A 72,089-nucleotide genomic window follows, 5' to 3' on the forward strand; every position below is an offset into this window, starting at 1 on the left:
GACCCGTGACCCGAGGGTATTTCCCTCATTTGCTGAACTTCAGTCTAATTTTCATATCCCCTCCAAACATTTTTTCCAATATCTACAACTCCAAAAATTTCCATAATATAGTTAAACACTGCCTTGTTCACCGTCCTTTGACTTCTACTGAGATGTTGTGTCTACACCATTCCTCTACTGCTGGACTTATATCAACTCTATATTCAGAGCTCTCTACGGTTTTTAGTTTCCACGCGCAACCCACATGAGTTAGCCTGAGAGCGGGATCTGGGTGAAACCCTTGATGATTGGGGGGAGATAAGGGAGAGAGCTGCCTCCAGCTCCATCTGCGTTAGAATAAAAGAGAACATCTATAAAATTTATTATAGGCGGTATCTGGTCCCCTCCCGTCAGAAAGAGGTTGCCTGATGCTTCCGATAAATGCTGGCGTGGTTGGCTGTCTGAAAGTACATTTTTCCATATTTGGTGGAGCTGCCCCAAACTCACTGGCTTTTGGCTAGATATTAAAAACTTGATTATCTCAATCACTCAACTCCCGATCCCTATGGACCCCAAATATTTTCTTCTAACCCTTCCTTTTCCGGCTGCCACCTACTATCAAAACAAATTAGTCAGGCATATCCTTTCAGCTGCTCCCTGTCAGCTTGCGGCTGACTGAAGGCGGTTACTGCCTCCCTCCCTCCATTCAGTCATTAATAGGGTCTGGTCGGTTCAACGTATGGACTATATGACCAGTATCCTTAACCATTCTAGCAACTCTTTTGATAAGGTCTGGGGCCCCCTGGTTGTCTTTCTTCAGCGCTAGTTCCCCATTCACCTAGTCTTCTCTATTTCTCCCCCTTCTTCTTCTTATCTAACAGTTCTAGCCACGCTTTCTCCCTCTCTTTCCCTTATATCTTATGTTCTCTGTGCTGGTATTTTCTTTTTTTTTCTTTTCTTTTTTCTTATTATTTAAAATTGAATCCCAGTTATATTTATACCACTGAACTTGGTTTTTATGTATTTTCACTGATATTTTCAGTGAACACTGTTTGCCTTTTTGTAGACACACTCTGCTGTATTTTGTGTGGATCTCTAATAAATATATCTTTAAAAAAAAAAGAAAAATAAAGTGATGATATTTTGTAAAGAATCACAAATATAAACAAAGTATCAGACTAGAGAATATCAGTCCAGAGACACAGAAATGGAAATAGTTTTCAATCAGTGATCCTGGGCTCCGTAATAAATGCATCTGTGTAAGGTAAAATTATATAGGTGTGTATAGTTGAAAGGGTATCCAAATTTCTCTTTTACACTCACTATCCTCAGGCCCTAGTGGGGAGTGCGAGGCTGGCAGCAGGCAGGGATATCTCCTGAGACCCGTACTGATCGTGTAGTCTCACTTGAAAAGCAATCTGACATCCAGTATTGTGTCAATGGATCGTGCCGCTATAACAACAAGCTGTGTCCCCGAGTAGCACACCTACAATGTGGGGACCGATAGCACTCCAACCAGGACCGCTGAGATGACAACCGTGTCCCCGGGCAACAACCTGCGATCGTGGGACCAACAGCAGCCCCCAACCAGTGACCTCGCTGTAGTAAGACTCGGTGTCAAGACTGATCAGCCGTAAGTGAGCCTGGCACCCGGCCGTGGTGCTCCAGCCGGCGTCTAGCTCCAGAAGGAAATAAGCAAGTCAGCATTCCACTGGTCTCAGTCCTGGGGAGTGAGAGTGAGTGTCCACAGTGCAACAAAGCAGCACCTTTACCTTCAACGCGTTTCTCCATATTACCACAGCTTTATCAAGAAGCAGGATATGTCTCACGCCATATCCATGCCTGCCGCCAGCCTCACGTTCCCCACTCGGGCCCGAGGAAAGAGTATAAAAAGAGGATTGGATACCCTTTCATCTATATACACCTATATAATTTTACCTTACACAGATGTGTTATCATATCAGTATTTATTACAGCGCCCAGGATCATTGATTGAGAACTATTTCCATTTCTGTCTCTCTGGACTGATATTCTCTAGTCCGATACTTTGTGATTCTTTACAAAATATCACTATTCATTTTTCAACAGTTTATTTTTTCCTATTATGTGAAAGATCTGCTTATTATATTGCTCATTCTTATTGATATGTGCATTAGAATTTTTAACACTCCCAGGAGTTGATTATTTATATATTGTGAATTATTTCCTACCATTATTAAATTACTATTTTTACATCATTTGGAACCATGTACTTCTAGTATTTTGAGCGCCAAATTGCATTACTCTACTTTTCAATTGGTTGGAATAAAAACCTGGTAGTGTACGGGAGCAAATGACACTTACTTTTGCTCATAAACACTGGAAAATAGGCAAAAATGGTTGTTCAGACAAATTGGTTAAAACACGCGAATTTGAACAATTGTTTTTTTTTATCAGTTTTCCAGTGTTTAAGACCATTTGATCGAGTGTCATTTGCTCCCATACATTACCAGGTTTTCATTCCAACCAGCCCGATTGGATAGATCTGACAGAAAATTGTATAGTGGATGCCTAATAAGACCCCGGAGGCCCACAGAGATCCCCGAATCAATACTGGCATCTCTGTGCCAGCGGGGTCATGACACAGCAGCGCGGAGGACCCCTGGACTGTCTGCACAATAAAGGATTTATTTTAAAATAACGTCTTCAGGGGCTGCTTGACAGAACCCCCACTGCATGTGGTGACCAGACTTCAGCCCGGCACCCAAAGAACTGAGGTGCCTCTGGCCCGGGGTATAGGAGGGGACCCAATGCATCATGGGAGGAAAAGTTTAATGGCATGGTGCCCGGCTGACTCTGGCATACCCCAAGGTCAGCCTGTGGAACCTGTGGACTCTGAAATAGAAATGCCTTAGTCTCAGCATCAGTGGTCCGTTTGTGTCGATTTAAAAATGGTAAACTTTCTTCTTGGGCAGCAAAGTGGATATACTAAGTATTCTTATAATATATGCTTATGGGATAGTCGTGAAAAAACAAAAGCACTGGCAGCAAACCGTATAGCCTCCAAGAGAAGCCAACATCATTCAGGAGCCTTTAATTGACAGAGGGGGAGAAAGAAAGAAAGAAAGAAAAAAAAAAATCATACTGCCACCTCTCCATATCAAACTGGTTTAATGAAACAATTTGTAAGAGCATTGGACAAGTCAGACGATTGTTTCACGTATATTTGTCGATCATTTCCATCTTATGCTGGGCATATACTCTACAATTATCTGTCAGATATCTGTCCAATCTGGCTGGTTGGAATGAAAACCTGGTAATGTATGGGAGCAAATAGAAATTTGCTTCCAAACACTAGAAAAGGGACCAAATTTTCCTTCCCACCAGACAGATAATTGTAGAGTGTATGCCCAGCATTAATATTGATACAATTAAAGGCAGGAATTTGACGGCCCACAGATACGAAAACTGGTGAACAAATATACCACATCTATGACTGAAACCAAATCTGAAGCATGGCTGAGTTGTGTCTGTCATTCAAAATTTTTTAGGCAATCACAAGGCAGACAACTATCATTAATTAGTCCACAACATGCTAAAATGTGTCGAGAAAGTAGGTACCAACATGAGTATTAATGTAAATATTTTGTACAGCCATTTAGATCGCTTAAATCTCCTAGACTGGACGAGAAGTGAAGAACAGGGTGAATGGTTCCACCAGCAAATTCAGGTAATGGAAGATAGATTTCAAGGAAGGTGGGATTGTCACATGATGGCCGATTACTGTTGGAGTCTGCAGAGGGACTGCCTGCAGCAAGAATACAAAAGAATATCCTACCAAAATAAAAAACTGTTCTCATAGCTTCCCAACACTTTTGTAATTATCCTGTGTCTTTTTATAACATTTTACGAATCAAATTTAATCAGATTAAAAAAATATGCACGTCTTTAATATTTATGATAAATTAAACAATGTTAAAAATCGATATTTTTCAATTGGCTCTAGTTTTTGAGATATAAGCATGGCATATTCATGATCAGGAGCACAAAATTACTCAAAATCAACTCATAATTCCCTGGCAACAAATTGACTGTTCTCCAGTGTTGTGTGTTTGGAAGTGTAGTTTAAATTCCCTTTGTGTTGTGATACACTTCATCATTGGTCCTTGAATCCCAGCTTCTCACTAAATAGTACCAGGTGTTTGGGATATTTAGGCAGCTGGAATATTATAACATTTTCTGCCTAATACTGCAGGTCTCACCAACGATCAGCCTGAGAAAGCAGACACAGGGTCTGTGAAACACATTGCTGCTATTGGTGCCTTCTTCACATTATGGTTTGGCACGATTTATAATCTATAATTATATTATATTGTATTTTTATTTTCTTTTTTTGTATGGCCATATGTGAAATTTTTTTCATGGAAGTTAAAAAAATATATAAATTTAATGTCTAAGGTGCTTATGCAATAGGAATAAAATGAGCAGGATATTATATTATTATTCTGACTTGGTGACAACAGATTTGGACTATGGAGGCATGTTTTATATTTTTCCCACATAACGACTACTGTCAGGATTTGAGATCCATCCAGATCGATTCATCGTTGCTATTGCAACCACAGTAGGACCACGGTGTTGATTTGTGTCCATTATACTGATCTCACCTATAAAAGGGTGAGTATAGGTCTATATACTTTTTCTTGGTTTTTATCACAGATTTACACTATTAGGGGAAATCAATATGGAGCGAAAACTCAGTTTTTGCATTAATAATCGCACCTATGTCATGATAGCGGGTTTTAGTTTTACACTCTATTCAATTTCAAAAGACTTTTCGCAGGTTCTAAAAGTCTGAAAAAAAACCAGGGTTAACTTTTCACCACTGAATAGGTGGCGAAAAAAAGTGCAGGGGGTTTAGGGGTGCAGGCTTAAAAAAAAAAAAAAAAAAAAAAAAAAAATGGCCTGCACCCCTGGGAATGAAATTTTTAAAAATAACGAAAAAAAAAAAAAATGTAAACAAAAAATAGGGACACCCCAAAAAATTTAAAAATTGGGGTGAAAAAAAAAAAAAAAAAAAGTGTTTAAAAATAGGTTCAGGGCTATTCTGCAAGTATGCGGCAGGTGCATAGTTGCAGAATTTTAAAAAAATATGAGATATGGTAAGAACTTACCCTTGTTATCTCTATTTCTACGAAGTCCATAGGGTTCCACAGGATACCTTGGGGTATAGGTGTGACGTCAGTCGCTGGGCACCATAGAGTTAAGCTTTTCAGCCTCCCAGGATGCACTAGGGTCCCCCCTCCTATACCCCACCCCCGAGCCGAGGCACGTCAGTTAGTTATCAAGCCATAGGCCGGAGGAAGAGAAGGAAGAGAGAGAAAAAAGATCTGGACACATACAAGAATCACATTCTCACCAGAGGGAGACGGAAAACCGGTGACCAGAGCAAAGCCCATCTGCAGCACAGGTGCGACAGGGCGGGAGTCCTGTGGAACCCTATGGACTTCGTAGAAATAGAGATAACAAGGGTAAGTTCTTACCATAGCTCATATTTTCTACTTCAGGGTCCATAGGGTATCCACAGGATACCTTGGGGATGTCCCAAAGCAGTATCCTTTAAGGGTGGGGACGCTCCTGTGCAGAAAGGAGAATCCGCCGCCCGAAGGAAGCATCCTGAGAGGCGAAGGTGTCAAACCTGTAATACCTCACGAAGGTATGGACAGAGGACCACGTAACAGCCTTGCAGATCTGAACTGCCGAGGCACCACGTCGAGCTGCCCACGAAGGACCCACAGACCTAGTGGAATGAGCCTTCAGAGAAGGAGGGACCGGTAGGCCTTCATGAAGAGAAGCTTCAGAAATAGCCATACGGATCCAGGCTGCCAAAGTTTGCTTTGAAGCAGGCCAACCCTTTTTACGGAAACCATAGAGGACAAACAAAGCGTCCGACTTCCTAAACGAAGAAGTGCGGTCAACATAAGTCCTTAAGATCCGCACAACATCCAAAGAGGCCTCACCCACGGAAAGACCCAGTGAGTTAAAGGCCGGAACAACGATTTCCTTGTTAACATGAAACTGGGAAACAACTTTGGGAAGAAACTCGGGCCGAGTGCGGAGCACTGCCCTGTTCCCATGAAAAACCAAGAAAGGGGGTCTACAAGAAAGAGCCCCTAACTCAGAAACACGTCTGGCCGAAGAAATAGCCAGAAGGAAAACAAACAGTCTTAGCTGTTAGCCATTTAATATCCGCTGAGCCCAGTGGTTCAAACGGCGGTCCTTGGAGAGCCCTCAGGACCACAGCCAAATCCCAAGGCGCCACAGGTGGAACAAAGGGCGGCTGAATGCGGAGTACACCTTGCAGAAAGGTGCGCACATCCGGGATTGTAGCAATCCTACGGTGAAACCAGATAGGGCCGAAACCTGTACCTTCAAAGAAGCAAGGCGAAGCCCATGATCTAGTCCCGCTTGCAGCAAGGCGAGAATCCAAGACAGACGAAACTCCCGCGGTGCATAACCTCTCGGTCGACACTGGAAGTACGTATGCCACACGCAATGGTGTATCCTCGCGGAAGACGGTTTCCGAGCTCGCAACATGGTACGCACCACAGAGCTGGAAAACCCCCGGGAGCTCAGCATGGCCGTCTCAACAGCCACGCCGTCAAAGACAGCCGAGTCAGGTCCGGGTGAAGACAAGGACCCTGAGACAGAAGGTCCGGTCGTAGCGGCAATCGCAGAGGACTGTCCACAGACAGACCCTGAAGGTCTGAGAACCAGTGCCGTCTGGGCCACGCGGGAGCTATCAACAGGAGCGTCCCTCCTTCCTGTTTGAATTTCCGGATTACCCGTGGAAGGGAGACCGGAGGGAACAGGTATGCGAACCGGAACATCCACCGGACGGACAGAGCATCCACCAGAGACGCCCCTTCGTCTCTTGTGCGAGACCCGTACACCGGCAACTTGTTGTTGTGCCGGGACGCCATGAGGTCGATCTCTGGAAGACCCCACCTGTCCACCAGCAGTCGAAAAACATCCGGGTGCAGGGACCATTCCCCCGGATGAACGTCCTGGCGACTTAGAAAGTCCGCCTCCCAATTTAGCACTCCCAGGATGAAGACCGCCGATATGGCCGGAAGATTGCGCTCCGCCCAAACCAAGATCCGAGAGACCTCTACGAGAGCTGCCCGACTGCGAGTTCCTCCTTGCCTGTTTATGTAGGCCACGGTGGTAGCGTTGTCCGACTGGACCTGCACCGGGTGACCCTGGAGAAACCGATGTGCCTGCTGGAGAGCATTGAAGACCGCACAGAGTTCCAAGATATTTATTGGCTTCTGTCGGCGTCCACCTACCCTGGAACAAGTGTGGACCCGAAACTGCTCCCCAGCCCCGAAGACTGGCGTCCGTTGTCAACAGGACCCAATTTGGAACCCAGAACGGACGTCCCTTGTTGAGGTGGGTCGTCTGTAACCACCACGCAAGGGACAGGCGAACCTCCAGGGTGATCACAATCGTCTGGGACTTCAGAGACTGAGGCAGCCCGTTCCACTTGGACAGGATCAGGTGCTGCAGAGGTCTGGAGTGAAACTGGGCGTATTCCACCATGTCGAACACCGACACCATGGAGCCCAGTAACCTCATCGCCGAGTGTAGGGACACCCGGCGGCTGTGCAGACAACTGCGCACCCTTGACTGTAAAGCAGAGATCTTGTCCTCCGTCACGAAGATCCTTTGCTGTCCCGAGTCCAATAAGGCTCCAAGATGCAGAATCCTCCGAGACGGGATTAGAGTGGACTTCTGCCAGTTGATTAGCCAGCCGTGCCGTTGCAGCAGTGCAATGGTCAGGTCCAAGTGGCGTAACAGGAGCTCTGGAGATCCTGCCACCAATAACAGGTCGTCCAAGTACGGCAACATGCGGACTCCCTGCAGCCGCAGAGTAGCCGCCATGACCGCCATCACCTTGGTGAAAACACGTGGTGCTGTCGCCAGGCCAAAAGGTAACGCCCGAAACTGGAAGTGGTCGCTGCGGATTGCAAACCGGAGGAACTGTTGATGGCGCAAAAGAATAGGGACATGCAGGTAAGCGTCCTGTATGTCCAATGACACCATGCAGTCCCCAGGTTCCAGCGCCAGAATGATGGACCGGAGGGTCTCCATCCGAAACTTCGGAACCCGCAAAGACTTGTTGAGTGCTTTGAGGTTGAGAATCGGACGATACGACCCATTGGGTTTCTGTACCAAAAATAGATTTGAATAGAAACCCTGGCCCCTCTGGGAGAATGAAACAGGCACTATAACTTCAGCCTGGAGCATAGTGTGCAATACCTTCCGCAGCTCCGTAGCCTTGTTCCGGTCTGATGGTAGACCCGTGGTGAAGAATCGAGCCGGGGGTCTGTGCCGGAAGGAGAGGGCATATCCGTGGGAAACCACCTCCAGAACTCAAGTGTCTGTCGTAGTGGCCGACCAACACTGGGAGAACTGCAGCAGGCGGCCTCCCACCCTGGGATCCCCCAAAGGGAGGCCCGGACCGTCAGGCCGCAGGCTTGTCATCTGGCTTGGGGGCCGGACGTCTGGTACTCCATGCCTGCTTCCGGGGCTTGGCCGATTTCTTAGGGCCAGCCTGTCGAGGAAACGACTGTGGTTTGGGCCTGCCCTGGGCCCTAGATGACCGAAAGGACGATGGTCCAGAACCAGAAGGAGCAGCGGCCGACGGGAGACAAGCCGATTTGGCTGCCGCCAGCGTGGCCACAATCTTATCCAGATCCGGACCGAAGAGAACTTCTCCAGTAAACGGCAACGCCTCCAGACCCTTTTTGGAATCTGCGTCCGCCTTCCAGGATCGCAGCCACAAGGTGCGACGAGCAGCCACCGCTGCTGAAGAAATTCTAGACACCAGAGTACTAATGTCTAGGGCCGCCTCGTTGATATAAGTGGCCGAATCACGGAGATTACCAATCAACTCCGCCTGTTCGGCCGGACAGTCGGAATCAAAAGAAGCCTCTAATGAATCCGCCCAGTGCGCCATCGCTCAGGCAACCCAGCAAATGGCCATAGCTGGCCGTGCTGCTCCCCCCCCCGCAAGGGAATAAGCGGACTTCAGGCAGATCTCCACCTTGCGGTCCGTAGCATCCTTAAGGGAGGACATAGATGGCATCGGCAATGTGGCACTACGGACAAGACGGGTCACGTGAGAAACCACCTGCGGAGGGGATTCCCACTTTGCAAAATAATTATCCGCGAACGGATAAGCCACCGCCAGGCGTCTCTGCGGCTGGTATCTTTTGCCAGGCTGTTTCCACGCCTCCTCTAAATGGTCCACCAACTGACCCGAAAGAGGAAAGACTATGGCATCGCCCTTCACATCTTTGAAAAAGGCATACTTAGATTTAACCGCTGGGGGAACTTCGTCCTCAATCACCAAGGCTGTGCGGACCGCCCGAATAAGTCCAGGAATATATACTTTGGACTTAGCATCAGCGTCCTTAGTATGGAGAGGTTCCTGATCGTAAGGATCCAGAATCTCCCCATCATCAGACGTCCCCTCGTCATCCTCATAAGGAGCCGACAGAGACGCCACCGGCCGTTTATGCTGCCGCATCACAGACTCCCCTTGCAAGACATCCGACAAGTGCTGTACAGAACTCGTCAGGGAGTTAACCCACGCTGGCTCCTGAGAAACCGGGAGCGGGGAAATAGGGAGACTGTGGGGTACCACCAATTGTCGTGGGAAACCCTGCATGGGTGACGACACCACAGACTGCTGGGATAAACCCATCGGTGTAAACGCGGGCTGCGGAGCTAACTGGCCCACTAAGGCTGTAAGCGCCTGAGCGAAACAAGCCCAGGGCGGCTCCTGTACCGGTGCTGTAACCGTAAGAGGCCGCGCCATGGACAAACGCTGCCGGCAAAGACCCTCCGCGCTACCCTCCCCCTCCGCTAACGGTACTTTACACGTAGTACACTGTAGCCGGAGGGGAAAATCACTTTCGGACATGATGGCACCACGTATGTGACCTCTCTCACCAATTATAACTTAAATAGGCGAGAGACCACCCTGCAGCCCCGCACCGCAAGGGCTTAGCAGAAAGAACAGGGACAGTAATAAAGCTGACAGTTTAGAGAAAAGTTACAGGCAGCAGCTCTAGCACAGTCACATACAATGCAAAGAAAATCAATTCCTGCACTAACAGCGCTGATCACTCAACTACGCAGACACAGGGCCTGGTAGTACACAGCGCTGCATACAGCGGAGGAGAGGTATGCGGGGGGACCCAGACCACGATGCTTCCTTCCAGGCTTCCAGCAGCGTTCACCATGCGTTCTGGAGGTTGGTCGCCTGGCTCCACGCTGCAGCCAGTCCCCAGGGAGCCCCCTGCCTGGGGACTTAGGACCATGTGACCAGCGGGGACCCACCGCGGGACCCCGCTGCTTACCTTTGTCCCCCTTGGAACCGGCCATGGTCCGGAACATCTGGGGTCACCGCTAGCCGTGACCCCAGATGCTCGCCAGCATCCCCGGATCGGTACCGGCGTTCTGGTACCGGCGGGGGTGTAGGGAAGACAGCATGGACGTCAGGACTGACTGTCCATGCTGTACATCCAGATGTGCAGCCACAGCTGCACTGAAGAAAGCTTCAGGGGCTCTTCTAGCCCCCACTCCGACAGGTGCACCCGACTCCAGCCGGGCACCAAACTAAACTGAGGTGCCTTGGCTCGGGGGCGGGGTATAGGAGGGGGACCCTAGTGCATCCTGGGAGGCTGAAAAGCTTAACTCTATGGGTGCCCAGCGACTGACGTCACACCTATACCCCAAGGTATCCTGTGGATACCCTATGGACCCTGAAGTAGAAACTTACTTTAGGGACATAAAAATATGCTAGTACCCATTTTCATGTACCCCAAATTTGATGGGACTACTTAAAAAAAAAAAATGAAAAAAATAACCTAAGTGCTCTTCTGCAACACTTCTTCAATGTCGGGAAAAAACACCTGTTGCTGCTATTTAAATCCCCGACTTTCATTTGTAGGCTAAAACATAGTGATCCATGTTTTTACAACTTTAGGGGGGGTGGGGGGGTCCTACAATTTTTTTCAGGAAAATTTCGTAGTTTATCGCAAATCCCCCTTCGCTTGGTCCCGTTTTCGTAAATTTTATATTGAATACGGGGATAAAGTATCGGGCATGCGCCCGCTTTATCTCTGAAAAATCTCCGCTGTGGAGCGAAAAGTCCAGCACAGACTTTTCGCTCCATATTGAATTCCCCTATATTTTTTTCCATTCTCTTTTTTTCCCCCAAAATAATACTGATCCTTGGGAGCACCAGAATACTTCTATACAAAAAAAGTCCCAATTCATGCTGTCTAGTTGCTCGAGTTGACCTTACACATTTACACTTATTTTTGGAGGCACCTATTATAGTAGTTAATATCTTATACATTGTAGAAAACAAGAGATATGTAAGAACTTACCTTTGTTATCTCTGCTTCTACAAAGTCCATAGGGTCCACAGGGTTAACCTTGGGGGTATAGCTGATCTGGATCCACGGGCACCACGCAGTTAAAGCTTTGCTGTTCCCAGGATGCACTTGGGTCCGTCATCCTCTATACCCCGCCCCCGAGCCACAGGCACCTCAGTTTTAGTTGGTGCCCGGCCGGAGTCGGGTCACCCTGCGCAGGAGGGCTGCAGAAATGTTCATGTGCAGTTTGTTGCCATATGCTCATATGTACAATGTTGTGGCAAATGGATAGCTCGTTTTTTGGCATCTACAACCTGTGTTCACCCATCTTACCCTACTTTCTTGTATTTCTTTTTTGAAATATAAAAACAAGCAAGTCTTATGGAATAGATGGCACAAAACCTCTGAGATTGATTTTTGCTTAATTATCATATGCTGTTGATTTCCTGATTGTACATCTATAACCTCATCCATTCTGACCTGGACTGCAGAATACTGAACTATTTTTGAGAGTTAAAATTGCTCAAATTCATTATACATCCATATTGCTATTAGATCCACCCATCCAACAAATACACTATGTAAAATAACGTGATTGGACACCTGCGCAAGCAACATGCATACCATTGCACACAAGTTCAAAATGGCCAATGTGGCAGTTTTGACAAGAACATTTTGTAGCGAGGCCACGCACTTAGTTCTACGGAAACTACTAATGTTTTACCAGGACGACAATGTCACCTGTCATGTTTTTAAGTTGACGCTGGACTGGTATATAGCAAATTCGGTAACCCAGATGGTCTGGCCATTAACATCTTAACCCTATTGAGAAACCTCTGGGAGGAATCAGGAGCGACTTGTGCGTTTTTTGGACAGACTCAACCTTCTTCAGTGTTACAGTTGGTCACTGAACTTAAGGCAGAATGGCAAAACATACCACCTGCTGTTGTCCAGGAACTTGTGGACAGTTTGCCAAGAAGGTTTTCTGCAGTAATCACTGCACGTGGTGGACCGACAAAGTACTGACGTCAATAAAATCTTGTTGATCTATTAGCTGTCATTGTCCAATCACTTTTGTCTACATAGTGTGTATTAATGTTTTGATCGTAGACTTGCATCGTCACTCAGGGGGAGATGTACTAAGCCTTGCAGAGAAATAAAGTGCCAACAGCGGGAGCCGATTGGCACTCTCACCAAGGCTTCGTACATCTCCCTGAGAGAATACTCACATGGTGTTCGAACTACTAAATTCAATATGCATACACTGAACTTATCTCATCTTTGTTTAGAATTTAGGGGAGAGTTACCAAATCTTGGAAAGCTAAAACTACCAACTAATCAGCTCCTGTCATTTTTCAGTCTGTAAAATGACAGAAGCAGATTGATGGTTTATCTCCAAGCTTTGATAAATCCACACTTTATCTTCAAATAAACAAATTTTGCTCCCCTACTCAATTACCATAATGGACTTTGGAATAGACAGGTGTAATTGTTACACAGCCTAGGCAAGAAGCAGGAAAGTATGCATCCATGCAAGTGAATGATCTTTGGTAAAAACCAAACGCATGAGACCATGTCAGAACACATTACAGATGAACCATCTTCTACATCAGCACTTCACACTGAAAATGTAACACAGAATAAAGATACACGACGTTACCCTTTGGGCAGCAGCTTTCATTATAATAATGGCATGCTGAATAGAAAATGTCTACATGCAGTAGCTACTTGAATACAATTTTATTTTGTGTTCCTGTAGCATCTATCCAAATCTCCAAGCTCAGTTACAGAGATTGTAATTTTGTAAATTTTAAAAGGTGGAAAAACCACAAGTAATCTCATAATGCATATATATAAGTTGTGTAAGTAATGCAAGCTATAGTATTAAAGACCAACAAAAGAAACTCAGTTTAGGTTTATAGATATTGCTTGCCACTAGTAAATGAATAATTTGTTTAATTCTAAAATATTGAAGCCTAAAAAAAAAGTAAGGCTGGAGCTTGCATATAGCTGGTAAATCTTCTAAACCTTCCACATGTAGAGCAAATGGTACAGGTGTCAGAAGGCTACTGGATTATACCATTTAATAGTATTGCCTATATTGTGCAAATGAATGTACAGTGTGGAACAATTAACCTTTTGCCCAAATCAGAATGGTTGCCATCAAAAAAAACTGCTTTTTCCCATGTTTTATGAAATGTATGAATTAGAAACAAATGTGCATACAAGTCTTCAATTCAAGTGTAGTTTCAACCAAGCATATTTCAATATCAATACAAGACTTTTTAAAATAACTTTTATTAACAAAATAATCCATCCCAAATGCTGCAGATTGTTCCTGTAAAAGAAACATTTACATACAGTATTAAATAAAGTTCCACACAAAGTCCATTATATAGCAGTTTAAACTCCAATCAGCAAAGCAGTTTGTTATTTTCAGAGTAGATTTCACTTACTCCAGAATGGTTACAAAGCTTAATATATATTGCATGGCTTTCATTGCAACTTGTTTAGTATACCTCATTATGTCCACTTTGTTGAAATTGTGCAGCTCAAACTGGATGACATGTCCATTAATCCTGCAAAAGATTTTATAAGGTTTTAAACCTGTTCACATGTAAACTTGAAATATAAATGAAAACTACATCCTTTGTTATCTGATGTACCACCCATCTGAGCAGAATATAGTAAACACATTCATTACTACACATTATGGCCTGTATTCAATTAGGTGCGAAAAGTCCCGCTGCCGAGGTTTTCGCTGTCATTGCTGGTTTTGCATGTGGAAAAGTATCGCGCTCGTCTCCACTTATCCTGTATTAAATTCCAAATTGGCGATAACAGAACACTGAATTCGAAATCAGTGAAAAGTCCTGTCAGATTTAGGGAAATCAGCCTGACACCCCCCAAAACATGCACTGACATTGCAGATCACTATAGTTCCCCCCCGAATAGCCCTGCTTAAGGTATTTGGGGTACTTAAATGCTCTCAATTGCTGTTAGTCTTTACATAAGTGATGAAGAATGCCATTTAGCTTTATATTTTCTACAAAACAAGTAGTCCCTGCAAATTTGGGGATAATGAAAATGGGTGCAAGCATATTTTGAAATTGCTAAAGTGAAGTCTTAAACTTTAAAAAATCCACCTGCCACAAGCACCTGCAATCTTATAAACAACTGGGGCACACTCATCTATTTTGCTAGTTTAAGTTTGTACCCCAACTTTTTATTCACCCCCTAAAACACTTTTGGGGTAAGTTTTTTTTAACCTTTGACAGTTTACCTTTAGGGGGGGGGGGGGGGGGACTATCCCAAGGGTGCTGGGTGGTTCCCGCAAGTCTGCACCCCAATAGACCAATTCTGCATATTTTTTCCGCCTGGTTCCATAGGCAAATCTTTTTAGCCTATTCCAATGCATTGACTTTCCGCACTGGCGAAAAATCTTTGCCATTGAATACAAATGACGACGGCGAAACTTGTCCGCAGAAACTGACTTTTCGCACCTAATTGAATACAGGTTCCCCATTACCAAACATACCTTAAATTCAAGATTTAGCAGTTGATGTCAGCCAGTATCTGGATTCCATACCTAAAGGTAAGTGAACAGCATTATTGTCTAGAAAGGTCCAAGTCAGTTTAAAGCTTGGATTATTGTGAACTTGAAAAATGATCTCTACTGATCATTAAAGGTTTTCAAATCAAGTCTTGGGGAAAATGTTTAAGCCAATCTAGTCACTTTGACAGATTTTTATGAACAAGTAAAGTAGCCTCAAAATCTAAGACTGAATTAGTTACCGAAATGGAACTAAAAAGCATGTTTGTTACTCAGAGCCAAACCACAAATCTAGTGGTGTTAAGAATCAGGCCTGAAAGTTCATTACTGCTATAAATCTCTGCAGTACAGAGCACTTAATGCATATTTAGTTGGGGGGGGGGGGGGGGGGGGGGGGAAGGGCAGCAATAAAATATCTTAAAAATATAAAGTTTTAATTCGGTTCCAAGTTTAAATATATTGGCTAAGGATCCCAAATATAGTACTAGCATTCCCATAAGTTCATATGATAGTTACCTGCCTAAACTGCAAAAAATTCTACCTTCATGAAGACAAGAACCCCATTACATCCCTTATTCATTAGCTGCTTAAAAATGCAGTTCATTAAACAACTTTTACAGGTATTGCCAAATAGTTTATAAAACCTGTTAAGTGTCATCAATTTAAACTTATAAATGAAAATCTCAATATCACAAACTGCACATTTATAGCAGCACAAGTATTCTGACACCACACTTCTGATGTTATCAATGACAAAATTACAAACCATTCAAACACAATGCAGCGCTATACCATCTCAACGATGTGTACACATTACATGACCATTTGTTTCTACTGTACAGCAATTCAGCGTACTATCCACAGAAACGGGTCATGCCTATATTTATAAGAATATCATGGTGAATAAGGAGTTTACATGGCAGAACTAAAAGCACTGCCACGTCATACTGCAAGCTAAGGTACAGTGACCACCTAAGAGTACAATATTACAAAACCACAATATACAATTTGTTTAAACCCAGAACTGAATCATTTTCTTCTCCTACTATTTAAAAGAAAAGTGGTGGTGACTGCTTAGTAAGGTTATCACACATAGCGCTATAGTGTAGAATTAACATATGTAATTAGCCTGTAGTCTAATTTTCTACATAGGAGCATGGCATATAAAAAAAAAAAAAAAACACCTTATGTTTTAACCTTTTCAGGTTTACAAGCCAATAGTCAATCCACTTTGTAAACAAGCAGTAGCTATGGTAGTGAAAGGAAATCCTACATGGATTTGTGGAAGTTAAGGAAGGGCAAGACTGAACATATTCTACAGTGAATATGTATGTTTAAAAAGGTCAAGCTTCCTAATTCGGTTATTGAAGCAGAGTAAAATATAAAATGTATTGTGATCACAAATCAGGTTAATGGACTACTCCAAATTATGAAAGGTTATAATGGTGCTGCCAGTTTTACCACATTGAACAGACAATTATGGTAAAACATTCATCCTACATATTCAAAGCATGAATTTTGGACAGCCTGACTGGTTTTATGTATTCAATTGGAAGAGTGAACCCCTACATTAAAAATCTAATTACATTAAATGAAAACACAAGTGGGCTCAGTTGGTCAATAAGTATATTTGATTGTTTGTTGTCTAATTTGCCAACAAAGTAAAATACCAATGTTCTGTCCTACCCAGATATTCATAGCAGAAATCAGGATAATCTAAAGTTCTATTTTCTTCAATGAAAACTGCAGTCATCTACCAATAGTTAACTTTAATTATGCAATTGCTCAGTTAGCAGGTTGTGTAATGGTTAGCATTACTAACCCACAGCAGTAACACCACACTGTGGTGGATTCCCATTACGGCTTTAACTGTGTGGAGCTTGTATGTTTCTCCGTGTGCTTGCATGGGTTTCCACCCACACTCCAAAAATATACTGGTAGGTTAATTGGGTCCCAACAAAAAATTAACCTCAGTGTGTAAGTATGTGCGTGAACATGTGGTAGAGTATGTAGACTAGGCTCCACTGGTGCAGGGACTGATTAATAAACAAAAATTCTCTGTAAAGCGTTGCGGAATATGTGTACACTATATAAATAACTGGGGGAAAAATGTTAATGGGTTCCTTAGCCACATTAGAAAAAATAAATAAATAAAATGCTTTAGTTTCCAGAAACAAGCTTGCAAGTGAAATGCAATTTTAAAACATTTTAGGATAAAGGATAATAAATATAATGGGAACCATTTTTAAATCCAACAAGACCGTCTTTTTATGGTCCATATTATTGCTGGAGAATATGAAAAACTGAAACAATCAGCTTTAACAAGCAAAAAGCATTCTTAAGGTATTTTAAGGCCTCCTGTCAAGTGAACTTTGCTATAAAAAAAAAAAAAAAAAAAAATATGGAATATGCTGGTAAGTAGGTACTCCAGTTTCCTCCCACAAGCCAAAAATATGCTGGTAGGGTCTTGGCTCCTGAAATGAACTGACACTAATGTGTATATGTAGTAGGGAATATTGCAAGCTCCACTGGTGCAGGGACTGATGAGTAGCCAAATATTCTCTGGAAGAGCGCTGTGGAATATGCATGCCCTATATAAATAGCTGGTAATTTAAGTAAATTTTAAGTGTTTCAGATGGGCAAGTACCAAGGGGGTGAGTCAATTGTTTTGGGCACTGATAACTAATGGGCGCCTAATGTAGCAATTAAAATTGTTTGAGAGCCCATTATCGCTCCCAATTAGACAGGGTTTAGACATGTATAGCGGCTAAACCCATCTAAAGTCCTGGTTAGGGTGCCAAACCACGTTCGCACATTTCTGCTCGCCACCTCAGGAGGGGGTGAGCAGAAATGTCAGCAGCTGGTTGCACCTTAGCGTAGCAACAATTTAATTGCTCAGTCGTGCACCTGGCAATGACACCCACCGGCGCTAAAAATGTAATCAGCCTCCAAGAGTCAATAATGAGCATATGAATAGGACAGTTAGATCTATATCTCACAATAGAGTATGTGCCATGTTAAAAATGAAAATTATTAATTGATGAGAACAGTTGTCTTAAGAGGTCTAAACACTACAAGTGCTTACGCAGACTGCACATGTGTATCCATGGTCCCAAAACTGAAATTTAGAACAACCCAGGAAGTTTGAGAAATTCTCATTTAGAATTAAATTGCTTCAATTCATCCAAGGCTAAATTATGACATTAGCCAAAACCGGCATATAAGATCTGTTTTGTACGACATTCACAAACGATAAGAGTTGAGGTTTTGCACAATAGGAAAGAAACGCTTAAAATAAGCACTTAGAACCATTGTTTGCAGCAGACCAATTGCTTTAGAGTAACGCAAGTTGCAAACATATCAAAACTGTCCTGTATGGGTTAACAGGTTGCACACTACTTAAAGATGCAGAGAATACTTTGAATAGAAACTAAACACACCAGTTTTCAGACTTGACTACGCAAACAAGTTATGTTGAGGGAGATTCTATGCACTTTGAAGATTGCTCAAATATACATTGCAGATTTTTGCCACAAAGCAAGTCAGCTTAATGACTTTTCAGCTATGTCTTCTAGGTTAGAAGACAGTAATCACTTGGTAAACTTTCCAGATGAAAGTCTAAGTACTGGAGTCACAAACCCTACACTTTATTACACTGTTACATGAAAACCAAACCCCCACCCAACAGTCAATGATTTTGGAAACAATAGTTCAAGAACAATTGGAAAGCACTATTATGTATATCAGGAGCATTACAGCGGCACTGAAGCACTGTAAGCAAGTTAACGCCGCCCTTACAGTTGTGTTGCATACAAAACACAAGCGCTGCATTGTATTTCAATCAACAGAAGTGGTATGTCAGAATATCAGTTACACAGTATGTCACCAAGGTAGAGGATTTCTTATGTACCTACCTGAACGCCGTCACTGAGCATCTTGAAGCGGGACTACTACAGCCGGGATCCTATAGTCCATTGGTAGCACTATGTTCCTCAAAGTAATGCACTGCAGAATTGCTTGCTACAGATGGCCACTAAGATTGTAAAAGTGCAATTGAAGTGGCTAAAACTCCAGTAAAAATACAGTGAATATATTCCCATGTCTCTGGCTGCCAACAAAATCACTGCCGATTCATTTACATCTGCCATGATGAAGATTAAAAGACTGTAACAAGGAATTAGTTGACTTGAAGGGTTGATTTTCAACTCCATTGTACCCACTGCTTTTACAGCAGGTAAATGCTGAACTTATGCTCTAACAGGGCACTACCATGTTGAGATTTGACAGTCAAAATGTTTTTGTTTTTTTTAAAGGCTGTTCTGTCCTGATAAAATGGAATTATACCATACTGTCCAAAAAGCACAATTGCTCTTATGACTTCATGCTTTTAAATAAGACAATGTTTAGCCATTTAGTAAAGCACGGTCAAGAGAATTTGAGATGTTCCAAACATTAAAGTAAAATATCTTCCCAACAATATATACTGGGACTTGAAGTAGATTAAAACTAGACAGTGAATACTCTGAATAAGTCATTTATGAATATAGGGTATGGCACAAAATGCTAATGCCACAAGAACTGTCAATTGCAACACTTAAATACTTATAAATATAAAAGGCTTTCCATAAAGCATAATCTTAAGCAAATATTTGCAAAATTACTTTTATATTGGAAGACAGCAAAGATTTAATACTTGGGATTTAATTTAATGAATTAGTTAATATGGTTTATGTTATAGATTATTCAAAGTCACCATGTATTCATTAAGTGACAAGTAGGGGCTAATTAATATGAGCTCATTAACACGTGCCCAAAGAACTATTGCAATAATACCTATGTCAATGTTAAGCATGGCCCTGCCTTAAAATATTGCCCAGATTTCAAGTGAACAGTTACCTGAATATGCACGTTCACCTGTATTTTTTGTCTCTAATCGTATGGAATACACTATCCACACGGACCGCATCACTACAAGTTGTATAGGTACATTGAATACAATCTAATGGTAAACCAACATGTGTAACCAACACACAACTTAACCCGCAGTCACCAGAAAGGTTTAAGGATATAGGGTAGTGTGTGAAAGATTGCCTACTCCTGGGACATCATTGTTGAGGTATACACATTTTCCAAGACACTGAAATTTAAAGAGACATGATTAACCTTGAAGAAAAACCAGCCAGCCTCTCCCAATAATTGTATCCTGTATAGCAGCACACAGGGTCAAACAAATTGTTTACAGTGCAGGAAGGGTCTGGCTTTGATAGAAAAATTATGCACCAAGGATGGGAAGGTAGGGGGAAGTTGCAAAAAAAAGAAAAAAAAAAAACCACACCAGAAGACTGCACTTTTGCTTCGTCATTTGTTATCAAAGCTTGCATAGCAAAAAGCACAGAAATATTGCACAAGACCAGCAATTTCCACAAAATACTGCCCATTAAATAGACAGCCAGTCTCCATAAGAAAGCTAGAGTTTTGCACCTTGTACTCCTGTTTAAATGTAACCTTAGACTTTAAAAGTATGAATACCTGGCTTCATCTATAGAAACATAGGTTTAAGGACAAACTGGAACATAACCGTAAGTCTTAATTGCAAGGACTGCAAAAAGTATGAACACAAAGAAAAAATTATATTGGAATTCTTATTACAAACATAATATACGGTACTTTTAATTTCATTTTAAAGCTAAATTTGTATCTAGAATGCGACCAAGGCATGGGGTACCAAAAAGTGAGTCTTTACAGAGACCAGCTCAAATGTATGCAGGCAGGCTTTCAAGACTGAGTGATAAGCCTGGCAGACCACAAGATTTGAGTGATACAGGAGATTTCTAACATTACCCATTACAAGCTTGTGCTCATGGACTGTGTTGCTAATTATTTGTTATCAGATAGTTGAAAACAGATTGTGGGGACTTTCATTTTTCAGCTGTAAAGAAGAGGGGGACAGCAGGGGTGAGACTCAAAAGCCACACTTGTTGCGATCATGTATTAAGACAATACAAGGTCACTGGAAAATGAACCATTGAAAAAAAAAAAAAAAGTATCCAGTGTGAGCAAGTGCAAGAAAGTGTGCATGCCACAAAAGGAGATAAAATAGGTACACAAATAGCCATGATTTGCTGTAGCAGAATCTGTCTCCCACAACAAGCCATAAGACAGTTTGCCAAGTGATTTTCACCAGCAGTTATCCAGGGAGAGAGTTTAATGTGTAATTGTAACAATATAAAGGTGCATATCCACTACACTATTCGCTCCATGAGCGATAGTGTAGCATGTCCCCAGCAGTGGTGTGCTCAATGTCTTTGACATTGAGCACCCAACTCTGAATATATCGTTCAGTGACGTCACTCTCCCTCATCCCCGTACTTGCAGAACCAGACAATACGGTCAGGTTGCCCTGCAAGTACGAGCAATGTCAAAAACGACCAGTGGGAGCACGCTTCGCTGGTAGTTGACAGCATATCCACTGGAAGATCAAATGAACGATTACGATATAGTTATCCATTATATAGTCTAGTGGATATGCAATATAACACTGATTTAAGTTTTCTACAGTGATCGTGCATTTTTGGAGTTCAAACTTCATGATCTTAAGCAAAAGACTAAATGCCAAAATGTTGTACAGTCTGGCAGCCTAAATTAACCCCTTTTACTGTAAAAAAATATAAAAGTTAGCATTGGCAAATTCTATAGTATAATTTAGGCTTACATTTAATCTTAAACACATATGTTGAGTGATTCACTTTAATCTCAAAGATTAAATGAACAGGTTTATGGTAAAACTCAATACTGGCAATATGGATTAAAAAATTAGTTTAAACAATAAATCACTATATATTAAAAAAAAAAAAAACCAAGTCGCGAGTCTTGAAAATCATGAATAGTGACAAGGTAATCCCATCCAAACACAATAAGTTTATAGATTTTTTTTTTTTTTTAATTTACAATTTTAATACAACGGATTACAAGGACAATTTTCATGGTGCTTTTACTGAAGTCACAATACCCAAACAAAGATTAGTGTGATATTAGATCTAAAACCAGAAGCCTTGGGGATGCAACCCACATATAGCTAAGACTACCATCTTGACCTATGCCAGAGACAGCAATGTTTGTGCTGCACAACACTGGTTAACAGATCTGGTGTTGAGCTGCCTGTTCTGGATTTACAGTCACTGGATGGCATCATTGAAGCAAGGCAAATCATGCTGTGTGGTTTTGTCAAGATAGTCACAAAGTTTATCCCATTTAATGAGGTCTAATTCAAAAATAGTAATGTCAAGAGCATTGTGAAGCGTCCAGTATGTTTCAAGCACAGTTTAAAAAAAAAAAAATATATATATATATATATATATATATATATAAAAAAAATTAAGGGAATTCAACATACTGAGAAAAAAAAAATGAGGGGAAATGTTTGCAACAAAAATTAAATCTGCATATATACTAACTGGCTTCACAAATAGTGGGTCAAATAACTGAGCATCCATAAAAAAGGGCATCTCACTAAAATGCAACAATTAAAAAAAAAAAAAAAGCTTAGACTGGAGGAAAACCTCTAGAACCTGGGTTTCTTGTTTGGCCCTTCATATTCTTCTCTCCCCCTCCCATAACCTCCAGCACCTGCTGTTGCAGCAGGAGGCACAGTCCCAATCCCTCTGGAAGCCTGTGCATTGGGGGTCCCTGTAGTGCCCTGGGCAAACCGATCATTACGCTATTGGCAAACAAATTCAGTTCATTATAGAAGATGTCCGTGAGTGTATAGTATATATATTTAGAAGGGTCCCGCAGTCAAGGTTCGTCGATACAATCACCAGTGAGTCGATCCACAGGTACCAGGAACATAGAAAGGAAAAAAGGGTAATTTGCAAATTAGTCAAGTATCACATGCCATGAGATATGCTCCCACAATTGATAAGGACAGCTGTTTCAGAGAACAGACTTCCCCCTGGGCTCAAGAAAGCACAGGTATTAAAAATAGTGAGCATAGCTCCACTAAGTACGAATGCTAAGATATTGAGAGGTGTTAAAACCTTCACATTTAGGTTCTACTTATAGCAATTTTAGAAATAAACCTTGGAATACAAACCTAGCATCTCAGCAGTACAAACAGACTATGCACTATGACCCTACATAAATAAACAGGCAACCTAAGTGAAGCTCATGGCCCTGTAAACACATTGGTAATGCACATAACCTAGAAGCTAATGCATGGCCCTGCAGAATAAAAGTCAATCTAAAAACACATGGTCCTCTGTATTCAGACTGAATACAGATCATGTAAGACAAGTGCAAGCCAGGTTCTGCAAGTGTCAATAACACTTAAGGTACCAAATATAGAATTGGTGTACCATTTCTGATCAAGAGTATATACAGAGCTCCCTCATACATTTCCCTTTATATAACCACCCTAGCTTTGCATAATTCTTTTAAAAGACACACCCACTTTAGGTCAGTGTTCCACGGGGCCAGTATAATAGGAAGCACTGTAAGCAGGGTGAGTGAACAGTATGAAAGTTGTTTGGGAAGAAGAAAAAAATAATAATTTTACAAGCCTGCAAGGCTTCTCATGAATAGAGATGCTAAATAATAAACAATGTTCTACAACAGGGGTATTCAACATGCCCTCCAGCTGCTGTGGAATTATGCATACTAGTATGTGCTGACAGTTTTTCTATCAGGGCAAGATAATACTGGCAGGACATGCAGGGAGATTTAGTGCCATAGCAAATGGAGGGCAGCATGTCGCATACAACTGTTCTACATTTGGTGGTGGTATGATAAGGTAAAATATGTCATGTGTAGCTATTTTGCAGTAAATTATGCATGGTGGATACAGTTTGGGCTGTTCAAGGCTACTGAAAACTTCATGGTAACAATCCAGGTATCAAGCATCATCATTTTCTTTGTTAGAAATGCTGGAAAATCTTTCAAGTTTGTCTAATTCTGAAAGTTGGAAAATCACTAGATTTGTTTAAAAACTCCAATGTACGATCAGTCGAGGTTGCGCAACATTGAGCCGTATTCAATTTGAGCCGAGCTGCGATATTTTCGCGTCCTGGACTTTAACCCACTTCGCCTGTTTTATAGATGGAAAAGTATCGCGCGCGTGCCCGCTTTGCCCGGTATCCTATTTGACAGTGCGCAAAAATGGGACCCGGTGAAACTTGAACAGGCGGAAAGTAGTCAGATTTGGGGAAAACAGCCGGACACCCCCAAAAGATGTTCTGAGATGGGGTTAGCTATGGTACCCCCGATTTGGCTTGCTGAAGGTATTTGGTGTTTTTAAACTGGCTCAATGGCTGCTAAATAGTATTCAGGATGGTTTTTTGCAGAAAATAACACCCCAGCAAATTTGTGGTACTTGAAAATGGGGGGTCATATTTAAAAGTTGCTAAAGTTGGAAAAAACGTGAAAAATCCACCTGCGCAAGCACCTGCAATGAATAAAAAAAAAACAAAAAACAAAAAAACACCTGGGGCATACTTGGGAGACCCCAACCCAGAGTCAAGTTTGCTTTGTACCTAAACATTTTTTTTTTGCCCCCTTTTTCAAAGTCATTTTTTGGAGTGTGCGTAAGTGATTTTTTAATTTTTGTTTTTCTACAGTTTACCTTTGGGGGACTGTCTGAAGGCTGCACGGGGGTTCCCGCAACGTTGCACCCCAAAACCCCAATTCTGCGCTTTTTTCCCGCCTGCTATTCAAAGGCGAAACTTTTTCGCCTAGTACATTGCATTGACTTTCCGCCTAGGCGGAAAGTCTTTCAAATTGAATACGGAGTAAAAGCAAAAAAACAGGTGAAAATGATGTCATCGGCAAAAAAGTAACGTGGATCCGGATCTTTCAAATTGAATAGGGGGTAAAAGCAAAACAGGCGAAAATGACGTAATCGGCGAAAAAGTATCGCGGATCCGGATCTTTCAAATTTAATAGGGGGTAAAAGCAAAACAGGCAAAAATGACGTAATCGGCGAAAAAGTATCGCGGATCCGGATCTTTCAAATTTAATAGGGGGTAAAAGCAAAACAGGCAAAAATGACGTAATCGGCGAAAAAGTATCGCGGATCCGGACTTTTCGCCTCAAATTGAATACGGGCCATAGGCGCAGAAAACTCTCGTCGGGCAATACCTGACCCATAGAACACTCCTCTAATCAGAAAGGTCTTCAATGCATATCTGTAGAACTAAATATTAAGCAAAATGCATCTGCTCAGCTAACACATTAGAGAGCGGCTTGTTATGAAGTGACAAGCCACTGATGTGAAGGATCAGATTTGTTCCCCACTACGTAGTCATCTAAACCAAGTCTGCAGAAATGAAGCAGACCATTTGCTACAATATAGATATGCAGTAGTTCAGGCACATTAGAAAAGGACTACATTGTTAAGACCGGGTTTAAATCAAAATGCAGCATAACAATGTTGCAAATCATCACTAAATGATGAAGTCACCGTAAGAGGGCTGCCGGAACATTCACAAATATATATGTCAACGTTTTAGTTTAGAAGTTATATTCAATTTGCATTAATAATTCTATGATCCCCCAAAATTCGATTTCAATTGTTTTTACCGTGACTTTCTTTTGGGTGCCCAACGGAACATTTCAACAGCTGCTCCGTTCAGATGCAAATAGCTACGGCTGCACACATTTCTGCTCACCGCCTCACAAGGTGGCGAGCAAAAACGTGCAGTACGGCAGCTTTGGGCGGCTAAACACGATACTTCTAGGGGCACTTGCGCCCTAACTTTGCAACAATTACTCAGATGGCCGCCCATTACGTTTGGGTGCAGAAAAAAAAAAAAAAAAACAATTGAATTGCCCTCTACATGAGTAACCATACAGATTTACTCTGCAGTCAGCCTCAAAACACTGCTAAATCGTAATTTCATACCAAATACTATATATTTTTCTTTGTATAGGAAGCTTTACATATATACCAGTGAATGTTTTTGCTTTAATTACAAACTTGGCACAGTTAAACTTAACTGACACGCCCTATACACACTAGACTATGTCTAGTGTGTACCAACCTAGTTAGCGATGGACCTGGCATCGGCAAATGCATACACACTGGCCGATGACGGCATCGGCGGGGGAGCCCATGCTGCATCCAGTAGCATGACATTGCTAGAGAAATGCTCAGATCTTTCTGCATGTACAAAAGAAATGAGGATGCGACGGACAACCGGCGAGTTCACGCATCGGGATTATGATAGTGGGTACACACTACTAGTTTTGAACGATTAGTTGCTCCAAATCATTCAAAATATTGTGTAGTGTGTACCCAGATTAAAGGTTGAAGACTATCACTGCATTCTGTGATTGTTCCATCCTGGCATGAAGGCAGCATACTGCACAAATGCAAGAAGGTTGGTACAGAGGCATTTAAACTGTAGTAATATAGTGGCCTATAGCCATTTGCATATTTCAGCGTACAGATGCACGCAGTACAGAGCTTCTTTTGCAACTTTTGCAGATAAATTATTTAATGAACATCAGATGTAGTCCATATGAGAACGTGGAACCTTAAATTACTGTGTAGACAGGTCTGTTCTTTTCAAGCAGACTCAGTTTAGGTGTGTTGCAGGCAAGAGTACAACCACTCAGCAAGAATGCAAATACCAGTTATAGTAAAGTCATTGAATGCTTAACTAAAACCTTTATAACATGTTTTGTGATTTTGACAATCAACAAAGCATCAATTATATACACCGCTATTTGAAATATGCTTTAAAACCTTAATGTAACTGCTGTATAAAAAAAAAAAAAAAAAATGTAAAGAGTTTGCCTTCCACTAAGCAACACCATGGGTGCTTTGACTTTATAGGCCTGTGAAAAAAAGTGTTGGAAGCTTCCCTTATTGGAAAAAAGCCTGCATAAAGTCGTATGTTTAAAAAAAAAGAAAAGGAAACTTGCAGCAATATATTGAGTTATGTCTTCCAGAGTAGATGGACCAGTAGGCCCAAAAAATTTCCAAAATGTTACAGCCACTATCAAGTCACAAACTGATACGTTACCATGTCACTTGCCATCAGAGATGTGGCAATTGCTGTCTGGGTGACGCCTGGGCTGCCCTCATAACCCATAGCAGTTGACGCAAGGGACTGATACTTCTGTTGCGTGGCACCATAAGGGTCTAAAAAGCACAAAAATCTTACTTAAGATCAGGTTTTTGAGTATTATCTAAATGAAAAACTGAAATGCACCTTACCTCCCATGGACATTGAGTTTGTTCCCATGCGCATATCACGTTCTCTCTGAAATTTAAGACAGATGATTTCTATCAGAGACTGGCACCAAACCAGAAAGCATGGTTAGCCTTGCCACTCTGCAGCATAAAGACCTTAGGTAGCATTTGAACCAGGGTGCTATGTATGGAGTTTATAGTCTACAGGTTTCCTCTGAATGGTTTTTCATTCCACAGTTCAAACAAATATCTGGGGCAGGGGAAATGAGCCTGGTGCGTTTATATACACGTGTTTAGTAATCTGCTGGTACTACAAAGTATGAAGGCACACAAACAGGACTTACAGGGTCAATGTAGCTCATACGATAGCCCTCTTCTCTTTGGCGCCTCATCTGCTCTTCCATTTCACGCTGTCGCAGCATAATTTCTTCTTCACGTCTGCGTCGTTCCTCATCTTGTCTGTTACATAAAAAAAGCATAACAGTTTAAATTGCATATAGTAACTTAAGTTAATTCAAGCAACTGTTGTAAGAGCCACTAAAAAAAACCCTAAACATATAACCTTGTTCAAAATCATAAATGGCTCACCTCAACTGCATTTCCTTACGCTTCTGCATCTCTTGGTTATGCATTTCTTCCATACGTCTGAGCTCCTCCTGGCGCCTCATCAAATCTATGGCAAAAAAAGCCTTTATGAACTACATTTTACTTAATGCATGTGTATGTAGCACATTACAACAAAGTCAACATTTAAAGATTGCTGTTGTACGGCCCTGTCCATTCAAAGAATTCCATTAAGCGGGTGTCTCAATAAAACTGCATTAATGAATACCCTAAAATACCCCTGCATAAAGAATGCTTCACTAGGTTACCCTAGCATACTCATTCCAGCTGCCCAGCAGTAGAGATAGTGCCTCCATTTAAGCGCTAAGGAAATAGAGGAATGATTCAAGAAAATAGTTTAACACTTCAAGGCACCCATACCACATTCATGTTGGCAACTATACACACCTACAATGACAGGGGAAGGGGGTCTGGATGGATGTCCTTTCAAAAGCCGAAGTTCACTAACATGGCTTGATCGTCAACTGAGGGCCGTATTCAATTGCCGGCAAAAAGTGCCGGACTTTTTGCAGTCATCACTAGTTTTGCCTCCAGAAAAGTATCGCGCTCATCACCACAATTCGCCCTATTCAATTGCAAAGGACGCGAGAACTGTAAACTGTGTAAATAGTGGGAAAAATAGTTTAGCTTTGGGGGACTGTCCCAAGGCTGCAGGGGTGTTGCTGCTAGCTTGCATCCCAAACCTGCACTTTTTTCCGCCTTTCAGAGGAGAATCTTGTTCGCTGGTTATAAGGCGCAGACTTTTCGCACAGGCGGAAACTCTTTGCAATTGAATAGGGGAAAAGTTCTCGCCTGTCGAAATGATGTCACCAGCGAGAACTTTTCACTGGCAATTAAATATAGCCCTAACTATTCTAAAACAAGGATTTGATCAGAAACCAACCTTGGCGCAGCAGGTTAGCTTGGTGTTCATGGAAAGCATCTTCCATCTCGCTTTCAAGCTTTTCCTTTGCTTCCTTCATGTTTTTCTCCACTTGCTGCCTTTGTTGTTTCTCCATCTCATCTAAAGACTTCCATCTTTGGGAATATTCAAACTCAAAGCTACCATGCTGGGCAAACCGAGGAGGGATCTCTCTTTCCCTTGAAGAAAGGAGGTTAAACACATTTAAACTGAATATATTAACAAATTTAGCCATTTATAACATAACATATGTAGCTAGAGAATCATAGCCACAGTCTGCTGATAATGCAATTCATGGAGTAGTAAAGTATTTGGTTACATAGGGATTTGTAGTACATAATTAAGGCTATGTAAAACAAATTCTAAACTGCTTACTTTTGAAATAAGTGATTCTTTTGAGCAAGCTTCTCTGGCAGTCCATCCTCATCATCAAACTGCTCCAGAGGCTCCACAATAACAGGCATTGGAGTCCTAAAAGTAATCGTTACCAAGTTAAGAAAAAATAACAGAATACCAAAATCTTAATCTAGCCATAAATTTTAACATAGAACCACCATTAAAATATTAGGATTGAATTGTAGATTGCAGGATTGAGAGAAACTTACGTTGTCAACAGAAGCACTCCATCATTACACCGGTCAAACGCTTTCCTGGCAGCTGGTTTTGCCGCAAACTCTACTATTCCTTTTCCTGTAGACCTTCCACGATCATCCACAATAACCACAGCTCTCTCAACTGGTCCAAACTGACTGAAAGCTTCTTCTAAAAGTTCATTTGAAACAAACTGAGACAAGTTGCGCACAGAGAGTGCAGCTGAGTGGGTTGCAAAACGTACTCTGAGCTGCCTGCCTCTCATGGGGAAGTCATCAAGCTCTGCCTTTGCTATCTCAGCCAGTGCTCTTGTTTCCTGGACAAAATGAATAAAAATCAATCATAATATGGCTACTTCTGGAGAGATACTAGCAAAAAGGCTATGGGCATAAGTAAATGATGAAATGGATGGGATACTATACCCACATTACAATAAGACTAATTAAAGACAATACAAGAATCTTGTTCCTGGAACTAGTGATATACCATGCATTGAGGTATATCACAAAACTACATAAATATGCCATGATATAGGGGCAGTGGTTTTCAAACTGTCCTCAGGACACCAAACAGTTCACGTTTTCCATGTAACCTAGGAGGTGTACAGATGTATTCATTACTCACTAACATTTAAAAAAAAAAAGTTTCACAAGTGGAGCTAATTTTGTCAGTTACGATTCTCTAAGGAAACCTGAAAAACCATGCACTGTTGGGGTCCTGAGGACAGAGATTGAGAACCTGTGATACCACAATTGTTGTGTCCTTAACACATGTGTAGCAACTCATTGCATTCAATTAGATTTTAGAGTTGCTTTTTAAAACATTTATAACCATTGGTGCGTATTGCGATGGAAATATTAGGCCTTAAGACCATTAAATGTAATCTAAAGGTAAGTACACACTTGCTGACCACCCCGATGGCTGTTATATTGGGCAGTCGGTAAACCATGCACGATTCGGTGACTGATCATCCAATATATCATTCTCCAGCCTCAATGACCTTGCCAGAGTAGGTCGCTCCATCTTCCATGCATGCACAGATGGAAAGACCCAGACGTCTGCAAATCCGCGGGATTGGACAACAGATCGTCCAGTTATCTCCAATTATATGCAGGGGTTACATATTTGTAGTTTAGTAAAATATGTAGAAATAAAAGTTGAATACTTTAATTTGCTAAATCAAGCAGTCATGGTCAGTATCAGCTAGATGTAACTAGTCATAACCAGGTGGTAGATGGGCCCATTTGTATACCAGGAAAAGGAGGCACACAGGGTACTTAAGCTAGTTACACACTAGACGATTTGCAGTTTCCCCTGAACTCCCAGGCAAAACATCTAGAAGAGCATACACTGTGCAATCACAACTATATATCCTGCAAAGTTTGGTGGTTGGATCGTTAACTATATAAAGTAACCATATCAGCTGGTCCTTTGGTAGAGTGTAAACATGGTATGATCTGCGGTGGTTTGACAGATCTTCCTGCATGTACACAAGTTCTGAAGATGACACGAGCAACGCAGCAGGAGCGTGCATAGTGCGTACACACTTGAACATTTGTCATTCTGAGTCGGAATAGGCCAAATTGTTCAAAGCACCATCTAATGTATAGGGGCCTTTATCAAGTAATCAAATTAGAAACCTTCCAATGACAAGGAACAGCAATACAAGACCAGGTCATATGACACCAAATGATAAAGAAAAAAAAAAAAGTTTAAAATGGCATCAGTGTAAATGGATTATAATCTGACATTGCTTTTTAACTTCTAGGAACTCACCAGCTTAATGAAGCCAAATCCTTTGCTTTTGTTGATAAACACCTCGCCAGGGGCTCCATATTTCGCAAATAGTTTCTTAAACTCCTCATCTGTGATATCAGTGGGAAGGTTTCCAACAAACAATCTGCAACGCTGAGTGTAGGTCTTTTCTCCAGGTCTTTTTAGAAGGGACAGTGTAGCCCTTACACCCTGTTGAAGATATATTCACATGTTCTAATGTCAGCAGAAAATAAAGTAGATTAATAGTGGCGAATGCAATGGCCAACACCCAATACACGTGAAAAGGTTATGCAAGAATAGATCCCTCTTTCTCATAAGCAACGTAAAGGGGCGGGGCAGAGGTGCTGCTGACACACGGGGGCGGGGCTCTCCGCGAGACATTGTGCACATGGTGGGGGGGAGGGGCGCCGTGCCCAAAATGGAGCTCTGACAAAGAAAGCCACAGCCCAGGCAGCCATTTTATACACTTTCTTCACACACAGGCTGCAGCAGGAAACAAGATGAAACCCTGCATCTGGTGACGGCTACAGAACACGTAGTAGTTACATACGGGAGGTAGTTACCCTGCCGGCGTCACGCAATGTATAGGGCTACACGCATAGGATATGTACATACATTCCGGGCAGGCTATAGTAGGGGAGACCCAGACAAACACGACTAACTCACCTCATTCCAGCCGCCCTCCTCCTCCTCCTCCGTGTAACCAGCGGCCTCCACAGCAGCCTCCCGCTTGGGTTCTGGCTGAGGCGGTGGATGGGACTGGAAGCGGGACTGGTGGGGCCTCTTCTGCCCGGCTTGGGCGTTAGGCCCAGGCCGCTGTCGCTGTTGGGGTGGCTGCTGGTGCTGCTGTGGTGGCGGCTGCTGTGGGGGTGGTTGTTGAGGCGGCGTTGGCTGCTGGGGTTGCTGTTGTTGCTGGGGTGGCGGCTGGGTCTGCATCGGCTTTTGCGGCGGCTGCGGAGCGGGGGGCTGGCTGGGTGGGGGCAGGACTTTAGGTGGCGGTTTCTGGGCCTGGTTCGGAGTGGCCGCCTTCTGAGGCGCAGGCTGGGGCGTGTTACCGGGCTTCTGCTGAGGGGACTGGGCCGGCTTCGCCTGCGGTGAGGCGGCCGGTGTCTGAGGGGTGGGTGTTTTGGGGGCCGGGGGCTGTGGGGTCTGAGCTGGTTTAGGCGGCTCCTGAGTGGCGGGCTTCGGCTCCGGTGCGGGCGTTGGCTGGGGCTTCTGTGGTGCGGGCGGCTGCTGTTGCGGTTTGTGCTGCTGAGCCTGAGGCGTCTGCTGCGGTTTGTGCTGCTGGTGCTGTTGGCCAGCCGGGCCGCGATTCGAGTCCATGTAACCCCCCTGACCGCGGTAGTTGGACATGCCGCCCATTCCTCGGCCGCCGCCGCCACTGCCCCGCCTGTAAATGTTCATTCCCATGCCTCCTCCGCCGCCCATACCTCCCATGCCGCCACGGCTCCTAAATCTATCACGGGACATTGTACGCAGATACCACAGAGAACGCGCTACGCTGCTCTGCTCCACAAAATGGCGACAAGACTGGTACGGGGAATGCGCGGTTGCTTTGTCCTCTGGTTATATACGGAGCTCTCGTTACGCCTCCCACGCTGTTGTCCAATAGGAAGATTGCAGTCGACCGTGCCTGAAATGTTATTGGCGGATGACCCGACACACAGGAAAATATACCGGGTCTACCCCCAGATATTGCAATGGCGATTGGTGCGTTGTGATAACAGACACATTTCACCACCAATCACCATCTGTTACTGCGGCGCTGCAACTGAGAAGCAGACGGATTGACGGTGACGGAGCCCTGCAGATTACAATATACAAGTAATGTCTGTGTGTACCTATCGTGTACACACTGTACACACATCACAGTACTAACACACACTTCATCGTGCATACCTTTGTCAGACGAATAGACATAGCAGTGACAACGGCTTTATTTTAATTGCATTCCAGCATTAATAACATTATATTATAAAGAAATATGTACTTGTATTGTTTTCTTTATCCTTCACTGTGAAGGTAATTACCGATATTACGAGATTTAATACGACTTAAAAAATACAAATGTGGTCATCAGTAACCAGACTGTGGAAAACAGGATATATACATCTTCCCTTAACATGAATTACTATTTGTAAAGTGCAGCAAACAGATGTGAAAGCATAATGGCCAGAGGGGCAGATGGCTTTGTGAATACCCTTCCCAGAACAGATAGCATTTTGTTTGTGGAACAGACACATCTCAGTAACTACTGAGGGTCCAGTGCTTTTGGCCAAGCAAGGAGTTTGAATTCACATGTTGTTTTTCCTCTGCGTTCCGTGCATTTTGAATTTAATTACATATTGTAGCTATAATTTTTCATGACATTGTTACCCTATCTACATTGACACAATAGGTCCTTTTTCCAACAGTCATTGTTAATTTTTTCAGCATTTGATCCTTTCAGGGGCAGCAGTGTAGGATTTACATTTAGCCCAGAGGGGAAATTCAGTAATGAGGTGCTGCTGCAAACTTTCCCATCTATTACAGTAGGCAATCTTTGCTGATTTTACATGCACAGATCTATGGGGTGTGAGGAAAAATGAGCAATGATACTGGCTGTGAAGTACCGTCACCCAACCTTTGTGAGAGGAGTGGTGAGTACTACTTACCCGGGCCAGCTGCTGCTATCAAAATATAGATTAATCCAGTGGTTCACAAACTGGATGCTGTGGAACACAAGTAGTTATTCATGGTCAATGTAATAGGCAAAATCAATGATGTGGCTGCCAATCATAACACATGGACAACCCTGTCCACCACCACATAACTGAATCTTAAGCCGTCCATACATGGTGCGACGCGACGGGTAATCCGACGGCCGACATATCGGGCAGTCCCCACACACAGAGTGATCCGGTGGCCGACCGCCCGATATTCCGGCTCCCCCACCCACATAGCGCTGCATGGGATCACACATCGCATCTCCAGATCAACTGAACCTGCAGTAAAGCTGGCCATACATGGCGCGATATATGCACCGTGCGATGCGATGGGGGATTAGACGTCCAACATTTCAGGTGGAACCCACACACAGTGCGATCGGGTGTTCAACCGCCTAATATGCCGGCTCCCCCACCCTCATAGCACTGCATGGGATCGCACATCGCATTCCCAGATTGACTGAACCTGCAGTAAGATCTGGGGGTGTGATGTACGACCCTGCGGGTGCACGCTCTGTCAGATATCATGCCCATACACGGTACGATAGAGCAGCCAAATCGTACCGATCCATCAGATCGGCTTCATTATCGCACCGTGTATGGGCACCTTAAGGATGTCAACAAAACACAATTTGCTTTATTTATATATTTTTTGCCTAATTCTTCAATAGGAAACTTTTGTCCTAGGGGTGCCATGAACAAAATGCTGATACTCTAGGATGCTGTGATTCAAGAAAGTTTGGGAACCACTAGATTAAACTACCACTAACTATATGGCAAAGCTAAAGAAATTGTCTGAGCCCTACCAATATGGAGCTGGATTATAAGACTATTTAAGAGATCATTTAGTCTGTCCAAGAACATAACAGTAGCAACTCAGAGAAAATTATTGTCTGACCCTGATTTGACCTGTGACAGGGCCCTTTTAAATTGCTATCTGTATAGAAACTGCAGCTAAAGACACTGCAGAATAGCAACAAAAGGGTCCATAGTGAATAACACCTATAGGTCCTGATTCTGAGTCTACGTCTTTTGCCGGAAGCACGTCTTCATTTTTTTTTGCAAATGCCGCTACAAAGCCCTTCCCTGGTGTACATATATACATCTGAACCTGAGCGCATCATCCATTCAGCTTCTCCAGAGTCCGGCACTGCTGTGCAGTTGTGGCAGGGTGCCCCAACGTCCCGTTTACCCACGGGACACTTCGGCCGACGGGTGGAACAGCGGGGCAGTGGCCAAAAACTGGCACTGTCCTGCTGAAATCGGGATGGTTGGGAGGGGTGCGCCCTCTATGGGGTGGTGCTCCTGTTTGACCGCGTTGGTCGAACGGCCCAAGATCTGGCCCTGCTGCTCCATCTGTTTCGGTGCCCTAAAATCAAAGCATAATTGGCATACTGCTGGCATTTGGGGGTAGTGACCATGCGACGACAGGGTAGCATTCACGTTTTCTGGCCGTGTCGAAGCCAGTGACTGCATCTTTGGACACAGTTTTACTGGAAGTTGCAGCGTGATTTTGCTGGACATCCTGAGGGTTACTCAGATGTCCAATGTTCATGCAGTTGATCCAATGCTGCATCTTCAGACGCAGCAGCATATCAGAGGAGCTGGCGGTGGGCAACATTTTACGTAAAATGCCCCCAGTGGCTTTTGCATATTATAACACAGGCTGTTATATAGTGTTCATCTCTGAGTCAGGCCCTGTGTAAGTAAACACTTGATGTGGATTATTGCTGATTCAAGGACAAGGATTGTAATCGTGCTAATATAGAATGCTCCACTATAAAAATCCGAAACTATTAACAACAGATTCAAAACATATGGGGTCCATCAAGTGGTTGATGACAGGTCAGACTCCAATGAAAATGCGGATGTTGAAAGTGAGCCATCATGCCTGCAGCTGCATAGCATTGAAACAGCAAACCGTCAAGGGACGTTAGTCTCGCTGTATGTGGCGGGAATTAAACTGAGAATGGAATTAGACATGGTTCTGTTTTATCTCATCAAGTTTGCAAATTACAAATACCTTTCCTCTTATATTCCATTAAAGATTACTTCTTTTTAAGTGCACATGTACACCTGGAAGGTTGTTCTTCCAACTTCATCCCAGGTGCACGGAGGCAAGATAAATATTGGTGCCCCTCAAATTCCCCCAGCTGCCGCCGCCCCCCTATGCAGTTCCTTTTATATAATGCTCCCAGTAGTGGTCCCCTTATGCAGTGCCCGCCTATGTAGTGCCCCCCAGTAATGGTCCCCCTATGCAGTGCCCCCAGTAGCAAGGCCCCTGTAGTGCCCCATATGATGCCCCCAGTAGTAATGCTGCTGTAGTGTCCCCATATGATGCCCCAGTAGTATGGCCCCTGTAATGCCCCCATATGATGCCCCCTGTAGTGCCCCCAGTAGTAAGCCCCTTGTAATGCCCCCTGTAATGTGCCCCCAGTAGTAAACCCCCTGTAATAAGCGGCAGCCCCCTGTAGTAAACCCCCTGTAATGCCCCCAGTAGTAAGCCCCCTGTAGTCCCCCCCGTCTCACATGCGCGCACACACACCAAAAAAAAAGTTTCCTAAAACCCCGCTCCAGTGACTGCTGTCGTCCGTCCTCAGCGCCCGCTCCTCGGAACTATGGGAGTGACGTCATGACGTCACTCTCATAGTGCACTGCGGGACCCGGAAGCCGGAGCTCAGGAGTGAGCTCCGTCCTCCAGCTACCGCCGGTGGGAGAGAAGTAGTGGGAGCCCGCTGGTAACATACTGAGCAGGTGCCTGGCAAATGGAGGGTGCAGAGGGTGTGACTGCACCCCCTGCACCCTCCGTAGTTACGCCACTGGAGGCGCTCCTTCTCCATGCAGCTCCTGGTGCCCGGCGGCAAATGACTCCATTGTCTCCGGGAGTTCCGCCACTGATGGTTACGTAAAATCAACCTTGGATGGCAGTCCATCCACTGTTTAAATTGAAAAAAATTCCCTCTTTTTAATGCAAATGAACTCATTACAATAATTATGCAGCTGATAAATTCTAATTATCCTGCTGCTAAAGGAGGTGGTCAGACTCCTAAGATTATCAACAAATAGATAATATTTTAACCAATACAGGAAAGATATTTATTGTATGATTAAACCATAATCACTACAAATAAACATTTACTGATAAATTAAAATAACACATACTGGTCTCTAAAAGCCTGGTGGAAAAACACGTCATATATTAATTTAAATGATTACTGAATAGCCTTCATTAGCAACATAAAGTTTGAACCATGTATTCAGATGGTTAATATGCACATTCTTAAACTGTACCAAAATAGCATTCAGGCACCTTAATTGACAAGTACTTGCCCTCCACAACATAGGTGATGTATTAGCCACATTAATTATATATTAGTAGTCTTAAGCTGCGTATACGCGGTATGATTTAAATGGACAATATGAACGATAACGATATTGATCATATCGTTATCGTTCATATCTTGCATTTTTCGATGGCCAACGCCCTCGGATGCGTGGGCACGCATGGACGATATCATCCATCGCCCGTGCATGCAGGCCAACCTGGTCGATATCGACCAGGTTACTAAAGGAACCCTCAATTGTTGATCGCGGGTCATTATAGTCGTTGGTGGGTACATGGTCTCCTGGATGATCGATATCGATCGTCCAGCACACCCAAGAGGTCGTACAACGATATCATTATCGTTGTCGATCGTCCCATGTGTATATACCATTATGGTTAGCAGACAACTTCTACAATTGCATCTGGATTCTTTGTTGTGGTTAAGTGTACTGCATAAATTTATGATGGTAAACAATCTGTCCATGTGTACTTATACACTGATTGATAGATCAAGGAGTGTTATGATTGGCAGATGTGACTGCACTATGATTCCAGTTTTCTATCTTCAGTGAAACACACAATCCTGTGGTGGTCTGTGTGCGCCAGTGCGGTTATAAACTCGCATATTCAGGCAGACTTGTTCACGCTCTTTTAGGTGATAGTTGACAAGTGCCAAGTAGATGTTTTAAGTCCCAGTTCTTGCTAGAAGTAGGAGCTATGCAATCTCCTGTTAAGGTGGGCAGAGTCTGACATTAGCAAAGTCAGACTGGGGAATTGAGGGCCCACCAGGGAAATGCCTGCTAAAGGTGTTTAACAAGCCATTGGGTACATGTGGTCAAAAAGAATAGTGAATAAATGAACTCTGCTCATTGTCCTCTCTGGATAGGCTCTGCCTGTGAGCTTTGATGCCTTAAGAATATGGTATGTTGGCATACAATTACTTGACATCTACTATCAAGAAGACATAAGTGTCCTTCCACACTACTAATAACATGTAACAAGGAGCTAGTATCACAGAAATGGGATTTGTGGAGTTGTAAGAATTAATCCATGCAAAACTAGAGTTCGGAGGTGACAGTGAAATAATAGGTCACACAAGAGGTGATGTGAGGTTATTGTGAATTTTAGGAAGTCTGTAAAAATTGGAAGTGACTGGAAAAAAATGAATAGAAATCTATGTTTATTGTTGGATATGACCCCTTCGGCAAGAGCTGTATCTAACAATTATTTTAGTAAGGCTGGGTACACACCTAAAGATTTTCTGTCCAACCATCCAACTAGTTGATTGATTGGAATGAAAATCTGGTAACTTATGGGAGTAAATGATGATCAGCAATTTGCTCCTAAATGACATAAAACAGATGAAAATGGTCGTTAGACATGTTTGAACTAATTGTTTAGATCAAACATTTAACAAACAACAGTTTTTGTCCATTTTCCGGCATTTGGGAGCAAATTGCTGATTGTCATTTGCTTTCATACCTTACTAGATTTCAATCAACTAGTTGGATGGTTGGACAGAAAATCTTTACGTGTGTACCCAGCCAAAGCTAGGCATACACTATACAATTTTCTGTCAGATATCTGTCCAATCTGGCTGGTTGGAATGAAAACCTGGTAATGTATGGGAGCAAATGACAGTGAATCATATGGTTTTAAACACTGAAAAAAAGACAAAAAAAATTGTTCAAATACTTGCAATGCTCATAATGTAAACGTTAACGCAGGGATGATTGCATAACGTTCGCGAGATCAACAATGTTCGCAATGCTCATAATGTAAATGTCAATCCAGGGATGGTTAGTGAGAGCGGTAATGTTTGCAGTACTCATAAGGTAAATGCTAAGGCAGAGGTTGTGCAGGATGTTAACACCGCTATAGTAAAATTTACAGGAGTGACTAGTGGTAGGACAGTAGTACAAAACAAGGCACAGGAAAGTAGTTCGTCAGAGTCAGACGAGGACGATGCCTGTAGGGTGTTGAAGGAGCAGCTTAAGCTAGCAAGGGCAAACAAGAAAAAAGAGAAGGCGGCCATCCCAGGTGCGGATGCAGTTAGAGACCAGATGGGGCAGGTGCAGCAAGAGAAGGTAGGAGGGTTCCTACAAGAAGGGGTGTCATTGGGCTGCGTCCTGGGGTCAGTGGCGAGGCACTTGCCAAAACAAACTAAGAAGGAGATTGTAAAAGGCGCATTTGTGGACATTTGTTCGTTAACGCAGGCGGGCTTGAAGGACAAGGAGAGAGCTGCGGTGAAGGGCGGGCAGTCTGAGGCGTACCACACCATTGAGCACTGGCTCAGCGGCATGTTATACAGAGGCCTACCCAGAGGTAGGAGCGGGATTGCTAAAGTATACGGATTTTATCTATTCCGTGTACAAGGAATACGGAGGATCCGTATGGCGCAGGTACGATGAGGCATTCAGGAAGAGGGTACAGGGGGGCATGCCCATCGACTTCGGAGTCAGATATGTGGACGAGTGGCTCAGGGCGCACTCCAGCGGGTTAGCTGAAAAGGGCCCGTCAGGGCAAAAGTCCTGGGCGGGGATGCCTGGCACGCAGAAGCAGGATTTCAAATGCTGGGCTTTCAATGAGTCGCAGTGCACGCGGGCGCAGTACAAGTTTAAGCGCACCTGCACATTCTGCAGTGTGAACCACTCTGTTAAGGACTGCAGAAAGAAAAGGGCTAGTCACGCACAGAAGCTACCCGCAGCGGCAGGGCTTAGCAAAGACAATTAGTTCAGTAAAATTAGTTAGGATGTCCAGGTACCCAAAGCCAGATGAAGCTGAGCTGTTAAGGGCAGGGTTTAGTGACTGGTTCAGGATTCCTGTAGCGAGAGCGGTCCCTTCCACAGTTAGCAGCAGGAATTTTAAATCCATCGCGGAGCAGCCACTGGTGGTGCAGGACAAGATTGTAAAGGAACTGGCACTAGGCAGGATGGCGGGTCCGTTCAGAGCCCCACCGATGCCAGAGCTAGTGATTTCACCTCTCAGGCGGGTCCCGAAGAAGGTGCCGGGGAAATTTAGGCTCATACAGCACCTATCTTACCCAGAGGGGGCATCAGTGAACAATGCCCTAGACAGGGATCAGTGCAGTACCAGTCATTTAACAGAGCGGTGCAGATGGTGAAAAGCCAAGGCAGGGGAGCACTCATGGCGAAGCTGGACATTGAATCCGCTTTTAGATTGCTGCCCCTGCATCCCGAGAGCTTTAGGCTCATGGGTTTCCGCTTCGATGGATATTTTTTCATAGACAAGTGCTTACCCATGGGTTGCGCTATCTCTTGCGCTTTCTTTGAGGTCTTCAGCTCTTTCTTGCAGTGGTGTTTGCAGGAGCGCACAGGTTCCAGGGCCATAGCGCATTACTTAGACGACTTCCTTCTAGCGGGCCCTCCGAGGTCAGATAATTGCGGCCAGCTCCTGCAGGAGCTCCAGAGCATGCTAGGGGAATTTGGCGTCCCTACTGCTCGAGAAAAGACAGAGGGGCCGAAGACCATAATGGCGTACTTGGACATATAGATCGATTCAGAGAGGCTAGAGTGCAGGCTCCCAGCGGAGAAGGTAGTAAAGCTATGTCGCGAGATCGTTTTTTGCGCAAGGGCAAAAAAGGTCACGCTAGGCCAAATACAGTCCTTGTTTGGGAGACTCAACTTTGCATGCCGGGTAATACCCATGGGCAGGATTTTCAAAAGGCGGCTGGAGCAGGCCATGGCAGGCATTAAGAAGAAGCACCATTTTATTTGCATCTCCAAAGACCTCCGGGACAACCTGACAATGTGGGAGGAATACATCCAGCATTTCAATGGCGTTTGTATCTGGCAAGCACCAATCGCGGGCAACCACGCGTTGCAGTTATTCACAGATGCGGCTGGTGCAATAGGTTTTGGGGCCTACCTGCAGGGGGAATGGTGCGCCCAGCAGTGGCCGGCCAGATGGGTGGCCACTGGGCTGACCAAAAACCTGGCAGTGTTGGAATTGTTCCCGATAGTGGTAGCAGTGGTCATCAGGGACCATAGGCTGGCCAACAGATGTATACAATTTTGGTGTGACAACATGGGGGTGGTGCAGATCATAAACAATCAGCGGGCATCATCCCCACCGGTTATCAGGTTAGTGAGGAGATTAGTGGCGGCCTGCCTGCGGCACAACATCACATTCAAATCCAAGCATGTGCCTGGGGAGCAGAACGTGATAGCGGACGCATTATCTAGACAAAAGTGGAAGGCGTTTAGAGCAGCGGCGCCACAGGCGCAGTTGACAGGTTTAACATGCCCCTCCATTCTTTGGCAGATAGTCGAACCTATCACGATCTGAGTGCCCTCATTGAGCGGTCCCTGGTGCCTAGCACATGGACAGCATACAAAGCCGCCTGGGAGAAGTGGCAGCAGTTTTCAAGTGCAGGAGGACTGGAGGGTAAGGACCCTCACCAGAAACCCAGAAACTGTTGTCTTTCCTAGGCAGGCTGAGAAGGGAGAAGTTTTCCAGGGCAAGGGCAAATACGACGCTGGCTGGCATATAATTTTTTGCAAAGTTGACGGGGGAGAGGGACGTGACCAAGGACTTCGTGGTCCGCACAGTAATGAAAGGGTGGGCCAGAGCAGAGGTGAGGAGGCTGGACAGTAGGGAACCAGTGACGATTGAGAGGCTAGCGAAGCTAGTGAGCATGGTGCCAGGGGTATGCAGGGACGCGGGCGAGGCCACATTATTTAGAACAGCTTTCATCATGGCATTCAGGGGAGCGTTTAGGGTGAGCGAGCTAGTGGCAAATTCCAAGCGTTCTCACGGCTCAGGTCTGCAGAGCACAAACGTGACGTTAACTGGTGACACAGTGCTGTGCAAGATACAGAGGTCAAAGATCGACCAAGCCGGTAGGGGCAGATGGGTCCAGTTAAGAGCACAGCCGGACACAATGGTATGTCCGGTGACGGCGGTCAGGGAATTTCTGGCTATTAGACCCAGGGAGGGTGACAACTTTCTCATCCATGCGGATGCATCCCCGCTAACTAGGTTTCAGTTCTCAGCTGTATTTAAGAAATGTGTTGGAAAATTGGGTTGGGATGTGCGCAGATTTGGTACCCACTCTTTTAGGATAGGGGCGGCAACCTCAGCGGCCAGCGAGGGGCGTCCAGTGGATGATATCAAGGCACTGGGTAGGTGGAGGTCCAACAGCTACAAGGTTTATATCAGACCTGTGGGAGACAGCGTGGCAAATGATTAACCAGATATCTCCGTTACCCCCCCCCCTTTCGTTTTTTACTCGAAGGGCGAAATGGAGGGAAGTGGATATGGATTGTCGGGCACTCCTTTATTTATTGGGCAGCAACCAGGGCTGCCACCAGGCCCTATGGGAGGTAATTGGGGCTGCCTGAGGTCGGGAAGGTATTCTGGTTTGGGAAGAGGGGAATGAGATGCTACGAGCTAAGAAGGGCCCTATTGCTCGCAGAAGAGGGGGCTGGTGGGCCAGATGTGATAGTGCTGCACCTGGGGGGCAATGACCTGGGCAAGGCGAGGTCCCTCGACCTGCTGGCGGCCATGCTGGAAGAACTGGCATGTATTAAAGACCGCTGGAGTGCGGTACACATTATCTGGTCTAGTATCATACCCAGGCTGACGTGGTATGGAGCATGGCGTGGGGCAGGGGTGGAGAGAGCCAGAAAAAAGGTAAATGCAGCAGTCAAAAACTGGTCATCGCAGCGGGGGGGAGGTCATACTACATGGGGACATAGTGAACAATAGGGAGGGCATGTACAGGCGGGACTTGGTGCATCTGTTGGATTGTTTGCATCGATCTGTTTAACAATGCATTTCAGGAAGCACTCGAGGAGGTCATGCACCAGTAGTTGCAGGGTGGGGGCTTCGGTTCTGAGGCTGGCCACAGAACCTCGGGTGGCAGAATGAAGCAGTGCGCAAGGCAGAGGTAAGGGGGGAGCCAGCCGAGGTTTGCAGATTCACCCTCGGCGAATGGCCGCACGCTTGGTTCCAGCTTTCGATGGTTGGGCCGCTGGGGCTGCGTGCCAGGCGAGTGTGATATGTGCCACAGGGGCGGGTCCCAAAAACGGGCGTAGCCTGGGCGCCTACTGTGTAGGCGGGGCACGCCCCCGGAAAATATTCTAGTGAAGTAAAGGTAACCTTGCCCACTGCTTATTTTGGTGCCCTGCAACGTATGCTAATAAGGTTGTAAAATAAAGCTGTGGTCAGTTTAGTATCCCAAAATCTCGTCTCCGAGTCTGCTTTATGGGGGGACAGCTGGGTGGCGGGACACAGGCAGGTCGGCCTCTCCCCCTTATGGGAACCGAGGTGCCATGAAGATGGCGCCGGAGCGATTTAAGGGAGGAGAGGCGCCCGGCGGCCCGCGGGCCAGCGGCAGGTAAACGGGAGGACAGGCAGGTATGCACTTCCTCCCCTTTCTCACACCTGGGGCGTCAGGGCAGCCAGTAGGGGCCATCGGGGGCCAGCACAGAGCGCAAACGTTTAAATCAGGAGGAGGGGGGGGCCAAGGCATTCGCGGGTAACAGCGCACAAAGCATTCCCACCCACCCACCCCGAAGGTTGGTTAAAAAAAAAAAACGATTGCAGTGGGTCGAGTGACCATTCGTGTTTTATGTAAGTTTATCATTAATTGTGTGTTGGAGTGTTTTTTGCAGTGTTTATGCAGGTGATATCAGGTGTTATGTTGTACTTAAGAATTCTGTCACAGCGGGCAGCGGAATGAAGCAGTGCGCAAGGCAGAGGTAAGGGGGGCTGCGTGCCAGGCAAGCGTGATATGCGCCACAGGGGCGGGTCCCAAAAATGGGCGTAGCCTGGGCGCCTACTGGGTAGGCGGGGCACGCCCCAAAAATATTCTAGTGAAGTAAAGATAACCTTGCCCACTGCTTATTTTGGTGCCCTGCAATGTATGCGAATAAGGTTGTAAAATAAAGCTGTGGCCAGTTTGGTATCCCAAAATCTCGCATCCGAGTCTGCTTTATGGGGGGACAGCTGGTTGGCGGGATACAGGCAGGTCCGCCTCTCCCCCTTACTGCAACCGCTGTCCCTGCGAGTTCCCCTTTGTACATATACCTGCTATTTTCATTAAAAATATCCCTGGAGATATTGCTAAATAATAATCATGGCTGGTCCGTGATTATTAGTACATAGACCCACTAGTCTTTTACAGCATTTGTCCAGCTGTGGGGGAGGTGCACGCAAATTTATAGATTCAGGCACATGCTCTCTCGTAGGATGGAGCAATTGGGCTTCCCCACTAGTTCCTGTGCAGAAAGATAAAAGTTGGATAGAAATGTCTATTGGGAGAGACAAAAGGAGAAAGTGAAATAAGTTTAGTGGCAACAGAGTCAATGATACTGTCAATGGAAATATTGAAATTCCCTGTATAAAAGAGTAAGCAGGCCAAGAATATAAAATAAGTGAGCAGGCAGCAAAGTTGTCAAGAAATTGGGAAACTGGACCTAAGGCAAGGCAAATGACAGCAACATAGAGGAGAATTATAGAGATGGCATGAACTTCAAAACAAAGAGATAGAGGGGGATATGTGAAAGCTTGGAGACAGTATTATTTACTTCATCACCTTGCCTGTTTCAGAGTCTGGAGATGTAGTGTCATAGGAGGTAAGCATTAGGCAAGGTTTCTGTATTGGCAAGGGGGCTGAGGAATTTTGAAACGAATAGATCATGGATGGATGTGAGATCTCAAATTCCAAAGTGCACTAGAAGAGGAGGGAGGGTAGTAGTGGAGATCTATGGATATGATTGAAGGGGTAGAACGTATAAGCTGGTTGGAAAGATTTAGCTAGGAACCACAGCATGAGCAGATATAGGAAATTGCTTAGGGTTGGGTTATATGTTGCCAGCAGTCACATAAAGGAGCAGGGTTAAAGAGAGGACATGTAAGGATGAGTTGTGGGTGTAAAGACGCACATCCACTACCCAACCCAGGGAAGACAGTACGATTACGACATAGTAATCGTACCATCGTTCCCCTTTCCCTGCAGTGCCTACAGTGAATGATCAGTCATTCAGTGTAGGCAACCTCTATCATCCTCGAATATGGGCAATCTGTCGTTATCGACAGATTGACCAGCATGTTCGGGCGCTGATTGATGTCGGAAACGACCAGCGGGAGCGCGTATTGGTGGTAGTTTCCAACATTTGCATGCCCGATTAATGAGCAATTGAATGATAACAATGTCATTATCGTTCTGTTTATTCGGGTAGTGGATACCTGCCATAAGGCTGTGTACACACCTATAGATTTATCTGTCCAATCTGGCTGGTTGGAATGAAAACCTGGTAATGTTTAAATAAAACAGATTTAATCTACTTATCTGATCGACCATTTTCATCTGTTTTCTGGCATTTGGGGGCAAATGACTGTTTCTCATTTGCTTTCATACATTAATGGATTTTTATTCCAACCAAAAAACTAGTTGGATGGTTGGATGAAAGTTGGTCTAGTATATGGCCAGCTTTACACTATCCACAAATATTGTATTATTTCTATTTGTGAGAATAAGAAAAAAAGTGAGAGATGGCTGCACATTAGCTGAGATTTATGGTCTAACTGCCATCTGCATGCTCCCCAGATACTGAAACAGCAATGGCATGAGCTCTGTAGTTCCAGAAGCTGAATAGATGGAAGCTCTTCTTCCCTCCAACATGCAGACATTGTATATACCAGTACCGTCTTATTTTCTCATATTATAGAGATGTATGTTTTGGTTCTAAATTTGCCGTGTTTTGGTTTTGACAAAACTCTCCTCAAATGTTTTGGATTTCTTTAAAAATGTATAAAAACAGCTCATATAAATTTAATTTCGGCCTGTCTTTGTTCCTATAGTATTATTAACCTCAATAGCATTAATTTCCAGTTAATTTTTGACCACCCCAAAATATTGTTTTCACCCATATTGGCCAAAGGTTGCAGCGAGCTGACTAAAGCAACAGACCAGTAGCACAAACACATGGGAATTTTAAAAAAATATATAGCACCTCTAGGAAAAATAGTGGCATTGCAGTGACAGACAGGATGGCAGTTTAATATAAACTATATGATGCTATAGAAGGTTTTTACTAATCAATTACTAGATCAGAGGCCAGCACAGGTAAATGGAGACGGAGTATTTAGTGGAAGCCAGTTAAAGGATTGATTGATTGATTGATTGATTGATTGATTGATTGATTACTAACAGTACTAATAATAACTATAAAGAAAAGTGCATCTGAGACTTGGAACAGACTATTAAAAAACAAGATTCCAAAATCCCAATGAGAATTTTAAAATGGAAACTGAAGCCAAACAGCAAATCACATGCCTCAGAACAATACAAGAGATTCAAGGCAGAGTAATAGCCTAGTTGAAGGTAATAAGTATTAATTATATGGTTATATGATTTGATGATACTAATCTGTATCTGTGGAGAAGCTGCAAGAAATGGGACAATACCCCTGGATGAGAAGCTGGTGATGGCATTGCAAGGTACAAATGAACATGAATGCCCCAGTAAAGTACAGTAATATATACTGCCTGTCAAACACACAATCTTCGCAATGATCGAACTTAAAAATGGTGCACGGTGGAATGGTCCACGATGGAATGGTCCATGGGCCCTCCTAGCCACATGTTGTATCTTAAAAGGACATGCACAGTTTAACAAACCAACCACTTCAGCGACAGGGACTGCCACTTGTTGCTGAAGTGCTTGGTTTGTTTGGGCCCTCACAAACCTAGCTAGAAATGGGCATAAGCCAACTAACAAAGTTGTTAATCATTATCACAGCTAGAAGAGGTCATTATTATCCTCATCACTGTTAATATCATCACACAACATTAGCTCATCCCAACTGGAATCCACAGTTACAGAAGCCTCTGAACTTTGTTGCAATTGGAGGTAAATGTATTCCTCACAAAATTTGTAAATCATTTCTATAAATATCAGTTTTTCCACATATTTTGGAAGTAGCCTTCAACGCCAATTGTTGACAAGGATCCCTGCTGTGCTAAAAACACTCTTTCCGAGTACACACTGGAGGGTGGGCAGCTTAAGTAAACCAAACCTAGCTTGTACAAGGGGCTCCAAATTACCTTATTTCCTCCCAGTATATTCAAAAGTGTTTGACATGCTAATTTGTACATTCTAATTAAAATAATCCTCTACCATAAAATAAACCTCCACCATTCTATGGATGCTTACTGGATCCGATTGAGTCATGATAGAGGTGCCAATAATTGTGGGCAATTCTTTTAAGCCTGACCAGATGTCATAATGTTTTACTCTGGTGCACAGAGTTCTCTCATCATCATTGTCAGGTTGTGGCCTAGGATCGGCCGTTACTCACCTCAGTGCTGGCTTCCCCAGATCTCTAGAGCGGTCAGATGCCAGGTGCGGCAGCGAGTGACACGCTGAGGATTATACCTGGGGTCTGCTAGGACGTCCTTGTGCTCGCTCCATGATGTGGTTTCTGCGGTTATTGTCATGGACGCAGCCATGACAGCCTGTGTTCACCTGACTAACCATTTACCCAATGGTAGCATTGGTTGCGGTCAGCTGACAGTGTCCTCTAATGTACTGCTATATTATAACCGGGCTCTGGACAACATGAAGTTGCCTGTACAACGTTGTTACTTCCAGTGTTAACTTGCTGTTGCAGCGTTCCAGTTTCCAAGCTCTGTTCCTTGTAGTGACTTTTTCCTAGTGTTTTCCACGGTATGTGTACTCAGAACGTCTTCTGAGTACAATCTATTAAGAGTCATCTTCTGTGCTAACTTCGCGGCTGAATCCTCAGCATGTGTACTGAGTTCATCATTCCAGTACCATCTCGTGATACCATTCTCCTGTGCTGCATCTGGGGCCACAGTGTGTGTACTGAGTTCATCATTCAAGTAGCATCACGTGACACCATTCTCCTATGTCAGTGCTGCATCTAAAGCCACACTGTGTGTGTACTTAGTACATCATCCAAGTACCCACTCATTATACCATCTCCTGTGCCAGCATTGTGTCTGAAACCACCAAGTGTGTTCTCTGTACATTACTTCAATACAATCCTCCAATATCTTTCTCCTGTGCTTGTCCTGTGGTAGTGTTCTTACATTTTTTCCCACATGTGCCGGATACCTGACTAAAGGGCTACAACCTGTATACTGGGTCAGCTTAAGCCCAAATTCCGCTTGGAGGGGTCACTGGTGAACAACAGTGGGTCTCTTGGAAAAGGTAAATTTTTTCCTGACAGCAGCTTTTGCAGGAGAGACTGAAGCAGGAGCCATTGTTGTGTCAAGTACCACATGAATTGACAACTTGCTTTTAAGGTCTGTGTCAGTTGGAAAGAAAGAAATGACATACAACATAAACCTACAGTATGATAAAGCATGGTTGTCAGAATGTACTGATCAAATTGTAAGATGTTGCAAACAGTTTGGTCTTGGCAAAGCAAAAAAAAAAAAAAGAACTTGATCTACAAGTCCATCATACTTAGTGGAATCATTTAGTTTCAGTGCCTCCTTCAGTTTCTTTAGCTGCTTTTCCAGCAGTTTAATTAAAGGCATGAGCTGAACATATTCATTGGTTACAATTTTAAAGTTTTTCAGTAGCTTGCATAAAATGGAGAGTATTGTCCACTGTGTTGGACTAAGGTAACATGCCCCCATCTCCCTTCTTCATCATATGGTTTCTTATGTAGTCTTGGATTGATTGTTGCTGTTCAATCAGTCGCTGAAATTTTTCGGGACACAGTCAGCATGTCCTGGACGCACCTGTCCGTTTAAGAATTTCTGAACCATCATGTTTATTGTGTGCACAAAACATGGTTCAAGTTTAAAATCACCCAGTTGTAATGTTTGTACAATCTTACTTGCATTATCGGAAGTGTCAAATTCTGACGAGAGTCTTAGCAAGCTAAGAAATTTGCCATCACATCCCTGAGTTTTTCCAACAGATTAATACAGGTATGCCTCTTAGTGAAGCAAGTGATACAGAGAGTAGCCGGTCTGTGAATGAGCTAGTGTTGTGTGTTAGATACTGCTGCTGAAGGCGATACACCCTCCCAGTGGGCTGTCCCAGTCATGTAATCTTTAGTTTGACCAGTATCGCTTGTCCACATATCTGTCGTTAAGTAGATAGTCAGTGCAATAGCATTTTCAATGCAAAGTATAACTTTTTTTTTTTTACGTCCCAATTACAGGTGAGGAAGTGCTGTTCTGGTAAAATGGACACATTACCTCAACTAATTGTCTAAAACCAGGTGCATTGATGGTGAATATTGGACCCAGATCTAATTCTGACATAGCCATCATGGCTTCAGTGATATGCTGTGCAACGGGAGTTTGGCTGTTATACTTGGTTCCTCTTGCAAATGCTTGTTCCAGTGTCAATTGTTATTTGAAACTACTAGTCTTCTTGGTCTCCCTTCTGTGATGAAGATTCACCCCCAGCAGAAGCAGATACTTATTGGGAATCCATGATAGAAGAGGAGTCAGCCTTTGCAAATTGGATCTAGGACAACTACCTCTGATCATTAATAAAGTTATTGGTGGTGGAGATTGCATATGCTTCTGGTAGCTGATGCTGGACTGCTTGTTATTATTTTACAGGGTTTTTCTGATTTGGATAAATATTTTGTATGAATTAATTGCAAATGACATAACAGGGAAGAATCCTTAAGAAAATAGCCGCATGCGTAAATATAGGACTTCTAGAAAATTGCCGCCGCTATTACCAAAAATAGCCTATAAGAAAATGTACACCTCCATAAAAAAAAATAGAAGACTTCTGGAAAATGGCCTCCGTTAATACTAAAGTGTAATGTGCAGATGACAACAGGAAATAGACCATACATGGCACAAGAAGTTAATTGTTATAGCTATATATGTGGATCATGATTTATTTGCCATATACATCCCCCCGAGAAAGTCCGGCTGAGGCAAAGAAATGCTATGGTGCCTTTTGGTGGACCTACGCCCTCCTATCTTTTGACAAAATTAAGAACCAGGATGGTTCTTCTGATTATTTTTTTTATCGTATGGGACCGATGTTTGGAGATGTCAGCTGGGACCGATGAAGGCACATAGAAACAAGTCTCTGTGCTAAAACCAGACTGGAGAGTTAGATGGAATGGAGACTTGTAACCAGACTTGGAACTGGAATCAAACGAACTGGGACCATTCAGATACAGAGTACCTGGGAGCTCAGCACATAGCTGTAACTTCAGCAGAAGAGACGTTGTACTGGCAACAGAGGCCAGTCAGGAAATGGAATTTATAGGGGAGGATCCCCAGGGATTGGATGCTGTGAGCAGCTAGTCTGGGAGCAGCGCTCTGAGTAGAGGAAGTGTGTCAGGTGACAGAGTCCAACATGGCTGCAGCCATACTGTGGTTTAGGAGGGACTCTGGTGTGCAGCTTGTGTGCCATAATGAGGGATCCCATATAGGTATACTCTTATTAACCTTTGAACATACACAGTCAAGTCATATTATTATGACCACTAGCTAATAGCCAGAGTAACCGCCGTGTGCAGCACAGACAGCAGCTAGACGGGCAGGGAGTGACTCAGTATGGTGCTGGTAGGTTGGCACAGGTATCTGGAGCCATGCTGACTGCAGTGCATCCCAAAGCTACTAGATGGTGCATGATTTAGTATCCATAGAGCAAACAACGATCGAGGTGGTCCCACAGATGCTCAATTGGGTTCAAGGGTGGGGAATTAGGGGGCCAGGGAAGTACTTGGAAGCCTTGGTTGTGCTCATCCAACCACTGTTGGACATTTCTAGCCGTGTGACATGTTGCATTGTCTTGCTGGAAGATCCCATCCGCCTCACGAAAGACAATCAGCATGTATGGGTGTACGTGCTCTGCAAGGATGGATTCATAAACAAATTGGTTGAGGTTGCCTTCCACATGGATGAGTGGGCCATGAGAATGCAATGAAAACATTCCCTAGTCCATAACGCTGCCATCACCAGCTTGTGTTCTTCCAGCAATTGTTGCAGGGTGTATGTTCTCCAATGTTTCTCTCCTGACATGCCAACGTTCATCCGTTAGATGAAGCAGAAAACGTGACTCATCGGAGAAGTAAACCCTTCACCAATCAGCAGAGGCCCAAGTCAGATACAGGCATGAAAATTAAAGCCTTTTCCGACCTTGCACCTTCGTTAGCATAGGTGCAGTGATCATCCGTTTGCTTCGAACCCCATACACAGCAGGGTTCCCTGAACTGTCATTTTAGACACGTATGGTGGGCACCAGGTTCATTTTGACGGTGATCTGCACCACTGTAGCATGTTAGTCGGCCCTCAAGCACCTTCGTAGCCGACCTCTCACATCAATGGCACGTGGTGCTCCACAGTTTCCACGTCGGTTATTTGCAATTGTGCCATTTGTCCAGTCGCATTACACCTTCACCACAGCAAAAGGCGAACAGTTCTCAGACTGCGCTGTTTCTGAAATACTGCCACCCTTGGCCCAAAAGCCAATAATCATCCCTTTTTGCAACTTGGAAATATTGCCCCTTTTACCCATGACAGCAACGAGTGATATGTGTGCAGACCTTATATACCCACCAAGCCAGCGCACGGCACATGACGTACTTCATGGGCTACGCGCAGCAGACGTCAAATGAAGTGGCCATAATAATGTGACTCGACTGTGTAGTAATGGTACGCTAGATGGTACAGTTTCTTATTTATTGCTTTAAATTAATTTATTGACTTACAGAACAGTATTTTTGGAGAATTAGCTGCCATCCATTAGAAAGGGAGTGTGAAAATACATCTGGAAAACTAGTTTACTACAAGAAGGAACTTTTTTCTTGGACTCTGGACATTCATTCAGTGTAGCGTTGATCACTACTATATATATCTGAGGGCATGTGGGAAATGGGAAGTCTGAGTGTCATATGGTAGAATTTTGGACCAAGTGAGGGGCATTTCGTTATAACTGCTGTGAGGGTGGCAAGTTTTTTGTTGATGCTGGTTATTCCTTTTAATTAAGGATAACGTTCTGCCCTTTTAAAGGATGTATTGCTAAAGGTGCATACACAGGGGCGTTTTAAGAGAGGAGGGGGCCCGTGTGCACTCCTCGTGCAGGCCCCCTCCTCTCTTCCTGGTGGCTGGCAGCCAACTGACGCGGCTGGCCAGCCACCGGAGCATTAGTACACTCCGGGCACTAGAGTGTGCCCGGAGTCTACTGCGCATGCAAAGAACACCGGAAAATGGCCGCGGCGGCCATTTTTCCGGTGTTCTGAGCAGCAGTGACACCCAACGCAAGACCTCGGGCAGGTAAGTTTAAAAAAATATGGGTGCAGTGTGTGCGGTGCGGGGCCCCGCACACCTTGCACCCATTATAGATACGACACTGTGCGTATACACACAACGATTTAACTATAATGACGTCGTTATAGTTCAATCGTTCAAAGAATCGTTCAGTGTAAAACGATGAACGATTATCATTCATGCGCGTTCTCGTTTGTCAATTGTAGTTTGTAGTTCAGTCAGACTGGCCAACTGAACGATTTCAATAGAAGTTGCAACATTTTTCCTTCAACACACAGAAAATCGTTTAGTAAGTAAAGTAAAACCATCTACTTTGTAAAACTATTTTCATTCACTTTTTCAAGGGAAAAACTGAACGAAAATCAATCATTACTTACATCGTTGTGTGTGTATGCACTTTTAGTCTTAAGGAAGCAGACAGACAGAAAGCAGTGCAGACAGGAGACAACAAACAGCAGCAAGAGAAGAGAATCAACTCAAGCGGTCTCTCAGTCCCAGTGACCCATCAAACTTTTGGTAAGCTAAAACTATTCAGATTTTTATATTATTTTAAAAAATATTTGAGTGCCTCTTTAATATATTTATCATCTACTAATAACTTTCAGTCTCCCTGTGTGTCTCCCTCTCGTGAATGATGGCACTATCCTTTTAATCTTATTTTTAGACAAGAGGCCCCACTGTATTAAGTACCCCAGGTCATCTCTCAAGTAGAGGGGGGGGGCAGGATCCAAATTTTGCAGGAGACGCAGTATTCTCATAATACTTATGGGCGGCCCTGGGGTTAGTCACATGAGGAGGGTTAGAGGTCGGTTATTGGAGGTGAAGTTCGGGTTAGGATTAGTATCCACCGTTAATCATCACCAGCTTTCCACCGGACTTGGAAGACACCACTGGAGCCGCCGTATCCGGTAAGTCCCCACAACAGCATCAGGGACATTTTGTTAACATTCTAATCATGTTGACATTTAATCAGTGCTGCATGTCGACATTGTGAATGTTGACAAAATATACATACATATACAGGAATCGGTATGATATAGCCGCCGGCTGGAATCCCTACAGCGGAAGGCCGGGTGGATCAGAATGCCTGCAGCCGTGGGTAAGTAGGCTAACCTACCCCTACCCCCGCAACCCTCCTTTGGTGGTGCCTAACCCTAACCTCCCTAGGGGTTGCCTAACTCCCTCCCCCCACACACTAAACCTAACCCTCCCAGGGGGGTGCCTAACCCTAACCCCCCTTCCCCTACCTAGGCTAACCCCCCTGGAGTTGCCTAACCCTAACCCCCCCAAGTGGTGCCTAAACCTATCCCCACCTTCCCCAGGGACTTTGCCTTTATTTATCTGTCCGGACGATCGGGATTATGCAGCTTTGTGATGCCGGCGTCGGTATCCCATTTACTGTCGGGATATTGACATCGGTATATTGCCAGGTGGTGGGGCTTCAGGATATTGACGCCCGGCAGTCCGTCTTCTTAGAATGTAACTGCATAGCCATATACATACCCCCACACACAAGTAACAGAAGGGAGTGGGTGGAACCAGTCACAGGAGACTGTTGTGTGTGTTAAAGGCCTGCTGTGACAGCACTTCTCTATGAAATCCTGAATAAATACTCTGGAAAAATAGTGTGGTCACTTTAGCTGGATTAATTTGGTGGTGATAAAAGTTAAACTGGTTTGCAGTTGTTACTCACACAATGTTTTGATGTTTCGTTTTAGGTGACAATATACAGCAAAACTTAAGTAAGCCACGCCTATGATTATTTACCAAATTGTGGGCTCACTCTTTTAGCACTATTCTGTATAATTTATTTTAAGTCATCTGCTTATACTTATAGCAATGCTGGAGGGGCTCTCTTTATTTTCTTTACCAAATTGCACCAAACTTACAAATGTCATTACCATAACTTTAGCCAACAACAAATTAAGAGATTTTACAACCCTTAAATGATGTTGCATAGCTTTCTATGGAGTTTTCCAATAGAGATTAGTGCCTCGGTTTTGGCTCAAATCTCCCTGCCAAGTTCGGATCTCAGAACAAGGCAAACATTTTTAATGGACATCTGTGCCTAGATGTCCATGAAAGATGACATTTTGCCTCGCTCTGAGATACAAACTTGCGGGAACATCTGAGCTAACACCAAACCACTCATCTCTAGTTTGCAATTGTCATAACATACTCGTCAGTTTTATCTGCTCAAACTGGTCCTTGGTGGCACTGAAGCCAATAGGATGAGACAGAAGCACTCCTTGTTTCAACATTTATACACAAATCTTGTAAATTATGCCGTGTACACACTGAGCGATGTGTACCAGTATGATGTTGGTCCAACAAGCAGACATATTGTACCTCGGGTACACACTAGAACGAGGTAATGAACGATGTATCGATCCCTCGTTCCATCCTTTATTATCTGTAATGGGGCTGCATGCGATATCACCCGGTTGGATGTGCAGCACAGCCAACTGGACGATACCGCATGCGACCGCGGCAGCTCACATATTGGTCATACCCACAGAGATGTGGCATGATAGGTCATTTCAATTCGCCCAGAAACGACCTATCATGCCAACATCATCTCAGTGTGTACCCAGCTTTAAGGCACTAAAACATAGTGCCATGTGTGCACCAAGCAAGCGGATAAGCACTTCTAACTCTTGCATTTGACTCTGTCTGTAAGGCTGTGAGCAGGGCCATCCTTCCATGTGCACCTTTGATACGGATTCTTGATTTAGAGTTCAACACAACTATAAACTAGATTTAAGGTTGCATGTATCTTACAGATGTGATCAAAATACGAAAAGAAATGTGAGCAATGCCTATATACTTCATGGTCTAAAGCAGTGGTTCTCAACTCCAGTCCTCATCTACCACAAACTATTGGAAATGTGTGTACAAATTGGTGTTCTAGCACATTTGTGTACACACCAGCAGTTATATAAAGAACCCAGGCAACAAGTCCAGTGGAACTTAACCATAAAATGTGGTTTATTATTTACAGGCATACTGTTACACTGGTTTTGCCCAAGACATGAAGCGAGTGGGGATATGAAACAGCCCGTGACTGTCTCTTGTACTGTAACAGTGCTGGCACTGGAAAAGTGGTAATAAGGGGTTACAGGTCTCAGGAGCTAAGAGCAGCCGTCCTCCACTGTAATTGCTCATACACAGTGAAGGAAGATTGTGCCACATAGTTTTGGTAACTGTGGCCATCTTGGTAAGGCAACAGAAGTGCCCCTTTAGGAAGCCATATTGTTGGAGACTGTGCAGTAGTGCATTCCACTTCTAACACCCCTCCTCACTACAAGCTTCTCCATGATACATAAACTTACACATGAAGCTACCCTGTAGCAACCTGTAAAAGAGGTGAAGTTAGACATAAAATCATCAACATATCAAGCAATCTTTGTTTGGCCTGTTTGACTAACTTTAGGAAAGTCCAATTGCTGTCACTGTTACTAATCTTGATGCCTTTTTCCATTTTTGACTCCTAACTTATGAAAAGTCGTTTCATTGTCCCAACGTCTGTGCCTGTCAACATTTAAATGCCAATTCCCTTTATTGTGACACACTCACTTATCTTAGTGAACCACTCTTTGTTGTGCTGAAATGTCTTGTTGCACTTGAATCAATACAACAAGGGATTTATTTAAGAAAATACCCAACACTTCTGTTCATGTTTGATATTTAAAAGGCTAGTGTTTTTAACTAGCTGTATCTTGCAAGTAAAAGCACTGCCCTTTTAAATATAGGGCATAAATATAAACAGAAGTAAATAAACCCACAAGTCTTTTCTGTGGTTATCTGTGACACTTCCTGCCATCTGAGCTCTGTCATCGCATTTCACTTTTTTCTGCTTACAGTTGATTACTTTATGACCTATATTGTAACAATTATAGCATTTAACTTAAATGTTCTGCCTGCAATGCAGTTGTCTCAGCATTAGTTTTACAGGATCCACGTTCCTAAAACTGCAATAATTTTGCTCCCAATGTGTATGTAGTAAACTTTGCAGTGTTTGCTTCTAACACCGCTACCAAGAAGTCAAACTCTAGTGTTAGATGATAAAGAAATGGCAATGGTCATGCTTCAGAATTTATTTCTATACCAACAGACGTTAACTGCTAAGAAACCAACATCATCCTGTAAATATAGTCACTCACATCTCTGCAGTCATCTAACTTATTATACGATGCACATCTCAAATGTATTCTCTTTATGAGACCTTCATCCTGATATGCCTCTTGCAATGCAGTCCACTTGTCTTTGGCTGGGCTTAGACTATCACCAGGTGCACTGTTACTTTTCACAGTATTTTCCACTTAAGTTGCACCCCTAGGGAAATCTCCACATAGTGTCGTTTTCTGCACCTTTAAGTTTTGTGAACCCTATCATGGTGCAATTCCTGTATGCACGCTCCTTACAGCCATTAGTGTGTTTAGCTATTTGAACCACACCCATTATAAACAGGTACATAAAGTCTAGCATACTGCCATGCAATATCTATAGCCAAACATTAGCAGTTTGGGTCGCAATGAAGAGTGCAATGACTTTCAAAGTGGCAGTCATAGTAGACCACCTTACAAATATGTAGGTTAGGCATATTTCACCCTGCTCAAGCTTCTCCAGTGAACTGTAAGTGCTGGTGAAGTGGAAATGTCTAGGAGCAAAAGGATCTCAGCTGCAAGGCAATAGGCCACACATGCTCTCCGAATGGGACTAGCGAGTGCCTGTCATCCATTGCAACAGTCACTACCAAGTTCTAGACAGCCTCTGGATTGCATCAGGCCAAGAAAAACCCTTTTCACAGATTGGGTGACCATGGCCGAGCTGTTCACAAACCTCCGATCACCAAGCAATGTGTCAAATGCCGCCGGTACAGTGTTGGATTCTGGTACAGTGGAATTGAGTTGATGGTTGGTGCATGCCAGGAGAATGATTCCTGTCTGAATGCATACTGCTAAATGTTATGTATTTGATGGAAAGGAACTGATGGTCAGGGACTTTTTAAAAAATATTTTTTAGAAGTTTGACCTGGGCCCCTTAGTTCCAAATGTAGAGGTCTTGAAGCTACAGCCAGGGCCGTAGCTAGGGTAGAGCGGCCGATGCCATCGCACAGGGCACCACAGGTCAGGGGACGCTGTTTGGGCCTGTCAAATTTCTGTTTATTATCATTCTGGCTTGTAGCTTCCTCTTATTTCATCCCCAGCATCTCCTGGCCTCTCCCATCTCTTCCCTGGCCCTTCACCATGAAGCCATGTCCCTTTTTTGGGTGCATTATGTCCCTTTAAAAAATGAGGGGGCGCCAATGCTCTTTCTGGCACAGGGCACCAAAAAGTCTAGTTACGGCTCTGGCTACAGCATTGAGTATTTTGGCAACAGTTTGGAAAAGACCCTTTCCAATTTCTGCATGACCATGTATAAAGCTAAAATATATCAAAAATGGTTTGCCAAGTTTGGGGTGCATAAACCTGACTGGTCTGCACAGATTCCTGAGCTAAACCCTATCAAACATCTATAGGACACAGACTGTAAGACAGGCAATGTCCCTGCCCATTTGGAAAGCATTTACAGAACAGTGGGGTTTGTTATAACAAAAGTGGTGACCACATATTGATGCCCATGGTTTTTGAATGTTATGTTACCAAGCAGATGGATGTGATGTTCAGGTGCCATGTAGTCTATGCGCACCTGCAATTGGGCAACATTTATTTTCAACTGTAACTCACCCCACTTGCATGTTAATTTTGTATACACATTGGTGTGTCCTTTTACTTATGTTGTACTTTTGGGAATGCTATAAAGAAAGAAAAAAAACTATGCTGCAATGGTGAGAAAAATATATATTAAGTGATGGTGCTTGATAGACCAATTAAATACAGGCTTCTTCTGACTATATATAAAAAAAAAACATTTATTTCAAAAACACATACAAGATTAATACTATCAATAATACATTCCCAATACTGCTGCCAATAATGGATAATAAGTTAGTAACAAATTCACAAATGCACAGACCTATAAATACAATGTATCCTATTCGGTGTATGGCTTATGCACTCATAATGAACACTGCTCACCAGAAGATAACCAATCAGATCTCCATAGGTAATCTCCACATAGCAATGGATATGCTGGATCAGTGGTAATGGGATGTCACTTTAGTATAAAATCACAGCAATTCATGAGATTAGTTAGTATGATTCTCCACTGAAATATTCCCCAGTGGACAAAGTCTGATGCCGGGCTGTATTCAAATTAAAGGTATAAAGCATGTATACACGGCTGCTCATGTAACACTTGTAGTGACTAAATAATGTGCAGCACTGATGGTTCCGAGCAGGGTCTCACAGAAGTAGCAGAGCAGCCGTGGTAGGCAGATACTTTGTCTTTAAGTTTTATTCATTCTTCCTTTGTTCGATCCATTTCTTTAGATATCTTTTACTTTATTTTCCATATATTCAATTAATAACTTCATTAGGGAGACTGAGCAGGACTCCAACACTGAATTCATAGGTGTAACTACCATAGGTGCAAGGGGTGCAGCTATGGGGCCCAGAGCTGAGGGGGGCCAATCTTCCTTGTCAAAGTTACATATGATATATACATTTTTTTTACCATTGGGTGGTACATAGGAGCCCTTACAATCTTTTGCTTTGGGATCTTCAAATACCTAGTTACGTTCCTGACTGAATTTCACCTCCTACTTAGTTCAGGGTTGTCTGTAATGGACAGATTTTAATGCGATCTTAGTCCCCTTGGTATGATACTTAAGTCAATAAAATGTTGTATTGAAATTCCCATCCCATCAGTTGCTCATCTCATCCATAAGGAGATTTTCCAACTGGGTAAATAGTTTGATCATATTTGGGGTATTACTTAAAATTGCCTCCATTTGACCATCTTTTCTAAAAGACGACACAAGTCTCTTTGCTTTCCCTTCTCTCTGCATAACACATAAATCATTTTAAACGTTGAAAGCGAATAGTCTATCAAGCACAATCTATACAAGGATAGAAATTCTTATATAGTGACAAAAAAAAAAAAAAACATGTGAATGAAAAGCTGCTGAGAAAAAATATGAGATATGGTAAGAACTTACCCTTGTTATCTCTATTTCTACAAAGTCCATAGGGTTCCACAGGATACCTTGGGGTATAGGTGTGACGTCAGTCGCTGGGCACCATAGAGTTAAGCTTTTCAGCCTCCCAGGATGCACTAGGGTCCCCCTCCTATACCCCGCCCCCGAGCCAAGGCACCTCAGTTAGTTATCAAGCCATAGGCCGGAGGAGGAGAAGGAAGAGAGAGAAAAAAGATCTGGACACATACAAGAATCACATTCTCACCAGAGGGAGACGGAAAACCGGTGACCAGAGCAAAGCCCATCTGCAGCACAGGTGCAACAGGGCGGGAGTCCTGTGGAACCCTATGGACTTCGTAGAAATAGAGATAACAAGGGTAAGTTCTTACCATATCTCATATTTTCTACTTCAGGGTCCATAGGGTATCCACAGGATACCTTGGGGATGTCCCAAAGCAGTATCCTTTAAGGGTGGGGACACTCCTGTGCTGAAAGGAGAATTCACCGCCCGAAGGAAGCATCCTGAGAGGCGAAGGTGTCAAACCTGTAATACCTCACGAAGGTATGGACAGAGGACCACGTAGCAGCCTTGCAGATCTGAACTGCCGAGGCACCACGTCGAGCTGCCCAAGAAGGACCCACAGACCTAGTGGAAAGAGCCTTCAGAGAAGGAGGAACCGGTAGGCCTTCATGAAGATAAGCTTCAGAAATAGCCATACGGATCCAGGCTGCCAAAGTTTGCTTTGAAGCAGGCCAACCCTTTTTACGGAAGCCATAGAGGACAAACAAAGCGTCTGACTTTGTAAACGAAGAAGTGCGGTCAACATAAGTCCTTAAGGCCCGCACAACATCCAAAGAGACCTCACCCACGGAAAGACCCGGTGAGTTAAAGGCCGGAACAACGATTTCCTCGTTAACATGAAACTGGGAAACAACTTTGGGAAGAAACTCGGGCCGAGTGCGGAGCACTGCCCTGTTCCCATAAAAAAACAAGAAAGGGGGTCTACAAGAAAGAGCCCCTAACTCAGAAACACGTCTGGCCGAAGCAATAGCCAGAAGGAAAACAGTCTTAGCTGTTAGCCATTTAATATCCACTGAGCCCAGTGGTTCAAACGGCGGTCCTTGGAGAGCCCTCAGGACCACAGCCAAATCCCAAGGCGCCACAGGTGGAACAAAGGGTGGCTGAATGCGGAGAACACCTTGCATAAAGGTGCGCACATCCGGGATTGTAGCAATCCTACGGTGAAACCAGACAGATAGGGCCGAAACCTGTACCTTCAAAGAAGCAAGGCAAAGCCCATGATCTAGTCCCGCTTGCAGGAAGGCGAGAATCCGAGACAGACGAAACTCCCGCGGTGCATAACCTCTCGGTCGACACCACTGGAAGAACGTATGCCACACGCGATGGTATATCCTCGCGGAAGACGGTTTCCGAGCTCGCAACATGGTACGCACCACAGAGCTGGAAAACCCCCGGGACCTCAGCATGGCCGTCTCAACAGCCACGCCGTCAAAGACAGCCGAGTCAGGTCCGGGTGAAGACAAGGACCCTGAGACAGAAGATCCGGTCGTAGCGGCAACCGCAGAGGACTGTCCACGGACAGACCCTGAAGGTCTGAGAACCAGTGCCGTCTGGGCCACGCGGGAGCTATCAACAGGAGCGTCCCTCCTTCCTGTTTGAATTTCCGGATTACCCGTGGAAGGGAGACCGGAGGGAACAGGTATGCGAACCGGAACATCTACCGGACGGACAGAGCATCCACCAGAGACGCCCCTTCGTCTCTTGTGCGAGACCCGTACACCGGCAACTTGTTGTTGTGCCGGGACGCCATGAGGTCGATCTCTGGAAGACCCCACCTGTCCACCAGCAGTCGAAAAACATCCGGGTGCAGGGACCATTCCCCCGGATGAACGTCCTGGCGACTTAGAAAGTCCGCCTCCCAATTTAGCACTCCCGGGATGAAGACCGCTGATATGGCCGGAAGATTGCGCTCCGCCCAAACCAGGATCCGAGAGACCTCTACGAGAGCCGCCCGACTGCGAGTTCCTCCTTGCCTGTTTATGTAGGCCACGGTGGTAGCGTTGTCCGACTGGACCTGCACCGGGTGACCCTGGAGAAACCGATGTGCCTGCTGGAGAGCATTGAAGACCACACGGAGTTCCAAGATATTTATTGGAAGCTCCGCTTCTGTCGGCGTCCACCTGCCCTGGAACAAGTGTGGACCCGAAACTGCTCCCCAGCCCCCAAGACTGGCGTCCGTTGTCAACAGGACCCAATTTGGAACCCAGAACGGACGTCCCTTGTTGAGGTGGGTCGTCTGTAACCACCACGCAAGGGACAGGCGAATCTCCGGGGTGATCACAATCGTCTGGGACTTCAGAGACTGAGGCAGCCCGTTCCACTTGGACAGGATCAGGTGCTGCAGAGGTCTGGAGTGAAACTGGGCGTAATCCACCATGTCGAACACCGACACCATGGAGCCCAGTAACCTCATCACCGAGTGTAGGGACACCCGGCGGCTGTGCAGACAACTGCGCACCCTTGACTGTAAAGCAGAGATCTTGTCCTCCGTCACGAAGATCCTTTGCTGTCCCGAGTCCAATAAGGTTCCAAGATGCAGAATCCTCCGAGACGGGATTAGAGTGGACTTCTGCCAGTTGATTAGCCAGCCGTGCCGTTGCAGCAGTGCAATGGCCAGGTCCAAGTGGCGTAACAGGAGCTCTGGAGATCCTGCCACCAATAACAGGTCGTCCAAGTACGGCAACATGCGGACTCCCTGCAGCCGCAGAGAAGCCGCCATGACCGCCACCACCTTGGTGAAAACGTGGTGCTGTCGCCAGGCCAAAAGGTAACGCCCGAAACTGGAAGTGGTCGCTGCGGATTGCAAACCTGAGGAACTGTTGATGGCGCAAAAGAATAGGGACATGCAGGTAAGCGTCCTGTATGTCCATGTAGTCCCCAGGTTCCAGCGCCAGAATGATGGACCGTAGGGTGTCCATCCGAAACTTCGGAACCCGCAAAGACTTGTTGAGTGCTTTGAGGTTGAGAATCGGACGATACGACCCATTGGGTTTCTGTACCAAAAATAGATTTGAATAGAAACCCTTGCCCCTCTGGGAGAATGGAACAGGCACTATAACTCCAGCCTGGAGCATAGTGTGCAATACCTTCCGCAGCCCGTAGCCTTGTTCCGGTCTGATGGTAGACCCGTGGTGAAGAATCGAGCCGGGGGTCTGTGCCGGAAGGAGAGGGCATATCCGTGGGAAACCACCTCCAGAACCCAAGTGTCTGTCGTAGTGGCCGACCAACACTGGGAGAACTGCAGCAGGCGGCCTCCCACCCTGGGATCCCCCAAAGGGAGGCCCGGACCGTCAGGCCGCAGGCTTGTCATCTGGCTTGGGGGCCGGACGTCTGGTACTCCATGCCTGCTTCCGGGGCTTGGACGATTTCTTAGGGCGAGCCTGTCGAGGAAACGACTGTGGTTTGGGCCTGCCCTGGCCCTAGATGACCGAAAGGACGATGGTCCAGAACCAGAAGGAGCAGCGGCCGACGGGAGACAAGCCGATTTGGCTGCCGCCAGCGTGACCTCAATCTTATCCAGATCCAGACCGAAGAGAACTTCTCCGGTAAACCGCAACGCCTCCAGACCCTTTTTGGAATCTGCGTCCGCCTTCCAGGATCGCAGCCACAAGGTGCGACGAGCAGACATCGCTGCTGAAGAAATTCTAGACACCAGAGTACTAATGTCTAGGGCCGCCTCGTTGATATAAGTGGCCGAATCACGGAGATTACCAATCAACTCCGCCTGTTCGGCCGGACAGTCGGAATCAAAAGAAGCCTCTAATGAATCCGCCCAGCGCTCCATCGCTCAGGCAACCCTGCAAATGCCCATAGCCGGCCGTGCTGCCCCCCCCGCAAGGGAATAAGCGGACTTCAGGCAGATCTCCACCTTGCGGTCCGTAGCATCCTTAAGGGAGGACATAGATGGCATCGGCATTGTGGCACTACGGACAAGACGGGTCACGTGAGAATCCACCTGTGGAGGGGATTCCCACTTTGCAAAATAATTATCCACGAACGGATAAGCCACCGCCAGGCGTCTCTGCGGCTGGTATCTTTTGCCAGGCTGTTTCCACGCCTCCTCTAAATGGTCCACCAACTGACCCGAAAGAGGAAAGACTATGGCATCGCCCTTCACATCTTTGAAAAAGGCATACTTAGATTTAGCCGCTGGGGGAACTTCGTCCTCAATCACCAAGGCTGTGCGGACCGCCCGAATAAGTCCAGGAATATATACTTTGGACTTAGCATCAGCGTCCTTAGTATGGAGAGGTTCCTGATCGTAAGTATCCAGAATCTCCCCATCATCAGACGTCCCCTCGTCATCCTCATAAGGAGCCGACAGAGACGCCACCGGCCGCATCACAGACTCCCCTTGCAACACATCCGACAAGTGCTGTACAGAACTCGTCAGGGAGTTAACCCACGCTGGCTCCTGAGAAACCGGGAGCGGGGAAATAGGGAGACTGTGGGGTACCACCAATTGTCGTGGGAAACCCTGCATGGGTGACGACACCACTGACTGCTGGGATAAACCCATCGGTGTAAACGCGGGCTGCGGAGCTAACTGGCCCACTAAGGCTGTAAGTGCCGGAGCGAAACAAGCCCAGGGCGGCTCCTGTACCGGTGCTGTAACCGTAAGAGGCCGCGCCATGGACAAACACTGCCGGCAAAGGCCCTCCGCGCTACCCTCCCCCTCCGCTAACGGTACTTTACACGTAGTACACTGTAGCCGGAGGGGAAAATCACTTTCGGACATGATGGCACCACGTATGTGACCTCTCTCACCAATTATAAATTAAATAGGCGAGAGACAACCCTGCAGCACCGCCCTGCAAGGGCTTAGCAGAAAGAACAGGGACAGTAATAAAGCTGACAGTTTAGAGAAAAGTTACAGGCAGCAGCGCTAGCACAGTCACATACAATGCAAAGAAAATCAATTCCTGCACTAACAGCGCTGATCACTCAACTACGCAGACACAGGGCCTGGTAGGACACAGCGCTGCATACACAGACCTGACCACAGCGGAGGAGAGGTATGCGGGGGGACCCAGACCACGATGCTTCCTTCCAGGCTTCTAGCAGCGTTCACCATGCGTTCTGGAGAAGATGGCCGCCGAGGAGCAGAGAGGAGGCTGGCCTGGGGGAGGAGCGCTGCCACAGGACCAGTCGGCAGCGTGCAGAGAGGGCTGTGTGCAGCGGGGGAGGCGCCGGCTGTGAGACAGGGAAGGCGCGCTCCCCTGGCATGCATTTAACCCCTGGGACGCCGCAGCGCTACCGCTCTGCTGCGGTCCGCTGTCCCAGGGGGTAGTGGAAAGCGCAGGTTGGTCGCCTGGCTCCACGCTGCAGCCAGTCCCCAGGGAGCCCCCTGCCTGGGGACTTAGGACCATGTGACCAGCGGGGACCCACCGCGGGACCCCGCTGCTTACCTTTGTCCCCCTTGGATCCGGCCATGGTCCGGAACATCTGGGGTCACCGCTAGCTGTGACCCCAGATGCTCACCAGCATCCCCGGATCGGTACCGGCGTTCTGGTACCGGCGGGGGTGTAGGGAAGACAGCATGGACGTCAGGACTGACTGTCCATGCTGTACATCCAGATGTGCAGCCACAGCTGCACTGAAGAAAGCTTCAGGGGCTCTTCTAGCCCCCACTCCGACAGGTGCACCCGACTCCGGCCGGGCACCAAACTAAACTGAGGTGCCTTGGCTCGGGGGCGGGGTATAGGAGGGGGACCCTAGTGCATCCTGGGAGGCTGAAAAGCTTAACTCTATGGTGCCCAGCGACTGACATCACACCTATACCCCAAGGTATCCTGTGGATACCCTATGGACCCTGAAGTAGAAAAAGGCAAATACAGTAGATAACACACAGAAAAATGGACTTTAGCGGTCGATAAAACCTAATCTGCTAAAACCTGGCGCTAGACAACCACTGGCTATATAATTATATTTAGTGTAATATAGCTGTGTATAATAATCAGTCAATAGATTATATAATCATCACCATATGCTGCTGCTAATTTTAATTCCAGTAGCCACCTGACAGTACATAGTAATTACTATAACGAAAGGTAGAAAAACTGCGCTGCTATTGTGAGAAAAATATATATTAAGTGATGGTGCTTGATAGACCAATTAAATGCAGGCTTATTCTGACTATATATAAAAAAGCATTTATTTCAAAAACACATACAATAGAAGATTAATAATATCAATAATACATTCCCAATACTGCTGGGACTTGCCATCATTCAAATTTATAGCGGACTGGCGGCTCCCCCCTCCCTGTTGACAAGCATCAGTGGAGTGTGTGGCTGTTAGCCGAGTTCCTTACCACCCACGGGACGTACACGCATGCTTGCTATTCATACCAGCTGATATCTGCCATCCACGGCTGCTCCGCTACTTCTGAAGTGCTGTAAGACTGGGCACAGTGAGACCCAGCCCGGAACCATCAGTGCTGCACATTATTTATTCACTAAAAGTGTTACATGCAGAGGAGCTTTAAGAGAGGAGGTGGCCCGTGTAAAGGCTCCGTTCGGGCCCTTCCTCTCCAGCACTGCAGTGAACTCTAGCATTGTGCCAAGGTCTACTGCGCAGGTCTCCGGGAACATGGCGACCGCGCAGTGTTCCCGGGACATCTCTACTACGCATGTGAATCACCGGGCAAATGGCCACGGTGGCCATTTTTTCGGTGATTTCTGCAGCGCGGCAACGCGCGCCGGGCTACAGGAGTGGTAAGTATATATTGGGTGCGGAGCATGGGTCCCTCTGGACTCAGGGACCCATGTGCACCGCACACCTTGCACCCATAATAAATACGCCCCAGGTTACATGAGCAGCCGTGTGTGCATTGACTATACCTTTAATCTGAATACAGCCCGGCATCAGAGTTTGCCCACTGGGGAATGTTCCAGTGGAGAATCATACTAATACCTCTTTTCCACCAAAATTCCGGGTCTGACCCGGAGTTGGAACAGGGTTCCTTCCTATCTGGATCAGACCCGGAATTTAGACGGCGCTAAAAATGTCGAAAAAAAATTGTCGACTTTTGCCCCTGTCGACGTATACATTGTCGACCTTTAGTCGTATTAAGGAGCTCATTCAGAGCCACTCGCTAAATGCGATCACTCGCACCCAGCGTATGCAAATTCGGCTAAGTGACGGCATGGCAGGCGATCGCTCGGAAAGGCATAAGCACGCCCACTTTGTGTTGGTGAGTGATCACTTTGTGTCTATAGACGCCAATAAGCATCTGTAGAGACACCCACTAGCACACGTCATCTCCTGGAAGTGTATTAAAACATTGGTACATCGAGGACCATCGAAAGGGCTCACAGCACTTGTGGTTGCCTTACCTTACTGCAAGCACTGCAAAGACTTCAGTGTAAAAAACAGGCAGGTGACATGTACTATGACGCTGTCTGATTATGCACGCCTCTGAAACGGCGTTGCTACACACAGGCACGCCTGCGTTCACACCTCCACATCCCCGTTATTAGTGTCCTGCCCCTGTAACCACCCACAAACGGCCTCTCCTGTCACTCATTACACAGGGCTGTCTTTGCTTGGCGAGCGAGCCCCGATCGCTATGAGTAGTTCGCGCATGCGGACTGTGATGCATACGCATGCGCAGATTAGCGAACATCGGCAGCAGCGAGCAGACGCTTGCTAGCGACAGGGTCTGAATCAGGCCCTAAACACAAATATTATTGTGTATTTAATCTGATAGATTTCTACATCTGGTATAAGGTAGCAACCCTCTGGGTTTAATCACTTCATCTAGTGTAGTATATTTGAGATGTCGACCAAAAAAGATGGCCACTCTGTAGTATTAGTGCAATATGGGGCAGAGTTATAAAATCTATCAATGGTGCTCTAATAGTAGTGGAGTCTGTACCAGACCAGGTACCTGTAGGAAAGTAATATCAGGGCGGTTTTAATATGTGTGAGAATAGGACATATTCAATACGGAATCGGTATGTTATACCGCCAGACTTCAGCCCGGCGGATGAAATACAGACGCCGGAAAGCCGGCATATGGAGAGAAGTATAAAGGCTATCCTTAACCCTCTCCCCTCACTAACCCTCTCTTAGGGGTGCCTAACCTCCCCCCAGTGATGCCTAAACCTAACCCCCCCTTCCCCGCACCCTAAACCTAACCTATGCCTGACCCTAACCCCCCCCTTCCCCTAGCCTAACCCTTCCAGGGGGTGCCTAACCCTAAGTCCCCCCTGGAGACCCTAAACCTAACCCTTTCTCCCCCAGTGTGCGGTTATCCGCTCCCGACGCCCGGCTTAGCTACGATCGGTATGCCGGGCATTGGGATTTCTGTGTGAGGATAATGATAGGCATCGGTATTTAGATGCCTATCATTAGTCTCATGCTGGGATTTCACTGTCAGGAAGCAGATGGTCGGCATTTCGACCGCCAGCTTCATGACTACATACCATTCAATACACCAACATTACAGGAGACCTGTTTGTGTAAGGAATTGGTCTCTTGTGACAGCATGGATAACCCACTCTCCGGCATTGACCTATAGTTAGGAAGAGAAAGGGACCTGAAGTAGTGCTGCAAACCAAGTTAGGTGTAAAGGTGGGTACACACTATACAATGTATCATACAATATATCGTTCTGATGCAGAGTGTATACACTATTGTATAGTGTGTATGGCCAATCTATTGTTGTGCAGAACAGCAGATAGGACAATGCAATGAATGATGCGGAGCAGTTACATGCAGCTACACATCGCATCTAGTGTACAGAAGGGCGCACAATTTATCACATTGCATCATCGTATGGTGTGTACCCTTGTTGTGTCAACCAAGAGATAACAATATTGGTTTGCAAATAACAGACTTACAACACTGAGTAACCGTGCTAGAATTAGAATATTAATCCTGTGGCGAGAAAGACCAGATACTTCTAAAGACGCTCTGCATCTGCCTCCTCTCTCTTACAAGCCCTCCACTGGCTCCCCTTCTCTTTCAAAACCCAATTTAAGGTTCTCACGCTCACTTACAAAGCCCTCAGCCATTCCTCTCCCATTTACATCTTGGATCTCATCTCCCTTCACTCTCATGTCTGCTCTCTTCGTTCAACTAATGCACGCCACCTCTCATGCCAATTGATTACTTCCTCTTACTTCCTCCCACTCCTGCCTCCAAGATTTTGCCCGTGCTGCTCCCCACCTTTGAAACTCTCTCCTGCTTCCCATCAGACTCGCCACCTCTCTTCAATCGGGCTCTCAAGACCAACTATTTCATCAAAGCCTTCCAGCTCTCATCTTAACTTGCTGCTACATACTCCTTCCTCCCTGTCTACTCCATCTATGTCACTCCTGTTTGTCTGTCCCTCCCCTTTAGAATGTAAGCTCCTATGAGCAGGGTCCTCTACCCTCTTGTGCTTCTCCTTACTTTACTTTCACCTACTTCTTACTCTCTAATAGGGCACCTAATACTTGGTTGCTTTGCATTGTTGCTTATCTGGGTGTTATGGTCGCGAATGTAGCAATGTATATTATCCATGTCCTGTATTGTACTGTAAGTCACTGTAATCTCAACCTATTTGTTTATGTACTTTGTAAGGTGCTGCGGAATACTTGTGGCGCCATATAAATACATAAATAATAATAAAAGGAGGAAGCAGTCTATTGACAATTAAAGAGTCATGTTTCGATTTCACTATGTAGATAAAGATACAAAGTAACACTAATTTTGAAAGAGTGTTATTGGATAATATATTCTATGAGATGTAGAATTGGAAATAAAGGTATTAGAGATTGAGGATCATATTAATAGCCTGATATTTTTTAACATTCAGTACTGTATTTTATATTTTCCTTTGTATTTTATTTTCCTTATATGTAGTATTTTGATAAAGTAAATATGTTACATATTAAAACCTGGTGTGGTTGGCACTTAGGACCTGATTCAGAGTTGGGAACAGAGAGATATATCTCTCTCAACTGATCATCTTGGTGAAACCACGTTGCACTGCAGGTGGCGCAGATTTGAAATGTGCAGAGAGATTTAATTTGGGAGGGAGGTGTCCAAACTGACATCTAAATTGTAGAGTAATAATAATGCTGTGCAGTATTTGTGTGCTACATGTAAAAGCAGCCAGTATTTACCCTACATGGAAAAATGTATGCATTTACACCCCTTGCATTGCAATATGGTTTGTCCAGGTACATGTGCAGAACGGGTCTGTGAGCCCACACGTAAACTGGAGCATACTGTCAGTGATTGACAGTCTGCTGCCATTTGGGGGGTGGGGAGGGGGCGGTGATGGGCTCAGTTAAGTAATGCATGATGCCTCGGATACGTAATGCATGATGCCTCCTGCTGCATTACCATATCAGCACAGACAGAATAGCTAGGCTGCTGGCGAGCAGCTTAGCTATTCCGTCTGAAGCTGACTCAGGGCCTGAATCCGCGCTAGTGAGATAAATAAAATAAATAATAGAACAACATGAAGGACTATCAATTTGACTATTAGAAATTGGCACTGGGTTGATGGTGCTCTTAAGGCTCAATAAAGTATCACTAGAAACACTGCTTGCAAAGAGGCACTCTTCTAGATATCAGAAATACAAAAATTAAAACAAACTTATTAATTACACCCTAAAAGAGCACTAAATATGTATTACAACAGTATTAAAGTAGACCATAATTACTACATTATAAACAAATATAAAGGCAACTGTATGGCAAACAATCTGTAATTACAACATTTTTGCAAGGGATAGGTTACAGACTCAGATTCTGGATTCATTTAATAGTCAAAATATGACAGATTGATCAGTATCACACTATGAATTGTAGTCCTAATACTGTAAAGATATACCTCCTTACATGTAAATTGGCATTCTGTGGTAGAGAGACTATAAGACTAAATTAAGTTAAAGTAGCCCAATAAACACATGTAAAAGTGTTCCCTAAATATACAACACTTAATAATTTAGGTGAAATGTACACTGTAAAAAGGATTTTGCTACCAAATAAAGTCACTAGATGGCAGCAAACCTTGTCATATTGCAAAGGTTGTATAGGAGGGGGGGGGGGGAAGTTAAATTACCTGTTCAAAAGTGTATTATAGTAATGTTTAATGTCAGGGAGGAAGTATAATAAATACTTAGATTGTGAGGTGAGATCATAGGCTGTTTATATAAATATACTAATTTGGTGGATACCTCTGGATGCATAAGAATATCACATATGTGAAGGAGTACATGCACAGCTTTTGTTTATGATAAATGATTGAGAGCTTGAAATATTCACCTATATATCACTTATAAACACAATTTATATACAAGTACCATGAAATAAAAATATTTATATATATATATATATATATATATATATATACACACACATACATACATGCACACACACACACTTACATACGCAACAGCAATCACAACACGGTGCCTTTGCAATTGCCATATGCAACATTTACGCATGTACGGATGGCACTCTTGAACTAAGCAGCATCAATAAATGAAGACTCACACACTCGTCCCCAGGCAGACACTCTCCTGCGCTTTGCATGTATTACCCCAGGGGGTGCATCTACTTGCACTGGAGTTGGAGGATGGGTGGTATTGCCCCATTAAAGTCATTTGATGGTATGGAAGGAGGAAGGGGGGTGGGAATCATAAAATATAAACATATTGTCACAGGGACGACTGGTGCAAAAAAAGGGAAACATTACACTGGAGTGACGGGCTTATACAGCAGGGGGGGTTTACCACTAAGAGATGGGGGTAATTTTAATGGGATCCATTGTCAACTGGGGAGGATGGTAATTGTTAGGTGGCCTATGGACCGTGGGGAGGGACCCCTAGACTTTTTTCCCAATTAAATATTTCAATAAAACTTTTAAATTAGGTAACATTTGCTAAAATAAATAAGTCAGTTAATCAACCTTTCTAAAAGAGCAAAAAGCCAGATTCTCCATATAAGGTTCCAAAAAAAATAAATAAAAAAATCTGCACTTGATAACGAAATGCATAAAATATGTAACAACTATATGGTGGCACAACAAGGCGTACCATTTAGAAAAATACACAACATACTGCATAAAATGAGGGGACCTCTATGCTTATTAATGCCAGAAAGGGGGGGGGGGGGTCTGGGCATTAGAACACCACATTACTAGACTCCCATTTTGCATGTTGAACAAGGGACAGACCAGTGTCGATTAGATTATCTGATCACCAGAACTACCAAGAGAAACATGGTTTGAAAGAATTAACCACTATTTCAGACGTGGGTTCCCCAGAGTGCATGTTGTGTCCCCTCCCCATCTACTAGCTTTACTGGTATTTCTGCAGGTTAATATTGTCTGGGGTTCAGAGGTGTACAGAAATGGCCAAAAGTTTTGAGAATGACAAGTATTGGTTTTCACAAAGTCTGCTACTTCTGTTTTTATATGATGGCAATATGCATATACTCCAGAATGTCATGAAGAGTGAGCAGATGAATTGCATTTAATTGCAATGTCCCTCTTTGCCATATCAATGAACTTAATGCCTGATTCAGGTTGGTTCACAATGCTACATTCGCACGCACCCTGCTCGCTGCGAAAATATGCTAATGAATACAATCG

The 72,089-nt window shown here is 44.6% G+C and overlaps 1 protein-coding gene across 3 annotated transcripts; it reads right to left on the reverse strand.

Moving 5' to 3' along the window:
* Positions 1-13,691: 13,691 nt before the first annotated feature.
* Positions 13,692-32,598, reverse strand: SFPQ (splicing factor proline and glutamine rich). Of its 3 annotated transcripts, none has more exons than XM_088451167.1 (12): positions 31,713-32,598; positions 31,047-31,235; positions 29,285-29,586; positions 29,055-29,150; positions 28,662-28,858; positions 27,743-27,827; positions 27,499-27,613; positions 27,179-27,224; positions 26,985-27,103; positions 14,950-22,681; positions 13,931-13,990; positions 13,692-13,749 (listed from the first exon to the last, which is right to left on the reverse strand). In XM_088451167.1, the coding sequence occupies exons 1-10, from the start codon at positions 32,514-32,516 to the stop codon at positions 22,526-22,528; spliced, it is 2,109 nt and encodes a 702-aa protein (XP_088307293.1). In that variant the 5' UTR covers positions 32,517-32,598; the 3' UTR covers positions 13,692-13,749; positions 13,931-13,990; positions 14,950-22,525. The 3 variants fall into 3 exon arrangements, with proteins under 3 accessions (XP_088307293.1, XP_088307294.1, XP_088307295.1); XM_088451168.1 differs by having other exon boundaries at positions 14,950-15,000; positions 31,713-32,597; XM_088451169.1 differs by having other exon boundaries at positions 13,692-13,990; positions 14,950-15,000; positions 31,713-32,597.
* Positions 32,599-72,089: the final 39,491 nt, after the last annotated feature.

This window comes from Taudactylus pleione, unplaced genomic scaffold, assembly GCF_031769625.1.
Source record: "Taudactylus pleione unplaced genomic scaffold, aTauple2 ptg000539l, whole genome shotgun sequence".
NCBI lineage: Eukaryota > Metazoa > Chordata > Amphibia > Anura > Myobatrachidae > Taudactylus > Taudactylus pleione.

Bases quoted from the DNA above. Each gene is read 5' to 3' on its own strand.
- SFPQ (XM_088451167.1), bottom strand. From the start codon at position 32,516: ATGTCCCGTGATAGATTTAGGAGCCGTGGCGGCATGGGAGGTATGGGC. The intron at 29,587-31,046 runs GTGAGTTCCTAG...CATTTTGTCCAG, and splicing joins GATTTGGCTTCATTAAGCTG to GAAACAAGAGCACTGGCTGA. The intron at 27,104-27,178 runs GTAAGGTGCATT...TGTGCTTTTTAG, and splicing joins AAACTCAATGTCCATGGGAG to ACCCTTATGGTGCCACGCAA.